Source organism: Nicotiana attenuata, chromosome 10, assembly GCF_001879085.1.
Source record: "Nicotiana attenuata strain UT chromosome 10, NIATTr2, whole genome shotgun sequence".
NCBI classification, from domain to species: domain Eukaryota; kingdom Viridiplantae; phylum Streptophyta; class Magnoliopsida; order Solanales; family Solanaceae; genus Nicotiana; species Nicotiana attenuata.
In genome coordinates this window covers 49,379,374-49,451,290 of record NC_031998.1, presented here as the reverse complement: position 1 = coordinate 49,451,290, position 71,917 = coordinate 49,379,374, and the positions used below count along the sequence as shown (strand labels likewise).

General features: G+C 38.9%; 1 protein-coding gene across 1 annotated transcript; it reads left to right on the top strand.

Moving 5' to 3' along the window:
• Positions 34,443-59,475, top strand: LOC109233494 (small subunit processome component 20 homolog). Its single transcript, XM_019399380.1, has 31 exons — positions 34,443-34,683; positions 36,008-36,130; positions 36,877-37,034; positions 37,822-37,866; positions 38,447-38,525; positions 38,624-38,697; positions 38,873-38,979; positions 40,495-40,677; positions 44,635-44,838; positions 44,915-45,131; positions 45,216-45,290; positions 45,436-45,767; positions 46,096-46,294; positions 46,379-46,631; positions 46,701-47,040; positions 47,208-47,388; positions 47,495-47,635; positions 47,749-48,010; positions 48,130-48,543; positions 49,125-49,588; positions 51,259-51,395; positions 51,494-51,675; positions 51,759-52,115; positions 52,397-52,522; positions 53,485-53,550; positions 53,638-55,445; positions 55,531-55,810; positions 56,100-56,333; positions 57,670-58,182; positions 58,347-58,509; positions 58,937-59,475. Exons 1-31 carry the CDS (start codon positions 34,615-34,617, stop codon positions 59,188-59,190), a joined length of 8,040 nt encoding a protein of 2,679 aa, XP_019254925.1. The 5' UTR covers positions 34,443-34,614; the 3' UTR covers positions 59,191-59,475.

Genomic DNA, 71,917 nt, shown 5'->3' with positions numbered 1-71,917 from the left:
AAATTGATGAGCTAGAGGAGGAGGCTAGAGTAGAACACCAACAATCAATCACACTAGATTTTGAGGATGTCGATGTTGTAGAAGAGATACTAGAGTCAACCAAGGATATTGAGGATACATATTTAGTTGACTCTATTGTCATTAGTGTTGAGAATGTAGATAGTCCCAATGTTCATGTAGTTGAGCGCATGGGTCCTCACTCCAAGCATTTTTCCACATTGTGTTTAGATGATGATATGGAAATAGAGTCGTCCGAGCCATTTGAGGAGTCAAGGAATGATGAACAAAGTGCTTACATTCTGGAATTCTTCTTGCCAGAAAGTCGGGATTACACACCTCATATAAAGGCCAAGAAGTGCCGAATACTACATTATTTTATTGGGCTAGTCAGATTCGTTCCACCACCCCAGGAGCATGATCATAGAGCAGAATCAAAACTTGGGGTCCGATTCATAAGTTCAAAGTGGAGGCAGAAAGTGATTCACGTCGTGCCGCGACGTTAAATCAAGCGCTTGTTGGGAGGCAACCCAGCTTTATTGCTTTCTTTTATTTATTTATTTTATTTTTTTAATTGTATTATTTTTGTAGTGTCAATTTTTTATTTTCTAGGAGCATGGAAAGCAAAGGTATTGGAAGGATGCAACAGCAAACCAAATGGTTGGAACTAAGTGTGAGGTACCCACACGAAGGACCAAGCTTGGGAGAAGTCTGAGTACCCCATGAACTGCTAGTGCTTCGGCCTTTGGCCTACCAGGGAGTTTCTTTTACCCTCTTGTATGTATGGGTGTGCATTGGGGACAATGCACAATTTTAAGTGTGGGGTGAGGAGATTATCTGGGTGACTTTTCATGCTACTTTAGCTGTGTTCATTTAATTAAATAATTTTTTTTTAAAAGATTGGACTTTTCCTGATGACGGATCTTCTAGACAGTTTTCTTGAGGGAAGTAAGTCTAAAGAAAATACCAAAAAGATTTTTTGTTTTGTTTTAGGTAGTGTAGCAATTACCTCTTGGTTTTTCTTTAAACCACGGTTCTTTTCCAAGGGTTTTATTTGAACCGGGTGTAGTTAGTTTTTTTTTTTTTAAGGAATAAGAGCCATTGTGTTGTGCTTTGAATTGAAGCAATATCTCTTGACTTGGTTATGCCTTGAGTACAGTGAGTACTTTGGTTGTGACGCTTAGGCTCAGTTTTTGACTCTTGTAGAAGTACCTTAAATTGTATGATTTTAACTTTGCTTAACTGCTTTGACTAGAGTGTCTTGATGAATCCAATCCTGAGTGAGTTATGTGCCATGTGTGTGTGAGGTTTAGGTGTTATTCTGTGCAGTGCATTTGATGCCTAGAACTTGCCCCGTGTGTTTGCAAAGCGAAATAGTAGTGTTGTTTAGTCTTGGAAGTGATATAGGCGTTTTCTTGTTGAGCCAGATATGTATATTTTACCCACCTAATTGTTATGTATCTTAGTTAACCTTTTTGAGCCTATAATCCTGTTTCTTGGCAACCACATTACAAGCCTTACCCATTTGTTGGAATTAACCATCTATTTGAACCATTGTAACCTCTCATGAGCACTTGAATTATTTATGAACTTTGTAAAAGTTGAAGTGTGGGGTGGTTGGTTTGGCTTTTGAGTGGAACTAATGAAATAAGGAGAAAGGTGCACTGTTTTGAAAAAGGAAGAGCCACTTGAATTGAAAAATATATAGTTGGATTGTTGTGAAAATATATATCCTTGATAAGTGGTGGCTCTTGACGTAAGTGTGCTTAAAGAAGTATGGGGTAATATAAACTGATGTGAAGGTGGAGTTTTGGTTTGACATAAGTATGGGGTTTAAATGTTAAAATGTATGTATTAAAGTGCTTAGGGAGGTGTAGTCACTCTTATATCTAAATGTATCCTACCCGTCCCGTAGCCTACATTACAACCAAATAAAGTCCTAATTGATCCAAGATTGAATGAGCTCGATTAGTGGAGTAGTACACTACGGGCAAGCTTATGGTGCATCTTTTGTGGCATATGAATGTTATTTCTGAGAGTGAGTGAATTCTTTCTATCTTGAGTTCCTAAGTGTTCTTAAATTTTATTGTGTGGAACTACTCTCTTTTGTTGTGTGAGGGCACTTGATTCATGAAGGAAAGGTAATGTCAGTGACCTCTATATTAGAGTAAGTGGGTGAGTTGTGAATAACGTGTGGTACTTGTGAGTCAAATCTTGAGGTGAAGATGTTACACTTTTGTGCTTAGTCTATTTTAAATACTCTTGGTGTGATGAGTTAGGAGAATTGTTTAAAAAGGTCGTGTCTATAAAAAAAAGTGTAGTTTGATTGCTCGAGGACGAGCAATGGTTTAAGTGTGGGGTATTGATGATAGGCTATAATTGCATATTTTAGTCGCTTATTACACTCGAATTTACTGCACTTTAATCGCTTTAATCGCTAGTGTTTTGCACTAATTGTGTGTTTTATGCCTTGTAGGTGTAATTCCGAGCTATATAGATGTTATGGAATGAATTTAAGTGATTTGAAGCTTTGAAGTCTGAGTAAAAGCTCAAGGAATTAAGCCGGTATCGTGTTCGGGGGTCAAATTTGATAATTAAGTACGAACGAAAACTTGAGGAGGCATATTGCGCACTGTCTAGTAAAATAGACATAACTTTTTGCTCAGAACTCCATTTGGGTTACACAATATATGGTTGGAAAGCTAATTCAAAGGGCTACAACTTTTATGTTTTACGTTTTTCCAAATTCCAAACGAAACAGGGCGAAAAACGCGGTAGAAACCGCGACCGCGGAACTGACCGCGGCAGAAATCAGAGAGCTTGTCTGGCCGCGGTCCTACCGCGTTTTGACCGCGGCCGCGCCCCTCCAGGCGTCAAAAAAAAGTCCTATTTCTCCCGGGACAAGTTTATTTCGGCCCTACACTATTCCAACTTGTATAAAAGGGGTCCTAAACCTATTTTGAAGAAGAGGGGAAATATTTTGGACACAAATTAGACCTAAGGAGGCGGAGAGACACTACTTTAGGGTTAGACAACACCCTTGGAGGCAAGAACATATTGGGAGCAAGGCGGAGAATTCTTCTACGAGTTTTTTCCTTCCTCTTCCTATTTTTCATTGTTGGTTATGACTTTTAGTATTGTAGTTTTACATACTATTATGAATAGCTAATTTGTTATCTAGAGTTTTGATAGAACCTTTTGTAGGATAAATTCTTTTTATGTTTTTATATAATTGAGCCATAGCTTTTCTCTATTTGTTCAACTACGTTTATATTCTGATTGATTGAAGAGCTCTCAATTAGTTGTGCCTATTTAGTATGCATAACTCGGGAGAGAGTGCATATTTAGGTAATTATTGAACAACACCACTCCCAGAGTATATGAGGGATCAATAATCGAGGGTTTAAATGCGGGATTATGGATAACGAAGCCTTGGTGCAATCTGAAGTGAGCTGTATTAAAAGCCAGCTAGCGTAGCTCGGGAGAGTGCGTCTAGTAAATTATCGTAATTACTCGGGAGAGATTTACGGTAATATGAGTGCTCATGATCGGTAGAGAATACTTAGGCGAAATTATAGAAGACATAGCGGGAAGGATTCCGACAATTGGGGAAATCATAACTCTAGACCTCCTTAATCTTTTCTCTAACCCTCAGTATCGTTAGTTGTTAATTTACTATTTTAATTTATTAGTTAATTAGTTAAACACAAGAATCTTAATATCTATAAGTTAGGAATTGGTCAAGCTTATCTTCTTGGTGATAGTGAACAGCTGTAGCTAAACCTTAGTTCTCTGTGGGATTCGACTCCGGACTTGTAAACCGGATTATATTTGCAGCGACCACTTAGTCCTTTTTATAAGGCATAGTTGGGCGTGATCAAATTTTGGCGTCGTTGCCGGGGAACTAACGGTGTAGTTGTAGGTGTACATATTGCTAGGCTTCAAGTTTGAACTTTTATTTTATTATTTGATTTTTATTTTAGTTTTATTTTTTATTTGAGAAACATGACATCATGGAATTATGAGAATTTTGTTGTTGGTAATTCTACTTTTATTCCTCTGGAGAGGAGATGGAGTCGTCGGCCTCCGGGCCGAGAGATGGCGGCAATAAGAGGGACCGGAGCCCATAATGCGAAGGAGACTTTAGTAGTGCTTGTGGGGCTCGTATTTCTGAGGACGGGGCATCGCCCGAGTCTGCTATTCCCGGAGCGCCTGTTTCCCAACAAACGGTTCCTTTGAGCGAGCACGTTGTGTCTGGGGCCAGTTCTTCTAGGGTCGCAGGGGCAGGACCGACAAGAGCATGTTCTGATCTGGAGGAAATCCGCCGTCTTTACTTTGTGGTAAGTTTGTGCACAGTTTTCTTGTATCCCACATCTTCCTCCCTCATTGGTTCTTTCCTGCGCAGGCCTGCGATAGGCTTAAGTCCGAGCTCTTGTGTTAGCTGCAGAGAAAAATAGAGGCCTTGGAGTACCTCAAGGGCGACGTCAACCGCGTCAAAATTGCTTGCGGGGAGCAAAAGGATCAAGCGCAGGCACGAGCTTTAGAGGAGACGAATGCTTCGGCCAAGGTCCCTGCCCTCGAGGTCCAACTCCGCTTGTCTCGAGACAACGCCGAAGTTCAAGCGGATATGGTTGGGAAACTCGAATCGGACCTCTCGAAGGTCAGAGCCGAGACAGTTGACGCCCGGGCGGAGGCGGCGCTGTACCGAGCCAAGGCCAATCGTGAGATGGCAATTTGTGCGAAAGATGCCGCTAACGCCCAAGCCGAGCTGAAGCAAACCCTGGACCGGGAGCGGAGGATCAAGGAATATGTCCGTTGCAAATCCCGGAGGGAGGTGTTTCAAAGAAATCGGTGCAAGGGGCTTCATTCTCTCGGAGTAGATGGCTTGAGCACAGGCGGATGAACGCAATGCTCGGTCGCTTCTCGTCGAAGTCGCGGAGGGCGATTTTGGCAAGCTGTAGCTCTTAAGCACAGAGTGTAGATTCTGCTATTTTGTATCTTGGCTCAGAATGTATGTAGGGCATGCCTGTAGATGGAGAATACGCTTTTTCATGCGCACATGATATATAAGGAGAAGTTTTAAAGTTTTATTTCTTCTGTACCTTTTCCCTGCTGTTGTTTTTTATCAGGTAGGCTGGTCTTGGCGTTTGGCGAGGTCCTTCTCATTTTGGAACTGGTCGGATGGTCCTGGGGACCCCTAAGTGTGATTCTTTATGTGAGAAGGTGGTGGGCCTCCATGCTCGGCCTGGTTGTTTAGGCTTAGTTTCTGAGTCGGGCTTCGACTCGAGCCTCCCTGTCTTTGCATTTTTTGTGCCCGTGCTTACGGGTAGTAGTCCTACTTATCCTGTGCCCTTGGCCATCCGTTGTTTCGACTGTTTTGGGTCCAGTTTCCGAGTCTCATTGTGACTCGAGCTCCAGTTAACCCTTAGGTTTTCCTGCCCGCATGGTCAGATGGTGACGGCCCTTTGTGCTTCTGGGCTGAAGTGACCTTGCGGTCGTGTGGCTTGGGGATTTAGTTGGCTGATGATGGTATCATCTGAGCCACGTCCTCAGGCATATTGCTTTTTAGCTATTTTAGCGGCCTAGTCTCCGAGTTGTGCTGCGACTCGGGCCGCGCTCGGCCTTTATGTCTCATCGAATCTTCTGGTGGCGATAGTGGCGCTTGTGTCGTGACTTTAGGCGTGCTGTACTTTCCGGGTCCAGTATCCGAATCGCGTTCCGATTCGAGCTGTAATTGACCTTTTGAGTTTCCCGATTCCCTGGTCGGCGATAGTGGCATTTGTGCCGTGTCCCGTCCTTGGGCGTTTGGCGATTCCTGGGCCCAGTCTCCGGGTCGCGTTGCGATCCGAGCTGTAGTTGACCCTCGAATTGCCTTAAATTTCTGGCGATGGTGGTACTTATGTTGTTTTCCACCCTTGGGCATTTGGCGATTCTTGGGCCTAGTCTCCGAGTCGCGTTGCGATCCGAGCTGTAGTTGACCCTCGAATTACCTCAAATTTCTGGCGACGGTGGTACTTATGTCGTTTGGTCGCAGAGACCTTTTGATATGAGGCTCGGAGGCTTGTTTAGTTTAACTATTTTGGATCCGGTCTCCGAATCAGGTTACAATTCGAGCTCACTTTAATCCTCAAGTTGTCGTGATTTTTTAGCTGGCGACAATGGCTCTTACGCTGTCTGGTCATAGAGACCTTTCAATACATGGCCCGTAGGCTTGCTTAGCTGGCGACAATGGCTCTTACGCTATTTTTTGCCCGTGGGCTTTGTGTAGGCTTTGTATCCGCTTATTAAGGTCTTTTTGTAATATTTTGCCTGATCCGTCGTCGGTTCTAGAGGAACCTCGATTTCAAGTCGTTGTCGGCGATGATTCGAGCACCTCGTAAGGTTCATAGCTCGTAGATCGAGTAGATCGACGCTTTGCATTTTTTGGAGCCGACATTGTCGGGCTCGTTTTTGCCTGTGGAGGGAAGCCTGTGTTTAACCGGTTCTTTCCGAAGTAGGTTCGGAGGATTTTTTAGCAACAGTCGGGCGTCCCCGAGTTGCGTTATATGGGTTGTGTCAGCCGTTTTGACCGTAGTCATATGCGTTTGGCCGTAGCCATTTTTGATCCCTTAGTGATAGCTTAGGCGTCTACATCAAGGGTATGCCTTTTAGGGATTCTTACAAATGCGACGTATAGCCTAAGTATCGGGATTCTCATGCCTGTTGAGGTCTTACATTTTGCCATGCCTGTTGAGGTCTCACAGTCTGCCATGCCTGTTGAGGTCCTACAGTTTCCCATGCATGTTGAGGTCTTACAGTTTGCCATGCCTATTGAGGTCTTACAGTTTATGGAGAATAGATCTGGTTTTGCCGAGGCTGCCCGTTAGGGTCTTACAGTTTCGGATTTTCCAGTGTGTGGCGATTGGCAACAGTCTCCGAGTCATCGAGTTCGCTTGAAGACAGCTTCTCGTGAGCTCGGAGCTATTTTTCGGAGGCTTGGTGAGCCCGGAATTCCGAACCTGGGGTCGCGCAAGTTGTTGAATTGCTCATGGTGAGTCTCCGAATATATCGGATCATTCTAGGCCTAAATACCGCCTTTTGTAGTCTTGGGGTCATATCGCGAGGGCTTTGTGAGCTCGGAACCCTGACCCTGGGGTCGCGAGAGTGCCGAATTGACTAAGTCTCCGAGCGTTTCGGGACGTATATGATGTAGAGGTTTTTTGCTGAGGATAAGCCAAAATATTTCTCTTCGAGGCGTCGAAGGCTTGGAAAATATTCTTTATTGCTTGGCAAAAATATAAGTTGTAAATAGATGTTGTTCTGTTCCCGTGAGTCTAGTCTACATGGATGTGACTCTCTTGATTATCCGATATGCTTGTATGGTTCCATATTGGAAAATAGAGAGAGAGATCGTGGACTTGTTAGGTCCCTTCCCTGGGGACGTGTAGTTCTGCTAATAATCTTGTTGGCTGAACCCTCTTCCTGATAAAAAAACCCGATCGAGGAAAGAATGCCCGGCGGCCCCATGGCTGCCGTGGATCCTCGATCAAGATCCGGAACTACTGAATGCCTTGGCTGTCTGGATGAAGGTATTTGAGGAGGCTGGGGCAAGGGCCGTGATTTTTCAGAGGAGTTGGCTTGTGCCAAGGTGGATGAAGGCGATGTTTGGCAACTCCTTGTGGACGCTGCAGAGGGCGCTTTTTGACAAAAAATAGAGGTTCCGTCGTATTGTAACCTTGTTTCTGGCGCGCGGGGCGTGCCTGTAGGTGGAGAATGTTTTGGCATGTAACATAAGAAAAAAATTTAAGGCTTTTGTTCCTTTTGTACCTTTTTTCTTGTCGCTGCTCTCGATCGTACAGATCGATTTTGGAAGTAGTCTCTGAGTTATACCATGGCTCGAGTTTGGGTAGGTCCTCCGGTTCCCGTCTGCCTTTACAAGAAGAAGGTGGTGGTCCTTGGTGCTTCTAGGCCGAAGCGATTTCGCGGGTGCGTGGCCCGGGGGTTTGCCTTGTCTGCCGATGGCGTACCCGCTGTTGATTTATTCTCGGGTTCCACCTTCGGGTGTCTCGAGACACATCAGGCGGAGCGGGTAAGCTGAAATAACCTTTGACTTGATGGCCCAGTGGTCAGAGGGTAACTATTTTGTGGCTCTTTGCCGAGGAGTATCCCGATCAGGTCGGTGCAGGGGGCTCCTTTTTACGGAGGAATTGGCCCAAGCCAGGGGGGCAATCGGGGAGCTTGGTTGTCGTTTGCCGAGGCCATAGAAGGCGCATTTTTGACAAGTTGTTTTCTTTTTGGCGCGGGGCGTAGACTTGAGCGTCCTATAGTTGCGAGGTCCTTTACTCGTTAGGGCCGAGCTGGGGAAGGCCCTTGACTGCGTTAGGCAGTAGCGGGGAATATGCAGATAGGGGGATTCTCGTGGCTATTCGGGCCAGCGGCTTTGATCCCTCGGAAGAGATTGGATGCACCAAGGGAGCGGAGTTCGATGCCGAGTTCTTGATATCTTCACGTTCAGTCTCCGAGTCGTGTTGTGATTCGAGCCATGATTGACCCTTGAATCTCATTTGAGCCTTTGACCAGTGGTGGTGGCCTTTCTGTTGCTTGGTCATCGGGACCTTTCAGCATGAGGTCCGGCCTTGGCTGCCTGCCTGCGTATAGATTAGCAACAAAAAAGGAAATTATAAAAGGATGTTGCGTTCCCGGGAGCATGCCCCTCGGCAGTCGTATTCCTCGTCCGGCCAGGCCAGGCCGAAGACGTGAGTGCTCTTACCCTTTGACCTTATTTGAGGGTAACGCCGGTCATGGGCGTAAGGTGAGGAATCTCCTTCTATCGCTTGTAGCCAGATGCTTTGGCTCCGCGTCTGTCATGGAGTTTCATACCCTTGGGGGAGTAGGGCCGAAATTGCATCCCGGGCGACGTATTCGCCGTTGTTTGCACAAAGCGTCTGCATCCTGCGTCACACGATGTATTAGCCCGAGCTCGGGCGGGCCGCGCAGGGGGGCGATTTGGATGTTGTAGCAACCGCCATTGGGGACATATTAGCGGTCCGGCATGAGGGCGACATTGGTCCGGATTGTCTTATTGGCTTTTGCCCGACATTGTTGGTACAACGTTGGCTAACACGCCTGTAATCATTAATGTATATTTTATTTGAAAATGAGCTCGAACGAAAGAAGGGGTTACCAATACGTTAATGTGATGCCGAGGTGGAGTCTCGGCGTCTTTTTCCTCGAGCAAGAGGGTGTCCTTGGGGAGTATTCCCCGAGATCGTCCCTTTATGGCGACGGGCACTTGCACTCTATGCTCTGCGGATCTTATCGGGTGCCGCCATCCTTTAGCGGTTGTGACGATAGGCCGCAACTTGCCAGCTCTGCTTTGTTCGATTTCCCCTTGTCCGTTGAGCTGGATCCGGGTTCGCTTGCTTGGCGATGCTTTGTGATCACCTTTGTTGGATGGCGTAGTTGCTGCTCTCTTGGGTTCTTAACTCCGAGCATTTCGTGACTCTCGTGGTGGGCCACGGTTTCCCTGGAGGGGTTATGGTCGAATAGGTCCGAGCCACCCGGAATTCCCGGCTTCACTTATGGTGACCACTGTGCTTGGAATTGCAACATTGAAGACGAGCTCTATCGGGCGAGGTTTTCTTGCCGGTTGCGTCTTGTTGAATCTGGTACCGTTGGGGGTTCCTCGAAGGTGTCGTCTTCGGGCTACCACCTTGTTGTTCCGAGATGCGCTGTACCTCGGATCGTTTCTTCCGTTCGTGCCATGTGGATGATGGCTCCGTTCGTTCAGTGTCGGCTTCTCTGTTGGGGATCTGCCTGGATATGCCGATCCAGTGAGGGTTTCTCGAGGGTTATCCGCGGCTCTGCCTTGGGTCCGGCGTTGGTTGCTAGTATATGACCAAGCCTCGACCGGATATTTGACTAAGCTTCGCTCGAATTGCTCCGGAGCTACCAGGTATGCTTTGTTTGGGTTCTGGGCGAAGGCCCGTGCCACCCTACTATTCGGGACCGGGAGTGGTCTCGTTTGTCTTGTCGGATAGCGGGGCGCAGCTTCCCGCGATATTTTATTTCTTCTTCTTCTCTCGGCCTTCGGTGCATTGAGCCCTTTTGGCATTATTTTGATGGCGTTGGCGTGTGCTTCCACAGATCGTGTTAGTACGGTGAGCGGGTCCCCGAGATTAGATGTCGAACAATGGTGCCGCGTCGTAGTTTCTTCTGAGGGAATTTCTTCGAATCCCTTCATCGGGACGGGCCCGAGTTCTCCATTTTGGGGGTCGCCGTTTCTGAACGGGCGTGCGTGAGTGGTGATATACCTGTGAGGACTTGGGGTCCTGTCATCCCCAGGGAATTTCGTTGTTTCTGACTTCCACAAAATAAGTCCCGGGATCGTATCTCCGGGAGACAGTTGCTGTAGAAGTCTCCACGATCATGAGTCGATCTTTTCGATAATGTCCTCTAGCATCCTTACTGCTACAGGATAGGTCGTTGGTTCGTCATTGCCCGATACCTTAGATACTGGCTCGGAGCGAGTAGATATTTTGGGTGCTACCGCGCCAAGAGTCTCCGGGCGGCTTCGTAGCTGAGAGATAGCCAAACATTGTTCATAGATGCATCATCGAGGTCCCGCGATGTCGCGCCAGCCGTTAGGATGGCCACATTGTTTTCCTTGCGATTTTTGGGTTATCGTCCTCGATTTCCCTTATTGAGATGACCATTAACCTGAAATCGAAAGGTCTTGGGCAAGAAAAAGTGTGAGAGATATCGTGCGTTTAAGTGACGAAACTAGCAAGAAAATAATCACTATTATTTTCAGCCCCACGGTGGGCGCCAAACTGTTTACCGTGAAAATGGTAACAATAATTATATTTATAAATGGGATTCTAAAAATATGTGATCTATTCCCGAGCTAGTTTGGAAGGGTGATTAGTGTTAAACACGGAGTAAGACAGTAAAGATCAAGCTAGCCAAGATAACAATCAAACCAGTAAGGAGGGCGTTCCCGAGCTTAGAACAAGCCAGTAGATACCTCGGGGCCAGGTCTCGAGCCTACCTCGGGCCTATCGGAGGTAATCTTATCGAGGGTAGTCGGGAAGGGGATAACAGATAAGTATGTGTATACAAAGCTTTATACCGTCAATCTTGAGCTAAATGATGAAGAACAAATGAAGAACAATAAAATGCCAGGGCAACCTCGGGGTCGACGAACACAATTAACTTAGAAGAAAGAGAGAGAGAGAGATATTATTGCTTATTGGGGAAGTGGAGCAACCTCTCTCCCTTACAAGGTAGGGTGAGTCCCCTTTATATAGGAGAGGGGACTCAGTAAAATACGTATATATTATTTACAAGAGTAGAAAGATGGGACGGCCTATCGCACGTCATCTTAGTAGGCTACAGATAGACCGGCACTGTCAGGTGTAGCCATGTGCTTCGGAGACATCTCCTCTCACCCTGACCTCGGGCCCTGCTTCCTTTGATTCGGATCTTCACGAGCCCTGAGGCCGAGAGCTCGATCGTGGCCTTCCATCCTCGGGGTCTCGGGGAAGGCTTCCGAAATTGTCTTGATAGCGAAAATCAAGTCTTTTGATTTTTACCGCGTACATAAATCTTCTAGCGCTTCAAAGGTCCTTCAATATGAGGTAAATTCCCTTAGCCAAGCTGATAAGCTTTTCGACAATTCGATATAAGCGAATTTCATAAGCATCAGTTTGACCGTTTGTTAGGGCTCGTCCCCAATACCTCTGAACGAGCTGAAGGCCTCTCCTCGTTTCCTTGTGAGATTTAGATGCCAAAATCAAAGCTATTTTCCAATCCAAATGTAACAAGTTATATTACATGAACACTTGGAGAAAATGATGGCTACATTGTCTTGCTTGCTGATATTTAGCTTAAAGTATATATATTTATATGTATATTGCCTCATATTCTACTCGTGTTTTGGGGATTTCGGTTATAAAATGTCTTAATTTGTGTTAATTCATGGTATTTTTATATGTAGGAATCATCCGGAGGCAATAGGGGGCGAAAGGTATGAGATTAGAGCAAAAAAGAAGCTATGTTTGGGAAAGTCATGTTTAGATTAGAGAAGAATTTAAGAGCGCGTGATCTTAACTCTGAGAGGAGCGGATTTGTGGCTAGGATAGGAATATACCTAGTCACCGTGCTTAATTAAATATCATAATCTTAATGCGTTCTTAATAGATTGATTCCATAGGAATATATGCGTTAATATATTTTGAATAGGCGAGTAGTACTAGGGGAGAAGGCTACGAGAGCAATTGTTCGATTAATTAGCAACCATGAGTGAATTTTATGAAAGGGAGAGTTAACTAGAACACAATAGAATTGGTGAATCGATCACAACCTTGGAATATTCGTCTCTACTGAATACACAACACCCATTCTGCTGCTTGATAATTTAGTTACTAGTTAGACTTATTATTTAGTATAATCACACTTTTGAACTCTGATTGACTCGACTGAATGACAATTTCAGGGAATTTAGTGGGTAGTTAATACAAGTCTCTGTGAGTTCGACACTCGACTTATCATTTTATTACTTGTACGACCACGTATACTTGCGTGTGCGTTTGGAATCGACAAGTTTTTTGCACTATTGCCGGGGACTTGAATATTGACTACTTTCTAGTATTTGCTTTAGTTTTTTAGTTTGTCAAGTCTAACATTTCTTAATTGTTGCTCTGCTCTCAGGAACTTTGACTGAATGAGAAGGTTCAGAAGTCAGGATAGACTTCAAGGCTTTGACCCCGAACCTGAGAGAACATTTCACAGGAGGTTGAAGGAAGCAAGGGACACAGATAATCTTCAGGCACTTGTTCAATTTCCTGTGGACATGGCACAGGAGCAACATATGGTTGTTCAGGAGGTGGCGATACCCAGCATTGCTAGTGTCACCTCCAGCATTGTGAAGCCCAAAATCACTGGGCATTTTGAGCTGAAACAGAGCATGATCCAGCTACTACATGCCAATGGGCAGTTTATGGGTCTTCCATACGAGGATCCATAACAGCGCATCCTAAACTTCTTGGAGATTAGTGATACTTATATCACTAACAGAGTCACTCCAAACTATGTGAGGCTCACACTGTTCCCGCTCTCTTTGTTGGACGAAGCAAAGCGATGGTTGAAGGCTTAACCAGCTAATTCTATTACATTATGGAATGATCTGGCGAGGAAATTTTTGGCAACGTTCTTTCCTTCAGGCAAAACTGCAAAGATCAGAAGTGAGATAGTCGCCTTCAAACAGAAATCGGGGGAGTCTTTATACTCAGCTTGGGAAAGGTTCAAGGCGCTGCTCAGAGACTGTCCTCATCACAATCAGACAAATGAAGTGTTAGCTCACACTTCCATAGAAGGGTTACATCCTAAGACAAATATTGTGGTAGATTTTGCAGCGGGAGGTCAAGTGTTGGAGAAACTCTTCGATGAGATATATGCATTATTGAACAAATTCTCTAAAAGCAATCCTGATTGGCAAGGAGAGATGGGAAGACAAACAGTGCAAAAATATGCAAGGGTTCTAGAGTTAGATGTCATCTCTACATTATCAGCGTAGATTTCCACATTGGCCAACCAAGTCAATCAGATGACCTTGGTTATTAACAAGCAACAAGCCCAGCCAGTGCAATAGGTTCAAATATTTTGTTAAGTATGTGGAGAGGGTCACACGAGCGACCTATGCCCAGTTAATCCAAAGTCTGTCTGTTTTGTGGGTAAGACAAAGAGGGTTCAGACAAACCAGTATGGTAACACTTACAATCCTAACTGGAGGAACCACCCAAACTTCTCTTGGGGTGGAAACCAAGGTGCTCAGAATCAATACAGGCCACAAGCGCCTCAACAGCAATATAGACCACCTTAGGATGAACAACCTACAAACATGACGAGTCACCTTGAGGAGATGATGAAGAAATTAATGGCTGACCAGCAAGCTGAAGCAGCAGTCCATGCTGCAGCAATTCGAAATTTGGAGCGACAAATGGGGCAACTTGTCAGTGCCCAAAATACTCGGCCAGTTGGAGCTCTTCCAAGCGACATTGAGGCTAATCCTAAGGCATATATTAATGTTGTGTCATTGACGAATGGGAGACAGTTAGAAGAAGTCCAGTCAATAAAGAGAAACCAAGTGACCTTTCATGAGAAATCGGCCACCATAGAAGCAAAATCACAAAAATCAAAGGAGTCGGAGAAGCCAGCCAAAGAGGCGGTGGCTAAGCAACCCCCACCATTAGTTGCGAGGCCACCACCTCCGTTCCCTCAGAGATTGTAGAAAGTAAAGAATGATGTCGCTTATAAAAAGTTTCTTGATATTTTAAAGCAGGTGCAAATCAATATTCTACATGTAGACATCCTGCAAGAAGTGCCCAAATATGCCAAATACATCAAGGACATAGTGGCAAATAAGAGGAGGTTAACAGAGTTCGAGACTGTGGCACTCATTGAACAATGTAGCTCAAGGATTCAAAGCAAGCTACCTCAAAAATTGAATGATCCAGGTAGTTTCACTATCCAAATCTCGATTGGTAAGCACACAATCGGGCGAGCTTTGTGTGATCTTAGAACGAGCATCAATTTGATGCCGCTATCTGTGTTCAGACAATTGGGGTTGGGTGAGCTGTGCCCAACCACGATGATTTTGCAGTTGGCTAATAGCTCCCTTGCTCATCCTGAAGGTGTAATTGAAGATGTGTTAGTTCAAGTGAGTTCTTTCATATTCCTTACTGATTTTATTATCTTGGACTATTAGCCTGATCAAGAAGTCCTATTTATTTTGGGGCATCCATTCCTAGCCACGGGCCGAGCTATAACTGATGTATGTGAAGGAAATATGATTATGAGAGTGGTGACCAAGTGGAGGTATTCAATGTGTATAAAGCACTCAGATTGCCAACCCACAATGAAGAGTTATCCATGATTTTTATGGTGAAAAGTGATGTGACGTCATTGGTGCCGTATATAACCCTCACAGATCCTCTTGAACGAGCTTTGATTGGGGATGAAGAAGACAGTGGAGATGAGAGGATGGGAGAAATTAAGCAAGTGTTTGACATGTCTTGCAGGTACGTCCATGGGTTTGGGATATTTGAGGAGTTGGACTGGCCTGTCACTCTGACCCCTCCTAAGCCATCTATTGAAGAAGCTCCAAAGCTAGAGCTTAAGCCCCTTTTAGCGGATCTGCACTATGCTTATTTGGGGAACTCTGAGACATTTCCAGTGATTATCTCATCCATCTTGACCGATGTGCAAGAAGAAAAATTGCTCAGAGTACTTCACGAGCATAAAAAGGCTATTGGGTGGACAATTGCTGACATCAAAGGAATTAGTCCATCATTTTGCATGCTTAAAATCTTTTTGGAAGATGGACACCACCCTAGTATTAAGCAACAAAGGAGATTAAATCCCATATGAAAGAGGTCGTGAAGAAAGAAGTAATTAAGTGGCTCAATGCAGGCATCATATTTCATATCTCTGACAGCAACTGGGTAAGCCCAGTGCAATGTATGCCCAAAAAGGGGGAGATGATTGTGGTAGAGAATGAGAAAAATGAGCTTATTCACACTTGCACCGTCACGGGGTGGAGAGTTTGTATTGACTACAGAAGGCTCAACAAAGCAACCTACAAGGACCACTTCCCACTTCCATTCATTGACCAAATGTTGGATAGATTGGCGGGGCATGAATATTATTGCTTCCTTGATGGTTATTCGGGGTACAACCAGATTGTCATATGCCTAGAGGATCAGGAGAAGATCACTTTTACTTGTCCTTATGGTACTTTTGCTTTCAAGCGAATGCCATTTGGTCTTTGTAATGCACCGGCCATGTTCTAGAGGTGCATGATAGCTATTTTCACTGATATGGTGGAAAAATTAGTGGAAGTCTTTATGGATGATTTTTCACTCTTTGGGTTTTCTTATGATGACTATTTGAAGAATTTGGGCAAGGTGTTGGCCCGTTGTGAATAAACAAATCTAGTGTTAAATTGGAAAAGTGCCATTTTATAGTGCAAGAAGGTATCGTGTTGGGCCACAGAGTGTCAAAGAGTGGCATTGAAGGTTATAAGGGGAAGGTAGAGGCGGTTGAAAAATTACCTCCACCCAATTCTGTAAAGGGTGTCTGGAGCTTCCTGGGACATGTGGGATTCTATAGACGCTTTGTTAAGGATTTTTAAAAAATTGCTACTCCTTTGTGCAGGTTGCTTGAAAAGGATGTAACCTTTAATTTTGATGAAGCCTGTTGAAGGCATTTGAAGAGCTCAAAAAGAAGTTGGTGGTTGCCCCCATTATTGCGGCACTAGATTGGTCCTTACCATTTGAACTTATGTGCGATGCAAGTGACCATGCTATTGAGGCAGTGCTAGGCCAGATAAAGGACAAGATGTTTTACTCCATCTACTATGCGAGTAAGACTCTTGATGATGCACAATTGAATTACACCGCCACTAAAAAGGAGTTGTTGACCGTTGTGTGAGCCTTTGAGGAATTTCGGGCATACTTGGTTGGAAAAAAGTCATAGTCCATACCAATCATGCAGCAATCAGGTATCTATTAACAAAAAAAATCCAAGTCTAGATTGATGCGCTGGGTTTTGTTGTTGCAGGAATTTGATGTAGAAATACGAGATCGGAGGGGCACAGAAAACCAAGTAGCTAACCATCTATCAAGGTTGGAAAATCATGAGCATGTGGAGGAGGGTGGACAAATTAAGGAGGCATTCCCTGATGAGCAACTTCTTGATATCACCCAAGACCCTCCCCCTTGGTATGTGGACTATGTGAAATATCTTGTGAGTGGGGTACTTCCTCCTGAAATTGGATCTGAATCTAGAAAGAGGTTTCTACATGATGTAAACTTCTACTACTGGATGAGCCATTCTTATACAAATAGTGTGTTTATCAGTTGATGAGGATGTGGAATTAGTGTTGTATGATTGCTACGCCTCGCCTTATGGGGTCCATCATGGAGGCGATAGGACAACTACAAAGGTATTACAGTCTAGGTTCTTTTGGCCAACATTATTCAAGGATGCCCAGGCATTTGTTAAGAAGTGTGACCAGTGTCAAAGAACGCGAACAATCACAAAGAGGCATGAGATGCCGCTGAATAACATCTTGGAGGTCGAGATATTTTATGTGAGTGGGATAGATTTTTTGGGACCGCTCCTATTGTCTAGAGGAAACAAATACATCTTGCTAGCAGTTGACTACGTGTCAAAATGTGTAGAGGCGATCGCATTGCCAACCAATGATGCCAAGATGGTAGCTGCTTTTGTGAAGAAGAACATATTCTCGAGGTTTAGGACTCCACATGCTTTGATTAGTGATGAAGGGACACATTTTTGCAATCGGTTGCTGAATAACCTTCTAGCTAAATACGGGGTCCGCCATAGAGTTGCCATGGCATATCATCCGCAAACAAGTGGGAGAGTTGAGGTGTCCAACATAGAAATAAAGCAAATATTAGAGAAGACGGTGAGTGTGAATAGGAAGGATTTGGGCTGCAAGGTTAGATGATGCCTTGTGGGCCTGTAGAACTGCATATAGAACACCAATTGGGGCATCGCCGTATAATCTTGTGCATGGGAAGGCATGTCACTTGCATGTTGAACTAGAACACAAGGCGTACTGGGCCATTAAAAAGTTGAATATAGACTTTGAAGCCGGGACCGAGAAGAGACTCTTGCAGTTGAATGAGTTAGATGAGTTCAGGCTGCACCCTTATGAAAATGCTAAGGTTTACAAAGAGAAAACGAAAAGATGGCATGACAAACGTATCAAGCCACGTCACTTCGAACCAGGCTAACAGGTACTATTGTTCAATTCTAGGCTCAAGTTATTTCCCGGGAAGCTAAAATCAGGATGGTCAGGCCATTTGAGGTGGTAAAAGTCACTCCTTATGGTGCAATTGAGTTGCGCACTTTACATGGTGAAAGAAAATTTTTAGTGAATGGACACAGAGTCAAGCACTATTGGGGAGGAATCATTGATCGTGAGAAGACCAAAGTAGAACACGATGATGAGTAAGAGAGGTCCTGCGTCATGCCGCGACGTTAAATCAGGCGCTTGTTGGGAGGCAACCCAATTTTTATTGCTTTTATAGTTTAGTTTTTAAATTTTCAGTTAGAGTAGACTAGAGTTTTTATTTTCTTTGTAGACATAGAAATTATAGGTAGAATGGTGTGGATATGTAAATTGGATATATAAAGTGCTCAGGAGATCTAGATGTTATTTTAAAAAAAAAACAGAAAAGATCGTCGAACCAGCGCCCCACGTTGCTTGGGGCACAATTTACAGTATCTCCAATACCCCCAGCGCCAGGCATAGCATGGGGCGCTGGGCTGGGGGGTGCAGGTAAGTAAAAATGGCTTTTTTAATTTTTCGTTTTTCTTTTATTTTTGTTTTATTAGGTAAATACCCATACACATAAAATCTGACCCATATACCCATCTATCCTAACATTTTAACCCATATTTGAATCCATACCCATACCCACCTTGAATTAAAAACAAAACTCTAACCCCTTTAACTCTAATTTCTCTCTCTCTCTCTCCCCCTCTCTCTCTCTCCCTCTCTCTCTATCTCTCTCTCTCTCTCTCTCTCTCACTCTCTCTCTCTGTCACTCTCTCTCAAACTCCTCTCTGCCGCGTTCTTCTTTCTTTCAAATTTTTTCAAGTTTTTCTCTTGCTCTCATCCTAAACCCTACAGGTATGTTCCTCATCTTCTTCTTTTTCTTTTAATTGGTAGATGATAATAAATATCCCCCCTCCCAAATGCCCTAATCCCCAAAATTTTCCCCTAAGTTGCTTCTTAGAACTTGTTCTATGGTGGGTGGCCTGAATGTGGAACAAAATTGGTTGTGACAGCTTTGTTGTTGTATTGTATACGGAGTAGTAAACTAGAATTCCCTCTACTTCGTTGAAATTTTGGAGGGCCACCATATTCCATCATTGTTAAACTAAGTTGCACACACTTCATGCCCACAAGATGTTTGATAAGATGTTTGAATGAGTATTTCATGCACCAGTAAAGTCTGAGTAATCGAGTGTAGTTGTATGTGATATGGGGCTAAGTGTTAGATGTTTGGGGGTGATTTCACATAATTAGGAGCTTGGCTTTAATGTGCACATGTCGCCCACATCATGTATCTTATATTATGTATATTGTATCACTTGTAGAATTAGCTAAGGTAGTGTAGTAGTTGTAGAAATTAAGGACCATATGCCACTTGCTTGCATTAAGGCTAAATCAATTCTCCATGATCGACCACTTGGTTTGCATAGCTCGTGAGATATAATTGTGCGGCATGGGGAAGTCTTGAGTACCCATTGGCTTGTAGTGCAACACTTGTGCGTTTTAAACCACGATTGTGAGTATAGTACATTGAACCTTCAATTTAACTATGGGGTCATCTTTGACTCCCACGATAACCTTAGGCGGATTTCTTGATTCTTTCTTACATTCATGCTTATTTGTGTTGTAGGTTGCTATGGCTCGTGATAATGCAAATAAAGGCAAGAGTAAGGAATTCCTCCACCACTGCGAAAGGGAAATAAGTTGCCGATGGATCAACGACAGCTACATTAAGACCAAGGCCCCATTTGGATCTAGTTCGCGATGATGCCATCCAATGGCATAATACCTTTGTGTCGTATGGGCACTACATCTCCAAGATGGGAATTAATGTGAAAGCTTTGGAAAAGAACTTCCTGTACGTGCTTGGCCAGTTGCGAGCATTGCACATGGAAAAACTCCTAGAATGCCCCGGCCATGCAAATTAGAGCATGGTGCAGGAACTGTATGCCAATTGGAATGTGGACTTTTTCATATCATATGTATGTGGAAAGGACGTGCCACTGGACAGACGGTCCTTATGTGAATTTTTGGGAGTTGAGAACTCTAACCCTCGGAGGCTACAAAAATTTGTCAAAAGACCAAGATACATGGCGATACGTCACACTCTTTGTGGCATCGATTCAAATTCCAAGTGGACCAGAACTAAGGGCGATGCCCATCTTGAGATGATCCGCTTTGATTTCAACAAGATCGCCAAAGCGTGGCAAACTTTCGTGCAAGCCCAACTCATGCCAGTTGAACACAATAGCGAGTGCACTCGAGCTTGAGTGTGTGTGATATTCTTGTTGATGACTGGGCGACCCATTAATGTGGGTGAGATCATGCTGGGGGTGATGGCCCGCACACGATTTGGGTGGCAGATCAAGAGATTCTTCTTTGGCAACTTGCTCACGCAGTATATGCTTTCCCGGGAGGTGCTTGAATACCCTGAGTATGACGAGGTTGTGGAGGCTCCTAAGGGGTTGATGGATATCATATCTTTATTGGAGATTACGTCTAAGCTTAACCAGGCAGCACAGAATGAAAAGGACGAGAAGTTCAACAAGTATCTCTATAACTCCTTAAATGTGCTCATGAGCAGGATGGATGTATCAGACGAGGAGCGTATGCATTTACGCAATAATTTGTCTAGTTCTTCCAAAAAGATATTGGAGATTGCACCTGGCAGCCCCATTCACCTGTCGGAGGATGAGAACACTTATGAAGGCTCCGACACGGAGGATATGATTGTTGATGATGTCACGGGGCCCATGGCTTTGGTGCCCCTGAGAGCTGATAATGTTGATGATCCAGGAGATGCGGATGGCGGACATGCTGAGGATGAGGAATCCGACTAGCAGGGAGTTTTCTTTTCACCCTACTTTGCTTTACATTTTTACATGCATCGGGGACTATGCATATGCTAAGTGTGGGGTGGGAGAACTACTTTTTGTGATGTACATTGTATAAATTGTATCAATTTGTTTCTTTCTATTAGTTTTTAATTAGTCTAGTTTTAGAAAGAAAAACAAATAGAAAAAATAAAAAAATTTCATAAAAAGCTCGGACTTTTTCCGATGATGGATCTGTTGGATAATTTTCTTGAGGGATTAAGTCCGACTAAAAACACCAAAAGATTTCTTTTTTTAGGATAGTTAGGCAGTATCCCTTGGTTTTTCTTTGGGAGCCGATTCTTTTCCAAGGGTGTAGCTCAAACTGGGTACTTTATTTTTTAGGAGTAGGTTAGGAAGAAACTGAGTTGCTCTGAGGTGCCTATTGACGTATTTGGTGCTGGCACATTAGGTTATGGCATGCGCTCTGTCTTCCCGTACATTTGATTTGAATTGTGATGCCTGAGTAAAATAAATAGCCTACTCTGTGACGCCTTTTCTCAGTTGTTTGACATGCTTGCCACATAGTGCAATATTGCTTAAATTTTCTCAACTATCTGTGATTTCTTGACTTGAGAGTTTAACAATCCGTCTTGATTGAGTCATTTGCAATGTGTGTGTGAGGATTTTTGATTTTCTGTGCTATCTTGTGTAGTCTAGAACTTGCCCTATGTGTTAATCGAAGCAAAATCATTAAGCTGTGCTAGTCTAGAGATGACGTAGGCGTTTCTTGCTTGATCATAGATATGCTTGTCACTTAAAAATAAAATTTTCCGTTGCTAGACCCTTTGAGCCTATAGACCTTTTCTTTGGCACCCACATTACAAGTCGTACCCTTATTTTATTCTTAATTTGAGATTGTTGAACCTTTACCTCCTAAGGCACTTAGTCACTAAAAAAAGTAAGATGAGAGATTGGGAAATAACTTTCGAGTGGAACCATGGAAGGGCCCTTAAGGTGCACTAAAATTGTGAAAAAAGGTCCCTAGCCAATGAACCTTAATGTATGGAGTGTGTGTAGTGGAAAAAAAAGAGAGAAAAAGAAAAAATTGCAAGAAGGAAAAAAAATAGTTCAAATAATGTAGAACAACACACACCTCCTAATCTTACTAATTTGTGCTAGTGGGAGGATAGAAGTGCTTAACTGAAGAAAAAAAAGGGGGGGGGGGGGCTATGTTGTATATGGTTTGTGGCGAATGAATTGATTGAGAAGACTTTGTGCTTGAATTGTGAGTGTAGTGTATTTGTGATTAATTCTTATGTGCTTCAATTTTATGATGACTATGCTAGTTGCTTTAACTTAAGAGTCGGGTTTGAGCCATCTGAGTGAGTCATGCGCATTGTATGAGGTGATATTTTGGTGTACTCTGTGTCATCCTTGCTAGTCTAGAACTTGCCTCGTGTGTGAGTCCAAGCGAAATGATTAAGTCTTATAAGTTTAGGAAGTTATATAGGCTCTATTTGATTGACAATTTAGCCTATTTTCCTACCATTACTAATATTATCCGTAGTCAACCCTTTTGAGGTTGTAGACCTTTTCTTTTGCAACCACATTACAAGTCGAACATTCAAATCTTGTCAAACCTCTACCTCCGAAAGCACTTAAGTAAGAGTAAAGAAAGAGATTGTGTAGCTTTTGAGTGGAACCATAGAAAGGTCGACAAGGTGCGCTTGTGTATAAACAACAAAAGGCACTAGCCGAAAATATATATTAAGGAGATTAAAAGTTAAAAAAGGAAAGAATAACACCGCCATATCTTTTTCTTGGCTAGTAAATATCTATATGTTGATGTGCTTAATGAATAAGAGCTTAAATGTGCATGGTTTCGTGGCAAGACATTGAATTGGTCAAGAAAAGAAGGGGTTTGGAAGTGAAGTGAAGTGTATTAAAGTGCTTAGGAGGGTTAGTCACTATTTTCTCAAATGTATCCTACCCGTCCTTTAGCCTACATTACAACCTATACAGTCCTACTTGATCCTAGATTTTGCAAGATTTAATTAGCAGACACTTATACTACGGGCAAGCCTATGGTACGAGCTTTGGCGGTATAAGAATTTCTTTGTGAGAGTGAGAAAGTTCTTCTGGTTTTAGAGTCCTTAAAATATACTTGAACTTATATTTGAGTGTGTGGTCTACTTTCTCTATGTGGTTTGTTGGTGGGGGCACGTGATTTGCAAAGGATTGGTAGAGACCTTATTTTTGAGTTGGCACAAGGAGCGAGTCATATTGTTGAATGTATTAGAGTCAAGTTTGAGTCGAGGATGTCAGAAAGTCACATGAATATTTTAAATGATATTGGCATGAGTTTAAAACTTAAGGAAAGGTATGAAGAGTGCATATGCTGGGTTCTAAGCGTTGATATAACCATTTTAATTGGTGTGATGCTTGAGTATGTTTTGAAAGGTATTTCTTGTCGATGCGCTTAATTTTAATTCGCTCGAGGACGAGAAAAAGTCTAAGTGTGAGGTGGTGATAAATGGCCAAAAGTGCATGATTTTGAGTGTATTTTCATCTCATTTGTTGTGTGAGTTGCGGGAGACATGATATTTGAAGTGAATTATACTCATTACATATTTTTTATTTGTAGGAGTGAACTTGAATGATAATGGAGCAAAAGATATCAAATTATTGCAAAAAGGAGAAAACGGAAGGCTTGAGAGCTCGTTTATTCTCGTACGTGGCACGAAAATGGACGCAAAAAAGGAGAAAAGTGAAGGCACAAAATAGCAAAGTGAAGCAAAGGCACGGATCGCTTCACGAAGTGGAAGAATTTCAAAAGCTGAATCCGCGTCCATGGGCGCGCGATGCGCGAAGGCAGACGCGGATTCCACTTTCCCATCCGAAGTGGGATTGAAAAGTTCCGCCCCTTAGCAACCCCAAGTGATATAAATACATCAAAGAACGACTTTTAAATAGTTACACAACAACTTTGAAGGCAAGAACAAGCAAGGAGCAAGACGGAAGATTTGGAAACGAATTTTTATCTTTCTTCTTCCCTTTTCTATTATTGGTGATGAATTCTTATATTGTAGTTGTGGAAACAATTATGTAGCTAAACTCTTTACCCAAGGGTTTGATGGAACCTCTCGGAGGATGAATTTTTGTTGTGTTTAATATAAGTTTGCCATTGGATTTTCTCTAATTGTTCAACTACGCAATTATTGTGGTTGATTGAAGGGCCCTCAATCGGCTATGCCTATTTAGTGTGTATTACTTAGAAAAAGGTACACATTTAGGTAGTTATTGAACAACATGACTCCTAACGTATATGAGGGATCAATACGGATGGTTTAAAGGTGGGGTTAGGAATAAGGAAACCTTGGTGCAATCTTAGTGAGCGGTAAACTAGTGCTAGCTAGCGTAGTTTGGAAGAATACGTTTAGTAAATTATTGTAATTGATCGGAAGAGAATTATGACACCTAAAGTGCTCACGATCAGTAACGAGTAGCTAGGCGAATTTATAGGAGACGTAGCAGGGAGGATTCTAATAAGAGTGGAAATCGTAACCCTAGACCTTTTCAATCTTGTCTACAACATTTGCTTTGTTAGTAATAAAATTATACTTTTTAATTACCTTGATGTTAGTTAGTAAACACTCAACTCATTATTCAATACTTCTGAAAGTTGATTACTTGAATTCTTGCAAAACTAGCAGTTGTGATTAGTAGGTTAATTCCTTGTGGGATTCGACTCCGAAGTTGTAAATCAAATTATATTTGCAACGACCGCTTAGTCCTTTTTCTAAGGCATAGTTGGGCGTGATCAAATTTTGGCGCCGTTGCCGGGGAACTAACAATGTAGTTGTAGCTATACATATTGCTAGGTTTCAAGTTTGAACTTTTGTTTTATTTTCTAGTATTTGATTTTTTTAATTTTAGTTTTACTTGTTAATTTGAGAAACATGGCATTGTGGAATTATGAGAGTTTTGATGTTGGTAATTCTACTTTTAATCCTCCTTATGCATATTGTGGAGGAAATCACCCATGCCAAAATTATCAAAATATTCCCGAGAGCGAGTTATGTGCACCAACTCAATCTTATGTGTGGAATGTGTGTGATATGTGTGGTGGTCAAGATGGTCACTTTCATGGTTGTGCTTATATTTCTTATCCTCCCCCAACCCCTTACTATGATGGTTGTACTATTTTTTAGTGAAGTTAATAGAAACAAAGAACCCGGTGAAGCTGACCTAAAGGAGAACAAAGATGTGTTAAAGTGCCTCATGAAACGAAGTAATGAGAAACAACTGCAGACACAAAGGCTAGGGGATACTATCCAAAGAGGAAACTGTTCTTCACCTCCAGGCACAAGTGAGTCAATTAGTTGAATCATTTAATGCTCAACCAGCTAATATTGTGGATAATAGCTAAATGGAACATGTATTAGATGCATAAATTAGGGTGCTAAGGGAGGAGGTCAGAGTAGAACACCAACAATCAATCGAGCTAGATTTTGAGGATGTCGATGTTGTAGAAGAGATACTAGAGTCAACCAAGGACAATGAGGATACATATTTAGTTGACTCTAGTGTCATGGGTGTTTAGGATGTTGATAGTCCCAATGTTCATGTAGTTGAGCGCATTGGTCCACACTCCAAGTATTTTTTCACATTGTGTTTGGCTAATGATATCGAAATAGAGTCATCCAAGCCAATTGATGAGTCAAGGAATGAGGAACAATGTGCCTATATTTTGGAATTCTTCTTGCCAGAAAGTCAGGATTACATACCTTATGCAAAGGCGAAAAAGTGTAGAATCCTACATTATTTTCTTGGGGTAGTTAGATTTGTTCCATCACCCTTGTAGCATAGTAGAAAACTTGAAGCAAAACTTGGGGTTCCATTTACAAGCTCGAGCTGGAGGCAAAAAGTGATTCGCATCATGCCGCGACATTAAATCAAGCGCTTGTTGGGAGGCAACCCAACTTTACTGCTTTCTTTATTTTTATTTTTTATTTTTTTATTATTGTATTATTCTTGTAGTGTTGTTTTTTATTTCTCTAGGAGCATGGGAAGCAAGTCCATTGGAAGAAAGCAAAAGTTGTTGAGATGGTTAGAACTAAGTGTGGGGTGCGCGCACAAAGAACCAAGTCTTGGAGAAGTCTGAGTATCTCATGAGCTACTAATGCTTCGGCCTTTGTTTCCTACCAAGGAGTCTCTTTTACCCTCTTGTATATATGGGTGTGCGTTGGGGACAATGCACAATTTTAAGTGTGGGGTGAAGAGACTGTTTGGGTGATTTTCTATGTTATTGTAGGTGTGTTATTTTATGTGTATTGGAAAAAAAATCAAACAAAAAAATTAGGTAGAAATAATCCCTCTTGGTTTTTCTTATGGCCACGGTTCTTTTCCAAGGGATGACTTTTTGAACCGGGTAGTAGTTTTTTTTCTTGTAGGTAGAAGTTTCAAATCATTTTGGACTTTTCCCGAAGATGGACTTCCTAGACAGTTTTATTGAGGGTTTAAAGTCCAACGAAAAACACAAAAATATTTTTATTTTTTTTCTTTTTAAACTGATAATGGAATGGGAAGAAGCTTGAGTAATTTGTGCTTTTGACATGTTTTACATTGGAGGTTAGGTCTAGAGCATTTGAACTAAGTACTTCCTTCATGATCTTTGTAATTACATGCCTTGAAAATATATGTGGCTTTCTTTTGACACCGAGACTCATCTTTTGACTCTTGTGATTAATTCTCATATGCTTCAATTTTATGATGACTACGCTAGTTGTTTTAACTTAAGAGTCGATTTTGAGCCATCTGAGTGACTCATGTGCATTGTGTGAGGTTAGATTTGGTGTACTCTGTGTCATCTTTGCTAGTCTAGAACTTGCCCCGTGTGTGAGTCGAAGCGAAATGATTAAGTCTTATAAGTTTGGGAAGTGATATAGGCTCTATTTGATTGACAATTTAGCCTATTTACCTACCAGTACTAATATTATCCGTAGTCAACCCTTTTGAGGTTGTATACCTTTTCTTTGGCAACCACATTACAAGCCGAACCCCCTTTGTTCTTAATAAAATCTTGTTAAACCTTTACCTCCGAAAGCACTTAAGTAGCTAGAAGAGTAAAGAAAGAGATTGGGTAGCTTTTGAGTGGAATCATAGAAAGGTCAACAAGGTGCGCTTGAATATAAACAACAAAAGGCACTAGAATATCAAATTAAGGAGAGTAAAAAAAAGAATAACACCTCCATATCTTTGTCTGGGCTAGTAAACATCTATATGTTGATGTGATTAATGAAGAAGGGCTTAAATGTGCATGGTTTCGTGGCAAGACATTGATTTAGTCATGACAAGAAGGTGTTTGGAAGAGAAGTGCAGTGTATTAAAGTGCTTAGGAGGGTTAGTCATTATTTTCTTAAATGTATTCTACCCGTCCTTTAGCCTACATTACAACCTATAAAGTCCTACTTGATCCTAGATTTTGCGAGCTTTAATTAGCAGACACTTATACTACAGGCAAGCCTATGGTACGAGCTTTGGCGACATAAGAATTTCTTTGTGAGAGTGAGAAAATTCTTCAGATTTCAGAGTCCTTAAAATATACTTGAACTTATATTTGAGTTTTGGAGCTACTTTCTCTATGTGGTATGTTGGTGAGGGCACGTGATTAGCAAATGATTGGTAGAGACCTTGATTTTTGGGTTGGCACAAGGAGTGAGTCATAGTGTGAAATGTATTAGAGTCAAGTTTTGAGTCGAGGATGTTGGAAAGAGCCACATGAATATTTAAAATGATATTGGCATGAGTTTAAAACTTAGGGAAAGGTATGAAGAGTGCACATGTTGGGTTCTAAGCGTTGATATAAATGATTGTCATCGGTGTGATGCTTGAGTATGCTTTGAAAGGTATTTCTTGCCTATGCGCTTAATTTTAATTCGCTCGAGGACGAGCAAAAGTCTAAGTGTGGGGTGGTGATAAATGGCCAAAAGTGCATGATTTTGAGTGTGTTTTCATCTCATTTGTCGTATGAGTTGTGGGAGATTACATAATATTTGAAGTGAATTATACTCATTACGTATTTCTTATTTGTAGGAGTGAGCTTGAATGATAATGGAGCAAAAGATATCAAATTATTGCAAAAAGGAGAAAAAACGGAAGGTTTGGGAGCTCGTCTATTCTCGTGCTTGGCACGAAATGGACGCAAAAAAGGAGAAAAGTGAAGGCACTAAACAGCGAAGTGAAGCAAAGACAAGGATCGCTTCGCGAAGTGGAAGAATTTCAAAAGCTGAATCCGCGTCCATGGGTGCGCGACGTGCGAAGGCAGGCGCGGATTCCAGCTTTTCCCATCCAAAGTGGGATTAAAAAGTTCCGCCCCTTAGCAACCCTAAGTGATATAAATACATCAAAGAACGACTTTTTAAGGGTTACACAACATCTTTGAAGGCAAGAACAAGCAAGGAGCAAGACGGAAGATTCGGAAACGAGTTTTTATCTTTCTTCTTCCCTTTTTTATTATTGGTGATGAATTTTTATATTGTAGTTGTGGGAACAATTTTGAGTAGCTAAATTCTTTTCCATTGGGTTTGACGGAACCTCTTGGAGGACGAATTTTTGTCACGTTTAATTTAAGTTTGCCATTGGATTGTCTCTACTTATTCAACTACGCGATTATTGTGGTTGATTGAAGGGCCCTCAATCGGCTATGCCTATTTAGTGTGTATTACTTGGAAAATGATACATATTTAGGTAGTTGTTGAACAACATCACTCCTAACGTATATGTGGGATCAATACGGATGGTTTAAAGGTGGGATTAGGAATAACGAAACCTTGGTGCGATCTTAGTGAGCGGTAAACTAGTACCAGCTAGCGTAGTTCGGAAGAATATGTTTAGTAAATTGTTGTAATTGCTCAGAAGAGAATTACGACACCTAAAGTGCTCACGAACGGTAAAGAGTATCTAGGTGAATTTATAAGGGAGGTAATAGGGAGGATTCCGATAAGAGGGAAAATCATAACCCTAGACCTTTCCAATCTTGTCTGTAACATTTGCTTTGTTAGTAATAAAATTAGAACTTTTTAATTACCTTGATTTTAGTTAATAAACACTTAACTCATTATTCAATACTTATGAAAGTTGATTACTTGAATTCTTGCGAAACTAGCAGTTGTGATTAGTAGGTTAATTCCCTGTGAGATTCGACTCCGGACTTGTAAACCGGATTATATTTGCAACGACCGCTTAGTCCTTTTTATAAGGCATAGTTGGGCGTGATCACTTACATACTCAGTACTTTATTTGTACTGACGTCACTTTTGCTTGGGGATGTTGCGTTTCATGCATGCATGTCCCGATAGACAGGTTGACAGTCCTCCTAGTAAGCTATCAGCTTAGTGGAAGGTGTTGGCGCACACCATTTGTTCCGGAGTTGCCTATTTGGTCAATATGCTTTGGACATGTATAGATTGGTATGGCAGGGCCCTGTCTCTACCTTTATGACGTTTATGCACTCTTAGGGGTCGTTTGGTTTGAATACGGCTTATGCCGGGATAAGTTATGCTGGGATTAGTTATCCTGCTATTATTTTTTATCCACTGTTTGGTATGTTTTATTAAAAATGACAATTGCATAATTTCTAAGAAGAAGGTATAAGTTATCCCGACACTAATTACCCACCCTCTACAAGGTATAAGTTATTCCGGTACTAATTTTAATTTCGGGATAACTTATACATAGCTTGCTAACCAAACAAAGTATTAAGGTGGTATTAAATTTTTATACTAGCATTATACCTTCTTATACCTCATACCAAACGACCCCTTAGAGTCTTGTAGACATATGGATGATTGTGTGACCTTGCCGGCCTATGTTTTGAGTGTAAAAATGATCATTTCGATCGTATAGGTCCGTATGTCACATGTATAAGTTTGTATATCATGTTGGGTTGTCCTATGTCGAGTATTCCCTTATATTTTATTCTGGTTATATCATGACGGCCCTTTTGGCCCATTTACCCATGATGGTATGATAAGAAAAATACGTTACATTGGTACTTGATTGGGTAAGGCATCGGGTGCCCGTCGCGGCCCATCGGATTGGGTCGTGACACTTTTTGAGATACGAAGTTGTTAATAATCTTTTTTATAATCGATTTTCTCTAATAATTCCTTTTTGTTATAAATAGAATTGTATTTATGGTGAATGTCTATATTTAGAGAGATTCTAGGGTTCATTGCTTGGTGGCTAAGTCACCCTCTCCCTATAAATAGAGGGTTCTATTCTATTGTAATTCATGCCAAATCAATAAGAATTCCCTCTCTCTACTTTTCTCTGCAATACTCTTCTTCTTCTTTTATTGTTTCATAACACGTTATCAGCACGGGACTCTAACCAATTGAGTAGAAGCTTTGGGATGGAGCATAATGATTGTCAATTGTTCCATAAACTTCCTTCATGATTAAATTCTGGATTTAAGGTAAGTATTTTACTGTATTTTTCTCTTTTATTCTATACTTTGATTTTAAATACAAGCAAAGACAACAAAGTTTGATTATAACTCTAATGGAGTTTGTAAGAAATTATAACCACCCGAAGTGGTAAAATTTCTATGCCTCGCCATGATCAAATTCATGTATGATTGTGGGCAAAGAATTAAAAACCCGTCCCATTGAACTTGCTCCATTCTCATTCCCTTAAGAGAATGTGATAGCACTATGTGATAAGTCTGAAAGAAGACAAAATTATTACTATGAATGTATCAATGGATGTGGACGTGGCAATAGACGAAATTATAATCGTCATCATTGTGATAATGAGAACAACAATGATTCTCAAAATAATCTTTCACTCTGTGAAAAATATTTGTCATCGATTTGACATGAGATTTTGTAAAGCACATATAGATGATTATGGTCCATTCATGATGTGAATGTGACAACATCTGATTTATGAATACATATTCATTTTTCAAAGAATATGAATGTGCTAGTGGTAGTGAATATACCGCACTCACCTCTAAAAGGAGGTTTGAGATGATATAAGAAAATAATGTCATTATTATGGCATGAATGGGCATTGGTCACGTACCTATTGTACGCCAAAATATTTTGGCATTGTGATTGTTAAAAGACAACGGTAATGCAAGAAACAGATCTTGCATATAATTTTGACCATAACCATAATGGTATAACTTTCTCTTTAAAAGAGATATTCACCATATGGATGTTGATGAATATGTGGTACGACAAAATTAATTGAGAACTCTGCAAGAGCCAATTATACTATTTTGGAGAAACAAAATTGATTACCAATAAGCTATTGTGTTGTAGTAAGTCTCAAAGAAACTTATTCAGTTTCCAAAGTATACGCGAAAGCGGTTGATTATATTGAGACTATAAATAAAGGAAAGATTTAATATCTCTATTACTACAACTTGTAGCGGGGTAATATGTATGTGAAAAGCTACCCGCTTTGTTCTCCAATTTGTACTACATAAACAAAAGAATACCACAATGAAGTGGATATTATTGATATAAAAACCCATATCATAATAAACTTGGAGTTTATTCATAATACACACATCATGGTGTAAACCTGAAGTTTATCAATATTGATAATTTATCTTGGCATAATTGGTTTAGCCATGTTAATTCAAGTATGATGTGCAAAAATAAAAGAGAATTCACATGGGTAAATATTAAAGAACTAGAAAGTTCTTTACGAATTCTCTTACATTGCTTGTTCTCATTAATTAATAGACCAATTAAAATTGGGATTGAATCCCATGAATGCTGGAAATATCAAAGGTGAATATGGGCCCATTCACCTGCCATGCATACCACATAAGATGCATCTATGAGATGGTTACATGTGCGATTATTAATAACCCGCAACATGGTGTTTTGCGAGGTAACTTGCTCAATAATTTAATTTCGAGCATAATTTCCAGATTTTCTATTCAAGAAGTTCATCTTGATAAGTTGGTTTACATCACAGTTGGTTTAGCAAAATGATTTATTAAGTGCCTCTACTTAATAGCTAAACAATTGCTTATGAGAACAAAGTTATCTATATCAGTTTGATATACGTTATATACCAAAGTACATTATTTTCTCCCCTCACAAGTGGTTCAGGGTCAGGAACCAAATAATTCTATCTTATTATTATTGATGTGCGGTGTATATTTTGATTACCATAACGCACAAAGATAGATTCTCAAAGTTGAGGTAACAAGTTAGTTTTTCTAACATGAGGGGGAAACATGATAAACAGTTGAGAAAAAGTTACATGGAATGAATTATTATTTATACATCTCGATCCTCGAATAAGATAATATGAACTTGAAGTTCATAGAGGATAATTCATGTGCAATATATTGCAAAGCATGCCAAACGCATTTGCTGACCCAAAGAAAGTAACTATATTCTCATTGCAAATGCTCCTATTAAGTCCTAGAAGGACAAAGTCTGTGGTACGCTTAAGGCGTATAGACTAATCGGTTTCAAATAAACTTCTTGATAAAGAAGATGAGCAAATGATCAAAATGATCATAATAAAGGAGTCAAGTGATCTAGAAGATCACATGACATAACACTTCATAAAATCTCATGAGAGATTCAGGTGCCCGAATATATGAATGAAGAGATCTCTATGTTATGTCTTTATGATTAATAAGGAGGTTGGAACCCATATAAAATGTCCGTCGACAACATCTATAATAGCGCTAAATATATATGAGGATCTTAAGTCTGAAGAAACAATTCGAATAAAATTGGTTTCATATGAAAGACATGTAGTTTTGAACATGTAGTTCAAATACTTGAAAGTATAAAGTCAATGATATGTGCAGTTTTCAATATCTTATATGTCTAGCATGACATGAAAACTTGATATGCATCTAAAGTCTATTATATTGCTTATATGACTTAACTTATGTGACAATCCATGAAGGATTTAAGTTGCTTGAATCATATACAATTCTTGATCTTGAAGTACTACTTCCTCAGTGCAATTTGTGCACAAATGTATCTTGCTATAACTATAGGCATGATAATATGATACCAAGAGTTTTCACCTTTATGTGAAGATATTGAACTGACGGTTACAACAAGATCATATGAAGATAATCCATCTCTATCAAGAATGATGATTTCAAGGTGCAATATATTCATTCAAGTTAATATGGCTGATTTGTTTATCAAATCTCTACCAAAGATCTTTTGAAGATGGTGCACAAGATTGGAATGCAAATGCTTAAGGATGTGAAAGTGATGCTCTCATGAGGGGAGTTAATACGCGTTGTACTCTTTTTCCCTTCCAAGGTTTTGTCCCACTGGGTTTTCCTTGCAAGGTTTTTAACGAGGCAACCAAAAGGCGTATTGTTAGATGTGTGTACTCTTTTTTCTTCTCTAGAATTTTTTTCCCACTGGGTTTTATTTTAGTTAAGGTTTTAACGAGGCACATTATCTGTTGAACAGACATTCAAGGGGGAGTGTTATAAATAGAATTGTATTTATGGTGAATGTCTATATTTAGAGAGATTCTAGGGTTCATTGCTTGGTGGCTAAGTCACCCTCTCCCTATAAATAGAGGGTTCTATTCTATTGTAATTCATGCCAAATCAATAAGAATTCCCTCTCTCTCTACTTTTCTCTGCAATGCTCTTCTTCTTCTTTTATTGTTTCATAACACTTTTCAATTGATAATATAGCGAACTTATTTAATCTTTCTAGTTGATCTTAGATGATTGTAGCGAGCAATAGAAGAATAGAACTAGTGGAAGCTTAAAAGTATTGTTGAACACTTGAACTAATCAAATATTGGAGAAAGAAGGTGAATAATGAAATATTGGAGAAAGAAGGTGAGTAAGAATATTAAAGAGAAAAAATAAAATACGTAGGGGTTTCTGAAATACGAAGAGATTGAGGAAAGAAAGATTGATTTGGAGTGACACGTAATCCAATGAAAAAAGTAAAAACTTGAAACGTTAGGAAAATTATTCATCTACCCATTTTTAAGCAAATAAAACTATTAATTTATTAATATCTCAAGAGCTTTTTTATATTAAAAGTTTATTTTTGTATTAAAAGTATTAAATATTATTTTTTAAATACTTATAAACATATTATTTTAAAAAATAGGACCCTCAAAATTTGGGGGTATTCATAACTTTAGAGCCGGCCTTGCACGATCCCACGTCGTTTGAGTGCAGAATCACCACATTACAGTGGCACCTTCAGGAGCTTGTTTGGATGGTTGTACCCATTATATTGTATCGTATTGTTACTTTAAATACGATGTTTGTTTTGGTTGTTACTTAAATTTTATTGTATCGTATCGTTAAATCTGTCATGACATAACGACGATATTTCCACTTATGTAAGGACCGATCTGGTGTGGTCGCGTCATTACCTTGTCTTTTTCTCTCTATCTCACCATTTATTATTATTAAATAATTTTATTTTATCATTTACCCTACCTTTAATATAGTAATTTAAACGTGTATCATAATTTTTCTTCATAATATTACAAATTTATATTTGTGTGTGATATCATGAAACGATGACAAACGATACAATCTATCCAAATATTATTTATCAAACGATAGAGTATAATACAATACAGTACGATAGGATACATTATGAAACGATAGGTAGGTGCCAATTTTTATTTATCTAACAGTTTCTTCTGTATATATTATACATATATGTTTGACAAAGTTTGTGTACGCATAGATCCGCCCAGTCCTCGACCCATTAGAGGACCGTTTTTTAGAGGAACAGGAACCCGGTTTTTTAAGCCCTTCTAAACCGCCTCTACGCTAAGCCGCTAACTAATCTTAAACCCTTTCTTCTCCCCAGTAGAAAAGCACAACCTTAAACCTTACTCCTTCCTTCTCCTCCCTCTGCAGCAGCCCAGAGGAGTTCAATTTGTTAATTATTCAGCACAAAAATGGCAACTGCTTTAGATGCCTACGCTGTTAAATCTCTCAACAAATCCCCTGGTCGCCGCCGCTTTACTGTAAGCTCAAATTTGTATTTTCTTGATGCTCGTGAAATTATTCTAGTGTTAAACCTCTTTTATATGAATACTCTTTAGTTTGGTAATTATAGTTTTAGTGATTAGTAGTAATTTTTTGTTTTGTTTTTATTAATGGGCCCTTTGGAGAGCTACTGTTTGCTAAACGTAGTATGTATAATAAGTGAAATATATAGTACTACCATTTTGTACATATGAATAAGCTTTAAACTACATATGAGTACTTACTCTTTGGGAAAGATTGGAAGTTTACTTATCAGGTACATGAGAAGAATTTACCTAGTTCACCTGGAACTTTAGTTTCTGAGGTTGTTACTCCAGCTCCTGGCCACCCTTTTGGGGCAAAAAAAAAACAGTGTTATTGAAACCGACACGAGGAAACAAGGCGAAGCAAAGGGTTGAGCTTCATAAGAATAAACTCTAGAGTACTTATTTCCGGGTAATGTGATTTTCCAGCCAGCTTGGCCGCACCTTACCTAGTTCACTGAGTACTTACTGTTAGGAAAAGATTGGAATTTTAGTTTCCGAGGTTGTTACTCCATATCCAAGCCCACCTTTTGGGGGGCAAAAATAAGTGTTATTAAAAGCAATAGTAATGTAAAGAGGAGGGTTGTGGCTTCATAGATGAGGAGATGCGCTGCAGGACAAGTGTGCATTTCAAATAATGACGCACAGATTGGTCTAGATGAGAAGAGATCGGTTCTTTGAATCTCAACTTTGAGGAGTTGGACCAATATCGACATTATTGTATATTGGATGCTGAAATTAATGATACTAGTTGCAATTTCGTTATTGTAGAACCAAATTTATATAGGTTTGGTAATTTTTAATTTTCAGAAATTGTGCGCTTCATCATGCGCTTCGCTTCAAAGAAGTGTGTGCTTCACACTTTTTTGCTTCAACCTCATGAACCCTGTCGTTGTTTTGCGCCTTTCGCTTCTAAAGAACACTGGCTGCCATGTATGTTAAACCATTTACCTCATAATAGCAAACAGTTCCAGTAGTTGTTTTTCTAGTCAACTAGTTGAACATCTCAACTTATTTGCTTCTTCTTTTTCTTCAATCTTAAGAATCTGTCTCTATACCAATACTAGCTATATTTTGCACTGTGACTTGTATTCGAGCCTACTAAATGTGCAATTACTGATTGCGTTCTTGCTTATCTATGATGCAAAAAGTATGAATAACAATTAAGCATCTTGCTTTGTCTAAATTTTTTATATGAACTCTTGGTACTCATCTTTGTTGCGCCTTGCTGTTTCTCTTTTGTGGGAATTGAATTTATTGAGTTTTATGTATGGTGCAGTTCAAGACATTTTCGGAGCGGATTGAAGATGTTGACGTTGATGTGTACAGAAGTCTTGACCCTTTAAAAGCTGAGCCGTCTGAAGGTTCCTCCTTCTTCCGGGATTGCCTTGTGGAATGGAGAGTATGTATTTTATATGATACTTTTGTATACCATTTTGTAAAGAGTGTTGAACTTTTGGTTAACTTGTGGCTTTGGGAGAGTTTCTTTGTTAAAAAAATTTCCCTTTTTTGGTTTTGTTAGGGTGACATTTACATGTCTTTTTTGATGATTCTTAGTAGGGGCTTGAATTTGATGTTTGTCAAAAAATGTTAGCGGAACAATTCTGTTGAGAAACGGGAAGAGGCTGTCTTTTCAGAAAGTTTACCTAGAGAATTTTGTTTTGGATAGTGTTTACATATTTTTGGTCAGTTGATAATGTGTACGTTTTGTATAAGAAAATTCAAACAATTCATAAGGGTACAAGCACGATTTCTTTTCCCTATCAGGCTGTTAAACAAAAACACGAAAATGGTTGGTTTAGAGTTTATAAGTTTCTCCTTTGTCCAAAAGTTTTGGACCGTGTACGTGGATTTGGTTATGGTTTCAGCGTGTATAGGCATCCAGTTCAAGTACATTCAACTGTTAGACAAGTTTTAGTTTAGTTCGAAGGACATGCAAGAAGTACCCATAGGCATCACACCCCGTTCAAAACAGATATGCCTAAGAAAATGAAGAGTTATGCAATATAGATTTTGACTGCTTTGCCATTTGAATTTGTAGTTGGTTTTTGCTACTACTGGTTGTGCTATTCCTACTTTTTAAGGATGTTTTTTTTTTCTTTTTTTGATTTCCCTAATTCTCTTTTTCTTTCTTGGACAAAATAACAGGAATTGAACACTGCCGAGGATTTTATTTCATTTTACGAGGAAATATTTCCCTTGGTACAGACGCTACCACAAATTATACTGCACAAAGAACAGATAGTCGCAAAACTTCTTTCAAGATTGGACATGAAAGGGAGACTATCCCTTGAGCCAATCCTCAGGTATTCTGCGAACTTACTGGGTTCTTTTAAGGATGATTCACTTGTTTTTGTTTTTATTTACTCTTATGAGAAGTACACCTTATTCTCTCTAGTTTGGAATTTCACCACCTTTTATATCTGAAGAAGATTCAAAAAACTAAAACCAGATTCTGATTAACCAAATTAAGAGCTTTTATAACTGGGAAAGACTTATTCAGGTTCCTTGATTTGTTCCCATCTGAATATAACCCCTTTCCTAGTGATAAGAGCACAACACATGATGCGTGGGTTAGGCGCACGTCGCGGACTCGAACCCTGCCACATACAGAAGTATGGTATTTAAGTGGAGAAGACTGAAGAGTATAGGGTCAGACACGAATTTCGAACTATGCGCTTCTGGCCCTCAGAGATTTCTCGGTTATCCAAAATAAAAAAGAAAAGAAAAGAAAATATAGCCCCTTTGCCTGTTTTGGAAGCGGAAATGTTATTTTGTTATTTGTTTAAGAATTATGTTAGGCTCTCAAAGCTCATAAAAAGTTCCTAGAACTGTAAATTTTCATTCATCAATCTCCAGAAGCTAATTGCTAAACATGTTCTTTTGCGACAAACGATGAGTATTTGACTTTTGCTAGCTTTAGAATAAAAATGGTGGTGTGAAAACTTTTTGCTCTTATGGTTCTTGCTATTTGTTTGCTACATGTATTGTTTCCATCATTTTTTCTGTAGAGCGCCGGAGATGAACTGCTTGCTGTTTCTTTTTCCTCTTCATTGTTAAGTCCCTTTATTGACTAATTATAGTTTTCTGTAGGTTAATTGCAGCCCTATCTAGAGATCTCCTGGAGAACTTCTTACCGTGAGTACTGCTTCGATCTGGTTTTCTTCTTCCTTCACGCATATCAACATTGTCGGGGGGTTCTTTAGCACCTTGCTTATAGTGTGGAAATAGTAAAATTTGGAAATAGTATCGTCATTTTTGGGTACAATTCCTTGATATTGTAACCTTTACTATCAGCTTTTCTTTCTTATCTTGTTTGGTTGTCTTTTCATTTTTATCCTTATCCTTTCGTGGGTCATTTCTTCTGATGTAAATTGATACATTTCATTGGCTTCTGTTCGTCATTATGTCCATTTTAATTAGGATGTTTTTCATTAGTTTTTTTATGTTTCCCTGTGCTTCATCTGTCTAATTCCATGATGTCGGGAACGATAAAAGTTCTTCCTTATGAGCTTGAAGACGTCAAGTATCTGGTGGAGTTTGCTGATCAACCCTGTCCTAGGACTTCTACAAGTTTGGGCATAAAGAACACCTTTCAACAGTTTTACCCGTGTCTTTATGCCAGCTTATTCCACTATGTTCTAGTCTTTAGTAAGTTTGTGCAGGCAGAACAGTTTTTAATTGTTGCTTTAAAACTCTACTCATATTTTGTTGCCAGCTTTCTCCAGAGGATTGCTGACTCTTTAGCGTGTCTTCTCAAAAGTGGTGCTGATAGAGAACCAGATATAATTGAGCAGGTACTGGGTTTTCCGGAAAGTAATCTTTAGTATACCGGCTTCAAGATTATCTTCATATCAGATCTGAGTTCAACTTTATATTTTTTATTTTTTTGCAGATTTTCAAATCATGGTCTTTTATTATGATGTACCTGCAGAAATATCTTGTTAAAGATGTTGTTGATGTTCTGAAGTAAGTTTACCCTGCCACCAAAGCCTCACTTTGTAGATATGACTATGATTCTCCCCTATTTCAGCAGATCATACTTAAAGTTGTTCCCTGTAAACATAAATAATTGGAGGTTCTACCTGTTTGGTTGTTAGTAAGTAGCTTATCCATCTCTCTGTCGCTCTGTCTCTCTCCACAGGGTAACAGTAAAATTAAGATACTATTCCAAGGAGTACGTCCACGAATTTATGGCTGACTCAATATCATTCATATTGAGGAATGCTCCTGTTAAGCAGCTTATAAAAGGTATTCTACCTGTGTGTCTTTCAATTTGTGTTCTCTGAGAAAATTCTATCTATAAAGATTTAGTTATGGAAAAAGAATGTTTGACCTGTTTTAAGCTATCAGTTTCAGAATGTAATAATCTAATATTTCTATGTCTTAGCTTCTTATATCAGTATCACTCCTTTATGAACCTTCTGTGCTGACTTTCTATTTTATAGCTGTTAATGCTTTCGGGTTCAACAATTTCATCATCTCCAAGAAAATAAAATGCAGGGGAACTGCCATAATTTGTGTTCAAGGCCAGAATTTTTTAGATGAACTTTTTAGGTGTCCCTTAAGTATATCTGATATGGCTGATTCTTGTTTGCCTTTTTTGAGTCTGATTCACTACTATATATTATTGCCTTTCATCATAGTTTTTGTGTGGTTGTACCCCCCTGTTGGCTAAGCTGGGAGATCTCGTCTAATGTCCGTCATCGTTATCTTTCTTACTCCCTGTCCTATTTATTTCATGTTCTTTTGTCCTTGTCTGCTGTTCCTGCATTCATATGGTTACATAGGCAATGAAGATATGGAAGAAAAGAAACAGAGAGTTAACATCACCAGCTTTTGCCTTCTTATTTTGCCTTAGTAGATCTTATCCTGCTCATTATTTAGACCTTTAGTGATACTTTCATGATACAGCTTGATGCAGGACTGTATTATGTCAATTCAATATTATTTTTCTTAAGGGTTGTGGCAGAGAAGTGTAGAAATATCAGACTTCAAACGGTCAAATGTTGTGCAATAAGTTAACTGTTGTTTTGAGACAAAATATTGATGAAGTGAAATGGGTTTTGCTCTTTTAGGTGCTAAAAGCTAATGATCAGCGAGGTAGTTGAGAAGACTAGGAAAGAAGCAAAATACCTGTTATGACTCGGCTTCTTATGCATTGGAACTGGGTTTGACATCCCATTGTGCATATCAAGAATTAATTATAGAAGTCCTGATGAACTCCGATGGATAAGAACTTATATGACAATGACTCATAGTCCATATTTGTTTTTAAATCAAGAAGTATTAAAGAACTGACTAATAAACATGCGTGTACCAAAGATATCTGCAGAAACAAACCCAGTAAAGAGATGCTCAATGCTTTTGGCAATTTTCTCTGAGATGCCAGCATCCTGGAAAAATAGGAGTAATAATTCTAGGCTGAAATTAGAAAAATTCTTCGAAAGAAGTGCTAAATACCATCAAATTCACTATGAAAGTTCTAGCGTTCTCAAGCATCTCTATAGTTCCAGAGAAGTGGTTCGGGAGTATCGTGGCTCTTCCCATGCCTAGATAGAACAAAAATGCAGTTGTTGCTTAGATACTCAGATTTTCTGGAAATCAACTCAAGAGGTTTTTCTTTGCAGTTCCTTCCAGTTCTGATCTCTTTTATATATCTCTCTGTTCATACATTTCTTTGTTTTGATGGGTGAGAAAGGTAAGCATTCGGTTATATTTCAGCTAAACTGTTCCTCATCATTGTTAACTTCTTCAAACCAACAGGGGTGAGGAAGCTTATGTTTGAAGTTGCGAAGAAACCATTGGAAATAAGAAAATCCGCTGTCAGTTCATTGTTGTGGTATGTTGTTAGAGGAAGCTCCTCAAAGTTACACTCAAGGGCTGAACAAGTGTTACGCCTACTGATTGACAAGTCTCTGTTTGTTATAGGTGATCAGTTCTCCGGGGGTAAGCTCTTCTATCATTTCTGCAGAAAATTGGAATTGCTAGTTTCGCATAAAATTGTGCTTTGATCTCTCTGTCTTCTAAATTTTCTGGGTGGTACGATATACAAAATTTACTGTGATTTACCCGTGAGCCGGAGGGAGAACTGTCTAAAATTTTTTTACTCCCTCCGTCCTAATTTCTATGGCACACTTTCCTTTTTAGTATGTCACAAAAAGAATGTCAGTTTTCTATATTTAGAAACATTTAAATTTAAAATTCCCCTTTTACCCTTAATGAGATGAATTACAACCACAATAAGGCTGTATTGTGGTCCGGTCCCGGGCTTTAATGGGCTAAACGGGCCGGGCCAAACGGTTCCGGGCTCTTGCTGGCCGGGCTCAAGCGGTCCCCGGGCCAAACGGTCCCGGGCTTAACGGTCCTGGAGGGTGGAACCAGCCCACTGTGGTCCTAAGCTCACATGGTCCCGGGCTAAATGGACCGAGCCCACGGGCCTAAACGGGCCTAAGTGTTCCGGGTATTTTTTTTTTTAATTTTTTTATCTAAGGCAATTTCTTGTAAATTATATTATATAATTGTGACTTAAATCTTCTAATTCAAATTTAAACACAAAAAAATTGTACAGAAATATTCAAGGAAATGCCTTATAATTTTTATTATAACGACATTAACAAAAAATAACAATATCTTTCTTAGTCTTCCTCCCCCCTAATGGAATGAGCACAACAAGGTGCTAATACAACCATTAAAAGGAAAAAAACTAATGAAGATGTGCCAAAATACAAGTTACATATTAGTCTACATATTATCTCTAACAAATTTCATAAATCCTTCAAGGTTCGGAGGAATTTCCGTTGGTTGTGGCGGAAAAGAAGCTTGTTCATCACCGCTTCCGGGCGAAGCAGCATCCTCCGCAAGTTCCGCTAGCATTTCTTCATAAGCTTCGTCTATTTCCGGTTGTGATTCAGCAAGTCCAAAATTTCTTCTTTCCGAACGGATCCAATCTCTGAAGAGTACTGATTTTTCCAAGCTCTCCCTCATAGACGCTCTATGATCACCGATTTGAAGTCTCGCTTGACTGAAAGCGCTCTCCGATGCCACTGTTGAAGCTTGAACACTTAAAATATCTCGAGCCATCCTTGAAAGAACCGGATAGTGTTTTTCTTTGTCCTTCCACCATTCCAAAACATCAAAGGAGCTGTCGGGATTCTCTTTTTCAAGTCCCTGCGACAAATAAACTTGAAGCTCATTTAGTTGTGAAGTATCACCAATATTATCACCTTGAGAATCCCTGAACTCCGTCCAAGAATTAAGTGCTTTTAGGCCTGCAGTTCTTTTAGATGATTGCGAACTAGACGAAGTAGGAGTTGGAACATTTGGTCTAGCATGATCTAAGGCAAGTTGATAAGCATTATAAATTGTTTGAGCATTTATTTTAATTGAGGCTTTTGCATCTGCAAGTGTAGCAAATTCCTCATCTGAAAGATCTAAAGCCTTATAAGTATTTGTATACCAAAAGTGAGGACCTCCTAATTTCATGGTAGGATTTAAGATGGCAGCAACACCATAAATAGGGGGGATAGGGAAAAAATATTTTTTAAACTTATCTTTCATAGAATTAATAGTACGTTGATAAATTACCCCACCCTCTGAAAATTGAGTAAACAAATCTGCAAGTGCTGCAATATAAACTAAACAGTTAGAAATAGTAGGATAATATTGCCCAGATAATTCATTTTTAGCAACATGAAATTGTTCTAAAAAATCTACAAGAATTTTAACATTAGTCCAATCCTGATTTGTAAGGTGATCATCATCACCACCACCACCAACACGAGCATTAAACGTTGCGTTTATTGGGTTTCTATATTCATATGCAACAACTAAACTTTCATACATGTAATTCCATCTAGTCGTACAAGCTTTAGGAACCTTTTTTTTCTCTAAGGCCAAATTCATCACATTTTTTAAAATATTCTCTAAGTTTACTTCTACGGTTTGAATAAAAAAGCCAATTAAGAGCCATTTTAACCTTTTCAATTTCCACATTTAAAATTTTCATACCATCACCGACGATTAATGGTAAATATGACATCTAACATGGAAAATATTACTAAATGCAGGATTTAGTGTAGTTGTAAGAAAGCCTATAACATTAGTGTTACTAGAAGCATTATCCATTGAAACTGACATTATTTTATTTGTAATGCAAAAATATCTACAAATATCTGCAACTGTGTTAGCAATAAACTTACCTGTGTAACGTGAATTAGTTATTCTATAAGCAATAATGCGCTTTTGCATTTTCCATTCCTCATCAATCCAATGAGTGGTTACAGTAAGATAATCACAGTCATTATCACTTCTACCAATATCAGTAGTAATAGCAATGCGGCAATCTATATGAGTAAATAAATAGCGCAAATATTGTTCACATTCATGTTTATATTTATAAATATCGCTATTTACGGTTGCGAGAGGCCATCCTTTATAAGTAGGATTAAAAACTTTTCTAATATAATGCACAAAGTGAGGGTTAGAAGGAAAACTATAGGGTAAGCACATAACAGTAACCATTTTTGCCAATTCTTCACGATCTTTATTTGGATCGTAATATAAAATGCCACCGGTAACAATGTTAATTCCCGGTTGAACTAGATTTGACCCGGTACTAGGGTTAACCTGAGTACCTACACTTGTCTCTCTAGCGCAACTTTCATTTGTAAAAATCTAGCTTTATCTTTAGGGTGTGTCTTTATGTGTCTAGTCAAAGTACCCGTACCGCTACGGTCTCCAGTAAATTTATGAGCCATCAAAGTCCCACAAGTTTTACACTTAACCTTATTTTGATTTCTTAGTTGAGTAAAAAAGTGCCAAACAAGAGATGCTTCTTGCCGTTTAGAAGGTTGTCTATTAAAAGTAGGGGTTACTACAGGAGGGTCAGGCAGGGCATCATTTGGATTATTATCAGTTGGGTTAACAACAGGACTAGTAGGTGTATCATCTAAATCCGGTTGCATTTCATCTAAATCATCATTTTCCTCATCATTTTCATCGATAGTTGTATTATTATAAAGAGCATTCATATATTCATCATTTAATTGTTGACCCGGTGCAATATCATGGCAAAATTGACTATAGGTAAATTGAAAACAAGGGTTATCACTATCAAGAATAATATGTGGAGGAGGACGGGTAAACAGGTCTGGGTCGGGGAGCCGGGAGAGGAGTAGTAGCTTGGCCACTAGATTCACCAATTTTAGATTTTTCCTTACCACCAAACATTTTTTTCAAAGAAAAGGCCATATTAATTATAATTATACAACTAAAACAAACAAAACTATAATATTAAAACTTAAGAGTTGCAACGAGTTTATCGAATTGACGAACAACTTCTTGAAAATTGTATATCGTTGAAGACTTGAATACTTCAATTCACCAACTTCACAATTTTTCACAAATTGCAATAATAAAGTAAGCAATTATAGAAGAAAATTAGAGAGAGATTGAGGATTTTGTGAGTAAAAAATGAAAGAATGAGGGGTATTTATAGTTGAGAATAGGGAAAAAGTGTAATTATAAAAAGTTTGGGGGCCAAATGGCTATTTTTTAAAAAGCCAAACGGCTAAATTGGCAGGCCAACGGCTAGTTTTTAAACTTCCAACCGCTGGCCAATTTTTTTAAAAAAAAATTCATTTTTTTGAAAAATAGCCGTTGGGCCCGTTAGGCCCGTTAGGACCGGTTGAACCGGCCCAGGCCCGCCAGCCGGTCCCGGGCTCGCGGTCTCAAAATGGAGGACCGGCCCACAGTGGGCTCCTAGGACCGCTTGGGACTGGCCCGTTTAGCCCGTGGTCTCGCAGTCCCGGGCTGGCCCCGGACCACAATACAGCCTTAAACCACAATCTGTACATTGTCGGGTCTAACTTTTCCATTTGGCTTGTGTTTTTTCGCGAAGTGTAGGTGCTGAGACCATCCTTGAAGTTCTTGTTCTAGCATTGCAGAGGTTATGTGCGGAGTTAGAAGCTTCAGAGTTGGAGTTGATGTGGGCGTGCTTATATGAGGAGATAACTGAGTGTGTATCTCAAGGCCACATATTGCACCTTGGTCGCCTTTTGTCCCTTCTTGCTTCTACCCTGCAAGCTAGTTTCATTCGGAAAATTTCTGGTAGGTTAACTGTTGTCCATGTGCTTTGCCTCAGTACATTATGAAATGGTTTTCTAAGATATTTTGCTTATCCCAGATTACCAAGGGGTGCTTCAATTGATCCAGTTGATTGTACAGACTTACATTCTGCCTTATCCTATTGTGAAGGCAATTGATCAAACATCAATCATTGTTGAAAAAGCTTTGCAGTCGATGCTTTGCATTCTTGATGGTCTATATAGAGCTAATAATATTTCTGCTCTCTCTTCTGTTTCGATGCAGTGGGCTCCTGTGTTTGATTTAAGGAATAAGAGGTATTGCCTTCTTTTGCAAGTGCGAGCTTGTCTTCCAGAAAGACATTTCATGCTTGTTTCCCTAACAATTGCCTATTGTTGTAGTTTGTTGTCTTTTATCGGAGATCTTCTATTGAAGGACCCTTGCATTGTCCAGTTCTTCAGAGCTAGTATTATAAGGTAATGTTCCTTGTCCCTGACTTTGTTTTTGCACGTGAAAGCACACTTCATGGGATGAATTGTGGTTGCTTACTGGTGTCTAATATTTATTTTTTGTGATAATTAATGGTTGCTAACCGATTTTAATCTTTGAATGGCTTTTCAGTGCATTAAATGATATGATAGAGATGTCAGAGGAAGAGGTTATACATTTGCTGCAGATCTTTGTTAAGAGGCTTGCAGCGCAAGGACATAGCTTCTTGGATGAGGTTCCAAAAGAGAAGCTTTCAAGAATTCACAATTTTCTCCAAGAAGCCATCGTTCGTTGGATTATGCGGATACAGAAGGAACCATATTCTACCCAAATTGGAGAAAATGAGTTAGCCATACTGTGGGGAGTCATTGGCTGTTATCCGTATGTAGTAGGTGCTTCAGCGAATGAGTCATTGCTAATAGACTTGGTTAATGCTTTAGATGAGCTTTTGAGTACTGAATCTGGTAAGGCAATTTTATCCGGGATGAGTTCGATTCCTTAGGGAGAAATTTAGTTATTAAAGTCTGTACCACCTTTCGCATTTTTGGGGCCAGAAATAACAAATATTTCATGCACACAAATGCTAACTTTTGGTTGGGGAATTTAGTTCCATGATATGGACCTTAGATGCCTTATGCTAGAACTGGTGAAATCTGTTTCTAAAAGAAGTGAGTCTTTGATGACCGAGTTGTTGCGACCTTTTCCTCCCCATGTGTCGTGATTTTTTTCGTCACTAAAACTTGTTACATGCCTCTCTTTCTAACTGTCCTTTATATGCGTTGCTTTTCCTAGCTGACATTGCCGGGCATCCTAGAACTACCTGGCAGAGATTGGTTGGTGCTGCATTGGGTTCTTATTATAAGTCGCTGGCTAATCAGAATTCCAGATCTGATGATTCCATCATAAGCAGATTCTTAGATCTGTCAAGGAAGCACAAGACATGTTATCAAGTGTTGTCTCCAGTAGCTGATATCTTGGATTCAGTTTGTGGGTATGTTGGTATTTTTTTTGAAAATCAGGTCCCTTCTTGCTCCTCCTCCATTCAGTTGGTAACACTTTAAAATTATGCTTCAAGGTCCATAATCCAAGCTGATGCAAGCACTAAAAAGTATCACCCGGAGCTGGTAGCGAGTAAGATGGTGGATGCCCTAGGCGTGTTTGCTGCAAATTTGAGTCATCCCGACAAGAATATGCGTCTTTCGACCTTAAGAATATTGTGCCATTACGAACCTTTGACAGATGTCAACTCTATTAATGAACAACCCGTTGAGAAGAAAATGAGAATGGATAATCCTGAGACTACTCCTGTGGACTACCATGGCAATAATGTATGAATGTGATACCTTCTCCTTTGTTAATAATGTCTTCAGTCGCTAAAATTTCCTGGTTATTTTCAGGTGATGCATCTCCTACTTTTGATTGAAGAAACGCCTCTTTCTATTGCCACCAGTAGAAAGGTCATTCGACTGATTTCCAAAATACAGATGAGTCTATCTGCTGGACAGATAGCTGAAGAGTATATACCTGCTGTTCTTGATGGAATTATTGGAATCTTTCATAGCCGTTTTAGCCATTTGTGGAACCCAACATTGGACTGCATAGCTGTCCTCCTCAGTCAATATTTTGGGCTGCTGTGGGACAGATATATTGAGTACCTTGATCATTATCTGTCTGTTTTTCTTGGTTCTCATGATGAAGCTGCTCAAAGCAAGGAGGAATCATTAGAGACAGCTCATAGTATGTTCCATCTATTTATCCCAGATATCAAAGATAAATTTGATCTGTTGGCTAGCTTCTCTTTTAATTCATGTAGTCCAAGCTTGCTATTTTGCTAAAACGGCTATTCTTTTTGATCCACAATGGTTTCTCACTTTAATGTTCATTACTGTGATATATATCTGCAGATTTGACTGGAAGCTTCAGGTCCTATGTCTGTCCGGTGTCTGAAACTGCATCACGTGCAACATTTTTTTCTTTATTGATTCAGTGTTTGCAGAAAATTCCATCTGTTGCTGAATCGCGTTCACGACAAATCATACCTCTGTTCTTGAAGTTCCTAGGCTATAATATTGAAGATCTTGAGAGGTGCATTTGATTTTTCAACTGTAGTTTTTTTAAGGGTTCGCGAAAGTGTTATTGCTTCTATCTTTTCTAATTGACCCGTACTTATCTGCTCATTCTGGAAATGCAGTGTGGAATTATACAATCCAGAGGGTTGTAAAGGGAAAGAGTGGAAAGGCGTTCTTCAAGAATGGTTGTCCTTATATAGACTGATGCGAAACCCTAGGTCTTTTTATCTCAATCAATTCTTCAAGGAGGTTTTACTATACAGGTTTGCATTTTGATTATTCTCCTTAGTCAAAATTAGTATACTTTATTGAATGTTGTTTGAGGTTACTTATGTATTTCATTCTTCTTCGTTTTTTGGGGGGTGGTGTGGTTCAGACTTCTTGAGGAAGATGATGCTGACTTGCAAATTAAGGTCATTGATTGCCTGTTAAATTGGAGAGATGACTTTTTAATTCCGTATGATCAGCATCTAAAAAATCTGATCAATTCAAAAAGTCTGAGGGAGGAGCTCACAACATGGAGCTTATCCAGGGAATCAGATCTTGTTGATACAAGGCATAGAGTTTTCCTTGTGCCTGTTGTTATCAGAATACTGGCTCCAAAAGTCAGAAAGTTAAAGGCGCTCGCTTCCCGTAAGGTATTTATTAATTTCTCTGGCCTCTAGTAGCATAGCTTGTGGTTTCTATTCTTTCTGTTTTCTTCTTTATTTACCCACTTCCAGTATAATACAGTAACTTGATGCATTATTTGTCTTAGCATGCAAGTGTCCATCATCGAAAGGCGATTCTTGGCTTCTTAACGCAGCTAGATGTTGAAGAGCTTCCTCTTTTCTTTGCCTTGCTGATAAAACCACTCGTATCTGCTTCACAAGGTGCTGCAGCAAAGAGTGCACGGCTCTGGACAACACCTGAAACTCTAAAGCACGGGTTTGACTCATTTAGTGTCTTGGAGCATTTTTCCAGAGATTGCATCAATGCCATTTCATGGAAGAAGAGATATGGTTTTCTGCATGTAATCGAGGATATTGTAGCTGTTTTTGATGAAGTGCATATTAGCCCTTTTCTTGATCTGTTAATGGGATGTATTGTGCGCCTCTTGGAAAGCAGCACATCAACTCTTGAAGGCACAAGAAATGAGGGGGGGCTAGCTGATCATGATCACCAAGTGGAGGTAATGTCATCATTTGCTGTAATTCTAGCAGGTTTAAATTTTTAGAAAAGAAATGACTGATGCTGTTGCCCCATAATATTGTATTAACTGGTTAACACTAAAATATTAAATGATTTTGTATATCCCTTGATTGATTTTTGGTGGTTGACAGCGTTAGTCCTCTTTTTCTTGGTCAGATCACCCTTGAGCAAGAACCTACAATAGGTGGCTGTTCGAGGGTGGTTTGGTCAAACAACTCCTAAGATTCATGGCTTAAAATTGAGAAGGAGCGGAAGGTACTAATTTGCTCATTTTTTCAGTCAGAGCAGATGTCCTTTAAAAAAAAATATAGGCTACAGGAACAATCTGTATAGTGCACCCTTTCTTTTCATATGTATTCACGTTTGATCTCGAAAGGAATTCCAGGAATTCTTAGCTGCTGAATAAACGTGGGTTTTCCTCTATATATCTTTTGAAAAAAATAAAGATGGTTCTGTGTTTATGGTACATTGTAAATTGAATTAAGTAATACTTTTTAACCAATGTTTGAAAATGCTATATCAAAAAAATGCTTATTAACCAATGTCTTTGTTTTTATGCAGGCAAACATAGTTGCAAAGCAGTCCAAGGATTTGAGATCTTTATGCCTGAAGATCATCTCTTTTATTCTTAGCAAATACGAAGATCATGATTTCAGTTCTGAATTTTGGGATATGTTCTTTATGTCAGTAAAACCTTTAGTTGCTAGTTTCAAACAGGAAGGTGCCAGTAGCGAGAAGCCAAGCTCGTTATTTTCTTGTTTTCTGGCTATGAGTAGAAGTTCCAAACTTGTGCCTCTGTTGTCCAGAGAAAAGAATCTTGTACCTGATATATTCTCGATGCTAGCAGTCTCAACAGCATCGGATGCCATCATTTCCTCTGTTCTTAAGTTCGTTGAGAATCTGTTGGATCTTGATATTGAGCTGGGTAATGAAGACAACCCTCTTAGGAGATTACTGCTTCCTCACGTTGATGTACTTGTATGCAGTTTGCATCGTCTTTTTGTACATGATGGCGCGCAAAAGAGGTATGGTGATGTGAAATAACTTCATTGCTTTTCCCCTCTTCAGTGATTGTGTCAATTTATGGACTTCACCACGGGTACTATGCTCAAAATTGTCCCGTATGCTGAAAACAATTTCTTTGCTTAGTATAGCTTATTGCACAACTTATTGATGTGCAATAATAAACAACTACTATGTGTAAATTTTGGGTTGTGGCTTACCGGCCTCAAAACTGTTCTTTAGCTGATATTACAAATTTTGACAGTCACCTAAAAAATGTGATGTTTTGTTATGTTTTATGATGTTTTAACTTGAGAGCCTATCAGAAGAGTGTTATCTGCACATCAAATGTGGATGGGTAATGTAATAATGTACACAATGCTGAAGTATCGTCTGTAGCCTCCCCGCAGTTGAAGTATGGAAGTTATGTTCTCGAACTATTTCTTTTGACCACAGTTTTACTTGCATTGATAAGTTTTCACATAGGACTTAGATATCAGCTTAAAGAATGTCGTGGCACTCTTAAACAACTATCCAGGTCAATGAAGGAAAAAGAGTTTCAAGAAAAAATTCTCAGTTCGTGTCTGAGCGTTCTTCGTTTTATGAATGTATCTTACTTTGCATCTCATACATTAATTCTTAATGCTTCCTCAGCTTCCTGTCCTTTTTCACTATGGATTTTCTTTGCTGCTATTTGGAGCTACCAATTCGATTCCTCATATCGGCTTGTCCTTTTTTATTCGTTTTTTCTTAAATTGAGGGGGATTAGTGAATCGTTTCTCCCCCCAAGACCAGTCTCCTTAGTTCTTTGCTTATCCTGTATCCCCCCCCAAGACCAGTCTCCTTAGTTCTTTGCTTATCCTGTACTTAGATTTGTATATGAGCCTCTAAGTTGCTCGGACACAAGGTGTGGATTTAGAGGTCGGATCCTTCGAGATGTAAATTCTAAGATTCGGGAATACGGATCCTAGTACGGATACGGGTGCGGGGATCCGGCTAAATATAATTCAAAAAAATAAAAATTATCTCTAAATTATGAGAAATTTTGTGGATTTTTTTAATTCTCAAGTTGTAGATAAGTAAGGAGTAATTTTCTAGATAATGTATGCTATTTTCTTCAAATACCCTAGTTTTGGTTCTGATTTTGGGAATCAAATTGTATCTTGTCTCGAATTTTTCCGTCCGTCATGGTTAAAGTATCCAAAACTGTTTAACCAGATCCGGTACGGATCCCATACCCACACCCATACTATAGTGTCGTGTCGACACGGCTGTGGCACCTAAACTGTCATGTCGTAGCAACTTAGATGAGCAGGAGAGGGTGGGGATGGAGGGAGGTAGGTAGGGATAATAAGATTGAGATTTTGATGGTTTTTTCATATATCATAAGGTCCTATTCTGACTTATGTGCTTGGTAACATGTTCCCTATTTATCACCCCCCCCCCCCACCCCCAACCCAACCCACACACACACACAAAAAAAGAGAGCATCTGCATGCTTCCCCTCCTTTTCTTGTATTTCTAGCTTTATCTTCCATAATTCTTCCACCTTATAACCATGAGAGAGAGCGAGACTGCATGTCATCCACCATATATGGCTAAGTGGACTTAGCATGCTGTTTATGTAACTAAGTATCATATGATATGCACAGGCATCAGTTCTCCTATTAACTGATCTGTTCACTTTTTCCAGGAAGCTTGTCAGATATCCTGGGGAAAAAGAGTTCAATGTTTTCAAGCTGTTATCAAAGCAGATAAAGGAACCGTTGGCTGCAAGGAAGTTTCTTGATATCTTGCTTCCGCTTCTGTCAAAGAGATCCAATGACCCTGGTCTGAGTCTCTCTTAGTTTTATCTCACAGTTTAGTTGGACCTGTTTGGTCTCATTCCCTTGCTCTTTTTGTATGATTACTTTGCTTTCTGGTTGCAGAGATTTGTATAGGCACTTTACAGATTATTAAGCATATTGTAGAACCATTGGGTAGTGAGAGCAGTAAAAAGATCATCAAATCAGTTTCTCCGCTCGTAGTTTCTGCTGGCTTGGATGTTCGCACTTCTATTTGTGACGTTCTTGATGCTGTCGCAGCGAACGATTCTTCTGTACATCCTGCGGTAGTGCTAGCCCGTCTAATTTTCTTTTACACCTGTTCTGTTAGGTGTTTGTTGACGTAAATGCACCTTTTAATTTCATACAGGCAAAACTTCTTCGCGAAATGAATGCCACGTCTACCGTGGAGTTGGGAGATCTTGATTATGATACTATAATTGCAGCTTATGAAAAGATAAGTGCAGACTTTTTCCACACTGTCCCGGAAGAACATGCGTTGATTATTCTGTCACATGCTATACATGATATGTCGTCTGAGGATCTTATTTTGAGACAGAGTGCATATAGATTATTGCTTTCGTTTGTCGAGTTTTCTAGTCAAGTGCTCGATAGAAAGTTGAAACCTGAACAAGAATCTTCTGGAGCCTGGGTTAGGCACATCCTAAGCAACTTCTTTTTGAAGCACATGGGTACTGCCATGAACAAAGAAGATTCAATTCAGAAGGTATGAAATACGAGAACCGAAAAGAATGCTCTACTTATCTGGCTACTTTCCTCTCTTTTACTTCCTTTTTGTGTTTCCCAGCCATCAATACTTGAAGCAGTTATTTGACTTGCTAGTGGTTATTTACGTAACATGTTTTTTCATCTGTATGTCTCAAGGTTACTCGCTCCTGTTGGTCAGTAGAGGACTGACCCGGGAGTGGAGGGAGGGACATTGTGGTGGGCAGAGAATATATTTTCTCAAGGATCGGAAGTTCTTCTAAAACTGGTTTTTTGATTTAGGTATGGATCGATCTACTTCGGGATATGGTCCTGAAGCTTCCAATGGTGGAAGACTTCAAATCATATGCAGTTCTTTACAGTGAAGATCCAGAGCAGGACTTTTTTAACAATATTGTGCATTTGCAAGTAAGTTATTCCTGCCATATAAATTTTGGTCTATGCTATATGTGCTCCACAGCTAAGTTGCTCGGATGTTGGTGTGGATCTAGAGGTCGGATCCTTCGAGATGTAAATTCTAAGATTCGAGGATACGGATTCTCGTACGGATACGGGTGCCGGGATTTGGCTAAAAATTACTCAAAAAAATAAAAATATAAAAATACCTCTAAATTATGAGAAATTTTGTAGAATACTTACCTATAGCTTGTGAAGTGTGGATTTCTTTTTTATTCTTAAGTTGTCGGCATGATTTCTTGAATTTCTTCCATTCTGGGATTCTTCTACAAACTAACTTTTTTTTTATAGTTATCTTTCATTTGTAATTAAATATTAATTTTAATTTAGATTATATCTCTAATTATTATTATAAAAATCAGACTTAGTGTGTGTCAAGCTTTCATTACAAAGGGTACAATATATTAAATATAATAATATCTAAATAAAGTCAAAGGTCTTGCACTTTCCCGAATTCTCGAACGCCCGTCTTCCCCATTCTCAATTGACGCTCTCTGCTGCTCTTTCTGCTCGATCAAGAGGAGAAGCAGAAAGTAAAGGATTGATTTCTAAATAAGGTATATGCTATTTTTCTCAAATTTACCTTAGTTTTTGTTCTGATTTCGGGAATCAAATTGTATCTCGTCTCAAAACTTCCCATTCGTCATGGTCAAAGTACCCAGAATCATTTGACCAGATCTGGTACAGATCCCATACCCATACCCACACCCACACCAGTATCATGCCGACACGGGTGCGGCACATAAACTGCCGTGTCGGAGCAACTTAGCTCCACAATTTACTCTTAAATAACTTACTGCTCTATTTTATTTTTGCTTCTCCATTAGTAGCATTAGAAGTATTAGTTTATGTTTTAAAAGAAAGATTTTTCTGTCCATGCTTTCTCACCTATGCCATTACATTTGTTTATTCAGAGACACAGGAGAGCAAGGGCTTTGTTACGATTTAGGAATGTCATCAGTTCTGGAAATTTCTCTAAGGTGGTTACTTGCCTTTTTCTTTTAAGCATCAATTATGTGCTCCATGTTGCTAAGTGGTACTAATAGTTGGGAATAATTCTGGTGCAGGTTCTCATAAATAAAGTATTTATGCCGCTTCTTTTCAAAATGTTGCTTGATGGACAAGTTGGAAAGGGTGAAAATATTAGAAGTGCATGTTTGGAAGCTGTTGCATCAATTACTAGATGCATGGAGTGGCGATTGTATTATGCATTACTCAATAGATGCTTTCGGGAGATGACACTGAAACCAGATAAACAAAAGGTGTTATTGCGGTTAATAAGCTCCATTTTGGACCAGTTCCATTTTTCAGACACTACTTCTGATCATGACACTGCAGATTCTGTGCAAGATATTCAAACTGCTTGTTTGATAGAGTCAGGCAAAGTCACCGGCGTTTCTGAACTTGCGGAGATACAAATGTGCCTCCAGAAGGATATGCTTCCCAGGGTACAAAAAATGTTGATTGCTGATGCTGATAATGTCAATGTCAACATCAGTCTAATTCTGCTTAAGTTGCTTAAGCTACTTCCTGGAGACATTATGGAAGTGCATCTTCCATCTATAATCCATCGTGTAGCGAATTTCCTTAAGAATCGCTTGGAAAGTATTCGTGATGAAGCCAGAGCTGCTTTGGCTGCTTGTTTAAAAGAACTAGGGCTGGAGTACTTGCAATTTGTTGTCAAAGTCTTGAGAGGCACTCTGAAGAGAGGATTCGAATTGCACGTTTTGGGGTTCACTCTCAACTTTCTACTATCAAAATTTCTTATAAATCCCAGTAGTGGGAGGTTGGATTATTGTTTAGAGGATCTTCTCTCGGTTGCAGTAAATGATATACTCAGTGATGTTTCGGAGGAGAAAGAGGTTGAGAAGATTGCTTCAAAGATGAAAGAGACTAGGAAGCAAAAGTCATACGATACCCTTAAATTGATTGCACAAAGTATCACATTCAAAACACATGCTCTGAAGCTGCTTGCGCCAATTATTAAGCATCTACAGAAGCAGCTGACTCCAAAAGTAAAATCAAAATTAGAGAACATGTTGTCTCATATTGCTGCTGGAATACAGTGTAATCCATCTGTAAACCAGACGGAACTCTTTATCTTTGGATATGGTCTAATTAAAGATGGAGTAACAGATGAATCTTCTGGGCATGCAGAGACATCGACTTCAATGGAAAGTAAGCAAAAGAAAGATGGAGTAAGCAGCCAGATTACTAAATCAGATAAGTTGGTCAGCATTGATTCACGATATTCTCACCTTATTACCGAATTTGCTCTTGGAGTGCTTCAGAATTACATGAAGAACATGAAATTAGACAAGAAAGATGAGCAGTTGTTATCAATGCTTGATCCATTTGTTAGATTATTGGGTGAATGCTTGAACTCAAAATATGAGAATATCATGTCTGCTTCACTTAGGTGCTTGTCTCCTATGGTGAGGCTTCCTTTGCCGTCACTTGAATCTCAGGCGGAGAAGATAAAGAATTCGTTACTGAATATTGCTCAAGGTTCAGTAGCTTCCAGTAATCCATTAATGGAGTCATGTGTTAAGTTGCTAACAGTGCTTTTGCGTAGCACTAAGATCACACTTTCTACGGATCAACTGCATATGCTAATCCAGTTTCCGCTTTTTGTTGATCTTGAAAGAAATCCCTCTTTTGTTGCTCTCTCACTGTTGAAAGCAATAGTGAGTAGGAAGTTGGTAGTTGCGGAAATCTATGATATAGTTAAACGTGTTGCCGAGTTGATGGTGACTAGTCAAGTTGAATCAATTCGTAAGAAATGCAGCCAAATTTTGCTGCAGTTTTTACTGGACTACCATATCTCCGAGAAACGTCTGCAGCAGCATCTTGATTTCTTACTTTCGAACTTAAGGCAAGAACATCTGCACAAACAATTCTTTCATTTGGTAAATTTTATAGATGGTCTCATCTCTGTAACGATGGTTTTGATTTTGCAGATATGAGCATTCAGCTGGGAGAGAAGCCATTCTTGAAATGCTTCATGCTATCATAATGAAATTCCCAGTTAGCATCATAGATGAACAATCTCAGACGTTTTTTCTGCATTTGGTGGTTTGTCTGGCGAATGATCGTGACAACAGAGTCCGTTCGATGACTGGTACTGTCATAAAGTTACTTATTGGACGAGTCAGTTCCCATTCACTCCAGTCAATTCTTGAGTTTAGTCGGTCCTGGTACCTGGGAGATAAACCACATTTGTGGAGTGCTGCAGCACAGGTAAAGGGGTGAAAGCCCCAAACTGTTCTTTTATTTCAAGTACATTATGTTGGATCAGCTTGGTTGGGGTGTGTTATCATAGAGGAGCAAGTTGGGAATACTGAAGAATAGAAGTTCCATATGTCTTTCACTTTTTTCATTTTCATTTATGTATGAACATTGAATTAGACGAGAGGAAGACGGACGAGTTGACCTCTAATTTTTTTTGTTTTCATGAATCTGAGATATAACTTCTTCCTCATCAAAAATAGAAAAATAATGTTTCAAGGGTTCATCATTTCTTCTACAGGTTTTGGGGTTACTCATTGAAGTGGTGAAGGATGGTTTCCAAAAGTATATTGATAGTCTCTTGCCTGTTTTGAGAAACATCTTGCGATCTGCAGTTAGTGTTCTTACAAATAAGCAAGTGGATCTACCCAATGATGCAACGGCTTCATCTTGGAAAGAAGCATATTATTCACTGGTTCTATTTGAGAAGATATTAAATCAATTTCCTAAGTTGTGCTTCAGAAAGGATCTTGAGGTATTTTTCCTTTTCTTTTAATCTTCTATTTGAAACTAAAGTTACTATGTACTGGTTACTGTACTAACTGATTACTTCTGTAAATATGAGCGATCATAAAATTTGCCTGCCATCCGGACCTATTCTATTGGAATTACATGAGCTAATGGATATTCATAACTGGTTGAGTGCGTTTTGAAATTTTTTCTTGGTACTCTATAAAAGACATTGGATGTTTGTCTCTGTAGAATGTAAAAAGATACAGTATCTTCTATATCTATCCTCTATAGAATGGATGTTTGTCTCTGTAGAATGAAAAAAGATGCAATATTTCCGTCTCTATCCTTTATTAGTGCTGCTGTTGCTGCTGTACTAATTGGGTATCAGATGCACTATTGCTGTTGTACTTCGTTATTTTAGCTATTGTCCTAAAACGTGGGAGAGCTAAACCAAGTCATCCATAATATGTCCAACTTATTACATGTACGGGGTGACCATGTGAAAACCACTGGGCCTCATTTTGCTTTGCGATCGATTTAAGAAATTATTACTTTTTTTGTGTGTGTGTGTGACACTAGGGCTGTTCATTCGGATCCGAAATCCGAAATCCGAACCGATCCATTCAATTTTGGATTTCGGATTGCGTTTATTAAAATTTCGGATTCGGATTGGTATATTTTAATCCGATCCGATTCGAAATCCGAAATTATTAGGCAATGTATAAATACTACACTTTAATTTCGGATTGTCAGTACTTCCTTTACATCTTCCTCCAAGTTATTACCTTTACAATTGCTGGATTTAGCTATATTGGCACCATAGTACTGTCATAATTGCATAAACATGATTTTTTCTTAATGTATTTGCCTCTTTTACAAAGAAAATATACATATTAGTTTGCAACTTTGAGGCATAATAATACGATCCGAAATCCGATCTGATCCAAACTTTAAAATCCGATACGATTCAATATAATTCGGATCGGATTCGGATTGCATTTTCTAGAATCCGAAATCCGAAATCCGAAATGTGCTAAATCTGATCCGATCCGATCCGTGCACAGCCATTGTGTGGCTAAAAACACTTCGGTGAAATGCTCAATAGATAGTTTGCTACTAAAAACTAGGTGTGAAGTTAGGCAGCATTCGAGAATCAAACACTTAAATCTTTTAAGAGTATGTTTAGAAGTATACTGGGAAGTCTATCAATTAAAAAAAAAAGAAGGTACACTGGGGAAATTACGTTTCCACAGCGACCACACTCCATTTCCAGATTGCGAATATCTTATTGTTTTGTGGACAAATTCATTTGGTCTCATGTTTGGTTTCTAATTATTATTTTTACTGAAATCTCATAGGATCTGTGGGAAACAATCTGCGAGTTGCTTTTGCATCCACATCTGTGGTTGCGCAACATATCAAACCGTCTTTTGGCTTGCTACTTTGCCTCCGTGACCGAGGCTTGTAAAGAAAACCTTGAACTGCCTCAAGGAACTTACTTTTTGATGAGGCCAAGTAGACTTTTCTTTATAGCTACTTCTCTTTGCTGTCAACTGAAGGTGCTGCAGACTGATGATGCTGCCAGTGATCTCATTACTCAAAATCTTGTCTTTTCAATTTGCGCTCTGCATTCATTCTTAGGAAAAAATGAATGTAAGCGTCAAAACAAGTTCTGGTCCACCATTGAACATGATGAGCAGGGTCTTCTACTTAAGGCTTTTCAACAGCTTGATTCAAGGAAAGGGAAAAACATCTACTTATCTCTTGTGTCTGACCTTAGCGATCAAGAAGATGAAAACGAGCGGTACTTGGTCATTTCCTATTTGCTTAAGACAATGGGAAAGATTTCCCTTCAGGTGGAAGATATGCAGGTGGGTGGTTAAAAGTATTAAGGTTACTTCTATGTGCTTGACTTGCAAAAGAATTCTTAGCTTTGGCAATTTTTTCAAAATAAATGCTTTGTGCCTTATTTTCCTATACGTGGTATTAGGAGTGCCTGTCTCATGCTGCCGGATGGGCATACTTTTTTTTGCAGATGAAAATTATCTTCAGTTGTTTCAAATCAATTTCACCAAAGCTCATAGATCAGAGTAGATTGTTGTCCCCTGAAGGTGAGGTTGATTCCCAAAGCTATGCATATCATATGCTGTTGCCCCTCTACAAAGTATGTGAAGGATTTGCTGGAAAAGTTATTTCAGGTATGTCTCTCATGTAGATCCATTCTGTCTCTTGCAGGCTTATTGTTTTAACGGTTCATACTATGCAAAGTGGCAGTTGAACAAGTTTATAGTGTACCTTTTGTTCATTTGATTCAGTTATATTCCATGATTTGTTGGCTTGAAAGCAATTTTAGTAAAAAAAAAGTGGAAAAAAAAGGATACACTCCATTTTTGAAAAAAAAAAAAGAGGTAACAAACAACAAACAACAACATACCCACTGTGATCCCACAAGTGGGATCTGGGGAGGGTGAGTGTACGCAGACTTTACCTCTACCTTGTGTGAGGTAGAGAGGTTGTTTGAGATAGACCCTCCGCTCAAGAAAAACAATTTCGAAACAGGTTTTAAAAATACAAAAGTAAAAGGCTAAGATGAAAATACTGATTACGTTTGCATCTACTCCACAGATGACGTGAAACAACGGGCTGAAGAAGTGCGCGGTAGCATAAGCAATGTTATAGGAGTGCAGAGTTTCGTCCAAATCTACAGTCATATAAGGAAGAATCTCAAATCCAAGAGGGACAAGAGGAAACAAGAAGAGAAGGTCATTGCTGTGGTGAATCCAATGAGAAATGCCAAGAGAAAGCTGAGGATCGCCGAAAAGCATAAAGCACACAAGAAAAGGAAAATGATGTCAATGAAGATGGGAAGATGGATGTAGTTAGACTGTGGATTATAGAGGTACAAAGCCATTGTTAGGTGTGAAGAACTGAGTATCTTCAATTGCAGTAGCTTCTATAGAAAATTTTGTTTTAACTTATTTGATCAAATTTTTTCATTGTATAATGCCTGGTAGTTTGCACTAAGCTTAGCTAAAGTATGTAATTTGTATAGTGAATATAGTGGCCCTTTGATTAACCAACGATGCCAGAGAACATTGTAAGCGATTGAACAGTGTAATTTAATGATTTTAAGTATGGGAATCAGTTTGTAGCAGTTTTCTTCCTATTTTGGAGTGCAAATGAAAAATTGTTGTACTCCCTTTGTTCACTTTTACTTGTCCACTATACTAAAAATATATTTTTATTTTTACTTGTTCACTTTCCTGTTTTACCTTTGCCATTAACTATTCATTTCCCAAGACTTCCGGTAATATTGTCATTATTATGAGAAAAGTTGTAAAATATAGGCGAAATACATAAACGACCCCTTTATGTTGTCCTCAACGATCAGATAAACACCTCAACTGACCACATTATCAATTACACACTTTCTTCTTGACTGAAGTATGACCTCGTGAACCTCTCGCGCTGACATGGCAAAGTGTGTGTTATATATTCACATCTAAGCGTGTGAAACCCTTAAAATCAAGTTTTTATCTTTTTTTTTTTAAAATTAATTTTACTTTATGTGGTCCCCACTTACCTTCATTTCACATTTCTCCTTCTTCAAGTTTTTCACCTTCGATGGAGGACAAGAACAATGTCCATGGCAGCGCAAATAACAAGCCAATATAGGAAAATTGGCACCTAAATTTTGTGCTTATGTCTCCTTTCAACCTCAAACTGTCGCTACCATCTCCACCACTGCTACTGTCAATCTATTTCCGCCAGCTCCATCAATTGTCGATACTCCGTTATCTCCTTCCGGTGCTTCTCCTCCATCCATCGCCACCGCTCCCGGCGGTTCTCCTACCAACTCCCCTACTTCTGCTACCTTCAATGGAGTCGTTGTCATCGCCGGATCTGCTGTTATAGATGTATTTGCTGCTCTGCTTTGACGCTTTAAATCTCTGACATTCACGGGCTTGACCACTGTTGATTTTATCTTACTAGACCCAATTAATTGTTGAATACTACTACTGGATTCTTTATTTATTTATGGAGATTAATGTATTCATCTTCTAATGAGTATGTACTTGTTCTGTTAATGAGTATTGATATATCCACAAAAAAAATTGAAAATGTGGGCATTGACGAGATCAGAGAGCTTTTGCTTGTGTAATACTTGGGTTGTACGAGATGTCTGTTAATTCAAAATTTTCATCACTACGGTGAGACTCCATTTTTGTCGGACTAGAACTCGCCGGAAATTTGGACTAATTTTTTGAGATAGCTAGGCGAGGAAGGGGTCAGATGGTTATTTTTGTTTTAATTATTACAAATTACACGTGTCGCCTTTTTATTGGTTCATTTAATATGTATCGGCAAGTGTAATTCAGGCACATGGTTTGCTGCACTTGAGTGTTTATTTGATACATTTAATAGCCACTTAAAATGTTTAATTGGTAGAGAGGTCAGTTGAAGTGTTTGTCTGATCGTTAAGGACAACATGAAGGGGCATTTATGTATTTTGCCTAAAATTATATATTTTATTTATTATTTCTCAAAGGGCGTGAAAAATTCAGAGTGGAAACCTAAAAGTGAACGGAGGGAGTATATGATTTTATCCAAGCTTGGCAACATGAATTTGATGGAGCCAAAGTCTATGTGAAGTAAAGGGAAATTCAATCTCAAAATTGGATAGGTTTGAAATCCTCATTTGTTTAAAGTGTTACGTGAAATTTGGACTTGCAGAGTTTTTCTTTTGATCGGATTTAATTGAGTAAAAACCACATAAACACTAATAATAATATATAATTACGGTTCAGTCCAAAGCAAATTGGGGTCGGCTATATGAATTAATGCTCCTCTTCCGTATTGGGACCAAGGAGAGTTAAAAAGTGAAAGGATTCTGAAATTTACAGTGAGCATGAGAGTAGAAATATGCCAGTAAAGGATTCTCAAGAGTCAAGAGCCCGTATGGCCATAATATTTTTTTTTTTTTTTCAAAATCAGTGTTTGGCCATAATTTTTTAATTTTTACTTGAAGATGAATTTCAGAATTTTACGAAAATTTGAAAAATTCCAAAAAAAAAAAATTTTCAAAAAATTTCACTTAGATCACTCACAAAAATTCAAAAATAACCCAAAATTATATTCATATCCAAACATAACTCTAATTTTCAAATACCATTTTCACTTCATTTTTTCCCCCACTTTTTTTCCGGAATTTTACAATTCTTATGTCCAAACGCCTACTTATATTACAGTTTTTACATTAAGAACTCTTGGCGTGTCTGCTTAGGATGTCAGTTTACTGATGTATTGTAACTAGCCAGAATGTTATGACTCTTTTATCTTACTTTTCTTGATTTTTTTGAGGTCGAAGCGATACAATCTTCAAACTTTCGAATAGAACAAAAATCCAGAGTTGATTGAATAATAATGGATCTCGACTAATTTGGAATTGTGATGTACTAGTATGGATTGAATATTTCTGCAACTTTCTCTATACATATTAACACATACTTTATATTGTAAGTCTTAGTGTTTCCTTGCCTGCTACTAGAGGTGTCAAATGGGCGGGTTGAGTTGATTTCGAGCAAGTTAAAATGGGCTAAGTCAATTGACCCGCCCAAAAATAGCTTGGGTTGAGATGTGTTGGGTCAACTTGGGCTAAAATTGGGTCATAGCCCAACCCGTCCAACTCTTAATAAAAATTTAATTAATTTTAGCAAAGTTACTCGTGAATCAATCTGGGCTAAAAATCAGCCCAACTTTTGATGGGTTGAAATGAGTTGGGTCAAGATGGGCTAAGTTAAACAAATGTGCGGGTCAATAACCAGCCCAACTTTAAGCGAGTTAGGCGGGTCAAATGGGTTAAGGCTCAAATTACCACCCTTACCTCGATGCCATTACTTTAGTGGAAAAATGGTTGTAGATAATGGATTTGTTTATATGATTATGGTTGAGAATGCCCACGAGAAGAGCATTATTCAATGTCTGTGTTTGGAAAGTGAAAAATTTGAAGAAATATTATTTTCAGATGAGGATATAATGATGGAAAATCCAGCTCTATTAATTGAGGGAGAAAACATTTTGGCTATTTGTTCGACACATATTAATGAGATGCAAGATTGGGAAGTTTGGTACTGTATGGAAAAGAATGGAATGAGTAGCAAATGAAGTAAAATATTAGAAATTACAAATCTCTCCTAATTACAACTCTATTTTACGTAGGTTTTGTGGGGAATTTTTTCTTTATTCTCCAATTCTTTTTTATTTCTATGCTTCTTCTCTTTTCTTTTTTCTTTTTTTTTCTTTTCTCCTTTTCTTTTTTCTCGTTTTCTTCTTATTTTTTTTCTTTTCTAATTTCATTTAACTTTTTTTTAATATTCTTTTTCTCTTCATAATCTAATTTCATTTATTGTTTTCACTATTTTCTTATTAGTCTTTTTTTTATATTATTACTAAAGAAAAATCAAATTGTGTACCAATTAAATGTAGCTAATACAACCAAAAAATATTAACTAATATATGATACCAGTATAGTATATAGCTATACCAACAAGGTATACAATTGTACGCAAAGAGTTAAAAAAATTTAATTTAATTATTAAACTGAAATAATATCAGTTGTCAATAAAAATTTCAAAAAATTCTAAAAGGATCTAATTGTAAGAGTATACCGTTACATTATATATCATACTATAATAATTTTTTTTTTTTGCATTTTCAATTTGCCCCTCACACTGGGTATAAGCTTAAAGCAAATTAAAAGGGAAAAGGCAAGTGAATTTACGTGTAATAAATATACAATTATAGTATATTGTATACTATTACACCATATTGCATATTATTACAGTATACTATAATAATATATTATATACTATAATAGTATACTGTTGCAGTATAACTATATACTCCTATAGTATATTGTATACTGTAGCGGTATACTGTTAGGTAACTGTGTTCTTCTTCGATTATTACAATATACTGTTGCAGTATATTGTAAACTATAATAGTATACTGTTGCGTATAGCTATATACTCCTACAGCATATTGTATACCGTAGCTGTATACTGTAGCTGTGTTCTTCTTCGATTTTCAACTGAAAATTTCGATCTCAATCACCTCACCTCCAAATGCTATCAGATTTCAGTATGAACTTTCAGAAGGTACTATAAGCAATATTTAACAATACCCACTTTGAATATGGTTAAGGTAATAAACAATAATTGCAATTTGTATAACTTTCTTATCATAAAAGAACAAAAATAAATATAAGAATATAAGTTCCATACTACGATTTTTCGCACTCATCAAACACAAAAGGACAAACTTAATAAAAAAAAGAGGGAAAAAAATAAGAAAGCAATAAAGAAAAACATGAGTGGGGGAAGGGGTTTCACAGCTGAATTGATGATCAGATTCCTAAGGGAAATTTGAGAATGCAGTCAAGTTTTACCAAAAGTACTGAACTCTAAGAATAGAAAAATGAAATCTAAACTCTAAGGATGAGCAGCTAACAATCAAGCAATCTAAATTGGAATATCAATGATTTCTTCATTCGTCACGTTTACTGTTGTCCCCGCACTTCATTTTTTCAAAAATTTTATACTTCCTAAAGAGTCAAGCATGCCCCTGTCTCTGTCTATAAGGCTATAGTAATCAGAGTCCAAAAGCATTGAGTAGGTATCTCACGAGTTTAATGGGTGAATATCTATCTACTCTACTTAGAATGTTGAATTCTTGAAAACAAAATCTGTCATAAAATTTCAAGAAAAGATCAGTTTTCTAATGCATAAACTGGACGTTAGAAGAAAGAAAGATGGTTGGCAAGAAAAAATCCGGGTAAATAGTTTGGGCCCCATGGGTAGGAGTAGTAAATAGTTTGAGCCTGGGCATTAAAGGGTAAATAGTTTAGGATTAATGGGTATAAAATGAGATTTTCTCAAATAACTAGGCTAACTGCCTTAAATCGTTAAATTTTCTCTCTGAACTTTATTCTTGTACAAAGCTACCCTTTTTGTTGTAATATTTTATTTAAAATTATCATTACTGTTTCCCTGATTTGGGCAGTTCAGACCAATTTCTTGTTATGTACAAGTGCATTTCTAAGATACTGAGTAAGAAACTAAAAGAGATACTACCAGCATTATAATGTTCTGGCGTGCCATGACCTTCTAAGGCATTACAACAGGAAGACAATCCCAAGATGTGTGATGAAAATAGATTTGAGCAAAGCATATGACATGGAGAGATAAGATTTTATTGAATGGGTATTGCTTTCTCAGGAAATTTACGAAGTTGGTTATGGTAAGTATCAAATCAACAAAGTTTTATGTGAGAATTAATGGAGTAGGGTATGGCTAATTTGAAAGCAGGAGGGGTTTTATGCAGGGAGATCCAATATCTCCCCTCATATTTGTAATGGTCATGGAGTATCTGAACTGAGTGCTAAACAAGATGTCTCAATTGCGTGACTATAGGTACCATCCTAGTGCAAGGGGTTGAAACTAACTCTTCTTATCTTTGCAGATGATTTAATGATATTTTGTAAGGGAAATATAGCCAGCGTAATGGAAGTATTACAACACTTAAGTGAAACAGGTTTGGTAACAAACTTAGAAAAATCAAATATCTACATTACAGGGATGGATGAGAATACTAAAGCTGAATTACCTAGGATAACATGCTTCTCTATTGGCTTGTCTCCTATGAGATACTTGAGGCTTCCACTCTCACAGAAAAGTGGAACAAAATCGACTGTCACCTACTAATAAGAAAAACAGAAAAGGGTCATATATGCGAGTGAACTATGTGAATTAGGACATATATGCCCGTCGTTAATAGTTTGGCACAGATATGCCCAATCCGTCCAATACTTGATCATTCATGCCCTTAGTTCGAAATTACTATTTTGTCTTTCTTAAATAATAGATAACACGGGCCCAACCAAAATTTTCTGACTCGATCCGTTAGGACCCGACCTACCCTTATTTCAAAGATATTTTTTTATATATTATTTTTGTTTGATTGAGAAATTGTATGATAATCATATTTATTTATTTGAGTAATTTGATAATCGATTTTTTTTGTTATACATCATTTCGGGAAGTAATCCTACTAAAAGTAGTAACTGATATTTATTTATTATTTTAATAATATATTATTCGAATTAGTTTGTGCTTTCTTCAATCATTTTACCATCTATTTTTATTTTTCTCAGTGGTGCTTGTTATGAAATAATATTTGTTATAAAATAATTAATTCATAAAAATGAAAAAAAAGTTCCACTGTTTAGCAGTGGTGCTTGTTATGAAATAATTAATTAATAAAAATGGAAAAGAAGCACCACTGTTTTAATAGTTTATTACTTATTTCATAACAAATTTGTAATGCAGAAATAAATCCAATAAACCAATAATTAATCATATAATGATCACTTATCTAAACAAAAAAGTAGATCTATCAGGTTAAGTTATAGTGAACATGGAGTTATTGTATTTGTATCGGTGAAAAATACAAATAGATTGTGAGAAAAATAAAAATAGATGGTAAAATGATGGAAGAAAGCACAAACTAATTCGAATATTATATTATTAAAATAATAAATAAATATCAATTGCTACTTTTAGTAAGATTACTTCCCGAAATGATGTATAACAAAAAAAAAATCGATTATCAAATCACTCAAATAAATAAATATGATTATCACACAATTTCTCAATCAAACAAAAATAATATATCAAAAAATATCTTTGAAATAAGGGTGGGTCGGGTCCTAACGGATCAGGTCAGCAGATTTTGGTTGGGTTCGGTTATTCATTATTTAAGAGAGACAAGATAGTGATTCCGTTAAACTAAGGGCATGAATGAGCAAGTATTGGACGGATTGGGCATATCTGTGCCAAACTATTAACGACGGGCATATATGTCCTAATTCACATATTTCCCTGGCATATATGGCCCTTTTCCGTAAGAAACATTACAGAAAAGATCATTGCTGTATACTTGTCCTATGCAGGGAGAGTGCAGGTGATAAACTCTATGATAGCTTCTATGAGTCCACCAAACTATAGAGCACCTGATCATTTATAAGTTTCTACTGAGAATACTTCATGAAGCAGTTAGTAAAAGAGACAAGGGATTTTTTACGTGGAAAAATCCCACACAAAGGGACAAAAACCACGACCTACACTTGTAGGCTTTCAACTTCACTAACTTGTAATCTAACTATTACAAGCCACTTTGTATAACTCTATTACAAAGACTTTAACTTGACTAACTTGTGATACTCTTACCACAAGCCACTTTGTGACTCTCTAGTTACAAAGACTTTAAACTTATGACTAAACCTAGTCACAACATAAACTCAGAAAGTTTATGGATTTTGGTTTCCTAAAACATAGCTTCTAAGAAAGCAAGATAAGAGTTACAATGAAGAAAAAATAACAAGATTACAACTCAACTACGGATACACATAGACTCGTTGTGAAACTGATCCTTTAGTGGAGTTGTCTTCTTGTTCTTGATACACTAGTGACTTCAATGCCGGATGAACACTTTAATGCTTGAGAGAATATCACTGAATGCACAAGTCCATATGTTGTGCCTTGCACCAGGTTGTTATACTACAAAAGATATCGCAATGGTGATGTCAATTCTTGATACACGCTTCTTCCCAATGAGAAGTGACTGCTGCACTGTCGAGTGTACAGTTGCGGACAGTCACTTTGTGCAGTTGTGTTCCAGCTGTATAGTTGACTTGTACTTCTATCAGAGAACCCTAAGGGACCAAGTCCCTGTTTTGTTCCTCTTTGTAATAGTTACGGACAGTCACTTTCTGCTGTTACGTTCCAGCTGTACAGTTGACTTGTACTTCTGTCGAAGAACCCTAAGGGACCATATCCCTGTTGTGTTCTTCCTTTGTAATAACTTATTTGCTGGAGATCAGACTTGACATTGTTCTTTTGAAATGTATACCAGGCGTGTCAGGTTCTCTATCTGGTTCTTGACAATAAGTGTGTTAGATCATCAAAACATAAGAAACATAAGGCAAAGACATTGAAAACCCATCAATTTCCCCCTTTTGATGATGACAAACTTAGGCATTGATAGCATGTATTCGATTAAAAATAACCAGATAAGGTACCAGAAACTACATACGTTCCCCCTGACCTTTTGCTTTTGATTCCCTCTTAATCAGATCCCCTATATTTACATCAAGTTTCCCCTGACCTTTTGCTTTTGATTCCCTCTTAATCAGATACCCTATATTTACATCAAGTTTCTACAATTTCTACACAAGTTCCCCTACCTTTTCCCCCATTTTGGCATCATTAAAAAGGTACACAAACAGGCAATCAGCATAAAGAAGTCTAACGCAGCCGACTCATGCCACATATGTGCACACAACATGACAGAGAAGAGAAGCCATAGGAAAGTAATGTACATGCAGAAAGATGAGCTATTCCATTAATATTAACAGTGGACTGAGCAAAACAGGAGCAGTAATGGTGAAATCCAGCATGCCATCACAAAAAGACAATAAAAAAGAAAACAACAGTCACAAAACATTGGAGCAAAAGATAGCCGGCCACTGAGAGAATCCTAGGGGGCACTAGAAGAAAGAGGCTTGGAAGAGGAGGCAGCAAGGGTTTTGAGAACCAGGTCCAGTCGGGCAATTGCAGACAGTTGTTCTTCAAGTAGTTTTGCACAAAGATTATCATTTTCCTTTGTCAGGCAGGCAATTTCCTCATTAACGGAATCGGGTCCTTTAACCGCTTGACTGAGCTGAGTTTCCAGTATGGCATTTTGAGCCCTTAACCTTCTGACCTCTTCAGAAGCTGCGTTCTGAGCATTGATCAGCTGAGAAATGGTCGAGATGCTTCCACCAACTCTTTCTACGCACTCACATTCTTCCAGAGTGGTTTTAGAGAAGGTTTGCTTGCGTGTGACCACTCTGAGATTACCCAAGGGGACCTTGTAATATCCGAAGACTTGAGTGAGAAGAAAGCCATACGTTAATCCATGATTCCCACCTTTAAAGTTTGCCACCTTTTGCATATGATCTATCATGATTGCTGGCAGATTGATTGGGACAAACTCATCAAGCGCCTCCATTAAGACCATATCCGATTTTGTAGCAATAGACCGCCTCTCAGAACGAGGTAGGAGCACCTTATTGACTAGTTCAAAAAGAAGCTGATACTCAGGAAGTAATACCTTCTTATGCACCTGTTCCCCTTGTTGAATAGCTTGCTCTTTCATGATAGCTCTCCTAAAGTTGACACCACATACACCTTTGATTGAGGACATTCCTTCACATGGAATTTTGAGAACCTTTCCCAATGCTGAAGCGTCGAGTACAATGTCTACTCCATTTACTAGCGCACATATGTGATCCCCCTCAACAGTGAAGAGAGATGCGTAGAAATTTTGTACCGCGTCTTCGTACACCAGAGGCATGCTCCCTTGAAACAAGTGCTCCCATTGCTTTCCACTATCTCCAGAATTTGTCTCATACCAGCTATCTTTGAAATTGCTGGGTCAAACGTACGACCCCACAAGACTTATTGAGTTCTTAATCTCTCCTGCCGCAGACCACTGTCACTAGGAATTGTCCTCAGAGAAACAGGTTCCCTTACAGTTCCTTATTTTCGTTTTCTAGATCCTTCAACAGACTTTCCTTTCCTAATTACTAGCCCCACAATATCATCTTCAGACATGGTTTGCTCAACTGGACTTTTCTTAGACTTGCTGTTGCCCTTTACGGATGCACCATTTTGTTCCTTGATATCTTTATCGGATGCTTCATCCACAGACTTTTGAGCTTTTATGGATTGTTTCACTAAGGAACCAGGTTCCTTTAGAGCATTTTTGTCAACCCCACCTACCGAAACCCTTTTGTCAGTAACAAATTCCCCTTGGTTCATCAACCTCTTTTTCCTTGTCTTGACACTCCTCCTACTTTTTTGCAATGTAGACTCAAAGCCCTCTTTCTGCTGCGACCTGATAATGGGTGATTTAGAGGAGAATTCTAAGAGCTTAGGATGATCAGGAGGTGCAGGAGTGGGTTTAACTAGAAGAAAATCAGGTTCTTCAGCAGGTTTTTCTGAGATCTTCTCATGATCCAAAGACTCTAAGAGTGTTATGGTTCTTGCCTCGTCTAGGAATGGAGTTTCTTCCCCCTAATACTCAGACAAGAGGTGTGCTCCTTCATTCATCAGACTCTTAGCAGCGATAGCCATGATATTATGCGCTACTTCCTTTTCTGGTGACTCTGTGAGAGTCACTAAGTCCAAAATGGAGGAATTCAGATACTGATGAGGGTCATCCTCAGAGACCTCTGACACTTGAGAGGTAAAACCTCCTGAGTGTTCTTTGATGATATCGGAGGAATGACGAGAGATATGGTTTTCAATACATGGAAGGGAAGTCGGGTTTACCAGAAAAGGAGAAACTATAGGAAAAGAGGGGGAACCAGGTGTGGATACAGTAGTATTGGAAGAAGTGGAATAGTGAAAATGATAGGGAAGTGGAAGTGGTGTTAATGGTGGGAGAAGGAAGCGATTGTTCGATTGCCATTTTAGGAGTATTTGGTAGTAGAGTGAGAGTGAGATGAAGAGAGGATCACAAATATATAGAAAAGATAAAGGTTCATGACTTGTTGCGAGGGAGAAAGAAAGTTTTAGTGGAAGAAGGGTTAATGATGAGAAGAGAGAGAAATGAGTTCTGAATAGTTCTGAAAACGATGGTAGGTTATCGTGCAGAGGGGATGAAGGGATTTGAAAGACAAGACATGACATGCAGACTTTGAAAAGTCAGATGATGTGGCAGTTGAGTTGATTTTGTTAACATTTTTGAGAAGACATGCAGAACAAACACATTACTACTAACCTGTGGTACAGGAACCTGATGTCCGAGCAATTTTGAAGAAAAAGGGTTTTAGCAGCTCTTCTTTCTCAGTTCATAACTGTACCTTTAGCTTCTATGGTCGTCATCCGTGTTTACCCAATGCTTTGGTGAAGATAATCAATATTTGGTCTTTTATGTTGCAGGACTTTCAACAGATCAACCCTTTCTCCACATTGACCCTCAGAAGATAATGCTTCTCCTCAATATGCTTGGTCCCTTTGTTTTGAACTGGATAGAGAAGGTATACCATCAGAGAATAATCCAAAATCTTCCAATACCATTATAGAATAATCCAAAATCTTCCAATTGTTGATGTAGCCATTGAGTTTTGCTTCCTTGTGCTCCAAGAGATGAGACATGATCATGCCAAGTGAATCATTCCAGAAGTGTTTTTCCTGTACATAAGATAACCTGCATAGTTAACATCAGCATACCCAATAAGGTCAACACTGTCACATGAGGGGTAATACAGGACCAGGTCCTGTGTTCCATTAAAGGTGTTTCAAACTTCTTTTGGCAGCCTTTAAGTAGGATTTCTTGGGACTTGGTTTTGGATTCTATTCTGGAGTGGAAATACAGAAGGGGCTAGGGAATTTCTTCCTTTTTTTTTTGGTTTTTGATTCTTGTCTAAATGCCAAATGAAGGGGAGTGATTATGTTATCAGGTAGATGAGAGCTTTTGGTGTTTCCAGTTTGAGACTGAGGTTTGATTGGTAGAGGAACTTGGTAGGCTAGTTGGATTTCCCTGCACTCCTTGTTCTGTTACTTGTGGAGTGCCTTGCACTACATCTTTACTCTTTCTTCAGCTTCAGTGGTAGTAATTGAGGTACCAGGTTCCTTGTGAGACGTGGAAGAGGATTTTGCATTGTCTCTCACCTGTCTCCTTCATTTTACTCATCATATCAGCCTTCCCATTTGAAACTTCAGATATTTCTCAAAGACCAGAGATGGTTCATTATATTGATCATCACTTCCTCCTTTGTTAGAGGAAGGTGTCTCGTTGAATAACACATTAACACTTCCTTCCACACAGTGTGCCCTTTTGTTGTAGACTTTGTGGGCTTTGCTTTGAGGGGAGTATCCCATAAGGATTCCTTCATCGTTTTGTTGCATCAAACTTCCCAAGCTGGTCCTTCCCGTTGTAGAGAACATAGCATTTTCATCTAAAGGTTCTCAGATGAGTTATCTTCGGTTTTCTTCCATTAAGCAGCTCATAGAGGGTTTTGATTAGGAGGAACCTGATCATACACCTGTTCACCAAGTAGCAAGCAGTGTTTATTGCTTCTGCCCAGAAATTTTTGGCGATGCCACTGTCAATGAGCATTGTCTGTGCTATGTCTTCCAAAGTTCTGTTCTTTCTTTCAACAACACCATTTTGCTGTGGAGTCCTTGGTGCTGAGAAGTTGTGAGTGATCCCATTTTCGTTACAAACTCATCAAATTTGGCGTTGTCAAAATCTGTCCCGTGGTCAGATCTGATGCATGCTACTTTCAATTCCATCTTCACTTGGATCTTCTTGACAACGGCCACAAATACCTCAAAAGTCTCATCCTTTGATCTAAGAAACAGTGTCCAGGTGAATCTTGAATTTGGCAGACCACGAACCAGGTCGTTCGGAATCAATTTATTCAGAAGTGAGAAGCTTGCATGCCCCAATCTTCTATGCCAAAGTTCTGCGTCATCATCAACTGGCTTCAAGCATCTC

Coding starts and splice junctions, on each gene's coding strand:
- LOC109233494 (XM_019399380.1), top strand. CDS start 34,615: ATGGCAACTGCTTTAGATGCCTACGCTGTTAAATCTCTCAACAAATCC. Junction 51,396..51,493: donor AAAGAGATCCAATGACCCTG/GTCTGAGTCTCT, acceptor TTCTGGTTGCAG/AGATTTGTATAGGCACTTTA. Junction 58,510..58,936: donor TGCTGGAAAAGTTATTTCAG/GTATGTCTCTCA, acceptor TCTACTCCACAG/ATGACGTGAAACAACGGGCT.